General features: G+C 44.0%; 1 protein-coding gene and 1 pseudogene across 1 annotated transcript; both read right to left on the minus strand.

Moving 5' to 3' along the window:
* Positions 1-1,157: 1,157 nt before the first annotated feature.
* On the minus strand, positions 1,158-1,634 carry LOC105716794 (sorting nexin-3-like; annotated as a pseudogene).
* Positions 1,635-4,242: 2,608 nt separating this feature from the next.
* FBXO32 (F-box protein 32) lies at positions 4,243-46,719 on the minus strand. Its single transcript, XM_012451600.2, has 9 exons — positions 46,389-46,719; positions 39,965-40,077; positions 38,447-38,496; positions 37,145-37,237; positions 20,278-20,371; positions 19,237-19,421; positions 12,171-12,353; positions 10,926-11,069; positions 4,243-9,782 (listed from the first exon to the last, which is right to left on the minus strand). The coding sequence occupies exons 1-9, from the start codon at positions 46,502-46,504 to the stop codon at positions 9,693-9,695; spliced, it is 1,068 nt and encodes a 355-aa protein (XP_012307023.1). The 5' UTR covers positions 46,505-46,719; the 3' UTR covers positions 4,243-9,692.
* Between the last annotated feature and the right edge of the window lie 24,971 nt (positions 46,720-71,690).

A 71,690-nucleotide genomic window follows, 5' to 3' on the forward strand; every position in this document is an offset into this window, starting at 1 on the left:
TGGTTATTAAGGCTGTAATCTTATCTGAGCAGGTATTTGCGTGCTTTTTTAAAAGCAAATGCATTCAATTTATAATTGAAGTGCTTAAAAATAGAATGTATCAGATTTATAATTGCAACTTTAAAATGTTTAAAGGAATTTTTTTTATTAAGTTCGTAAAAGAGAATTACTTTCTAGAGGGACTGTAGTCTGTTAAATTTGAGTTTTATTAAGAGTAATAAAAGGTCCTATTATTTTGTATTAAAATTTACGAGACTTGTAAATTAAATATCAAGATTTGTTAGATGAATTTAAAGGAAACTTTAATGAAAACTGGGTCTCTGTATTTGTTACTTTATCAATGAAAATTAATTTTAAACCAACAAGCTGTAAGTAATTCTATCTATGCACATAAACTCATGCCAACTTTTGTCTAGTTAAGGATAGGTATGTGGTCCTAAGACTTTCAAAAGTATTTTTTTTAAATCAGAAATGCATTTTAATTTTTATTTGAAAACAACTTAAAGTTTTAGACAAATGATTGAATTTGATTTTGTTTTTATACAGAATATAAAGATTTCCCTCATTAATCTTCCATGTGAAGGGTATTACAAGCCTGAAGGAAGATACTTTCTGCACACAAGTATGTATCTTATGTGTGCAGTATTGGAAACCAATGGTGTAGTGCTCCTACACATGAATTAGGTCAAGCGACAGAGACACATTAAAAGGAGGAAAGAGAAATATTCTAGTTAATCAAATGCAAGAAGCAAAGAAGACACAAAAACTGTTCAAATAAGACCAAGCCAGCAACTTTAGTTAAGACACTGCAGATTACATTGGAATAACAGGCTTGTGAGGCTATAGTGTGCACCACATTAAAACAGCAAGAAAGAGCTATTCATATAGAAAGGCTGGAATGAGGGATTTTTCACTAAAGCAAATTAACTTCTTGTCAACTGCCAAAACAAAACCGAGCATGAGTGTTAGTATACAGATGGCATGTTATACCAGTTTCTGAGCAGCATGCTAAAAGTTAGAACTTCTTCACTGGTGCATATCAATCATTAATAGTCACGTTTTTGCCCCTTCTTGCCAAATTTCAGGCATGTCTTATTTTAGATGGAGTATAGCTTTTATCTATTATTTCATCTTGTAAAAACATGTGAAGACAATGTTCATTCTGTGCCAGAGGATGACCAGCAACCCTCAAGTGATCTGCTTGCCTCGGCCTCCCAAAGTATTGGGATTACAGGCGTGAGCCACTGCACCTGGACAGAATTTGTTTATAAACTGCTCCAGCCCTTGTTTTCTTTCCTCAATAAAATTGTCATCAAATATTCCATCATTGCCTCTAAAAGGAAGCTGACGCAAAAACGCTTTCCCAGGGAGCAGAGGAACTACATCCTTGCTCTCTTTCTAATTCACTTTGCAGCCATTCAAAGTCACTGTATCTTCTTCTAACAGTAGATTCTTTCAGCTTGAAAATTTGTCTTGACCTTGATTTCGTAGGTGGTGAAGCAGCCCCAGCCGACCCCCACTGTCTGAGGGTTGCTCACATCGATCTCGAGGAAGTTGCTGGGGGGCCCGTAGGCATCATTCAGGTTCTGCGGCTTGGTGATCAGCCGCTGGGTGTCAGCCACGGTCTTCGCCATTTCGCTGTAGCTGCCACCGCTGTGGGCTCCCTCCGCCCCCTATTTTTTTAATGTATATATCACACAACCTTTTTGGCACCAAGGACTGGTTTCTGTGGACCAGAAGGATGTGGGGGGGATGGTTCTGGAATGAAACTGTTCTACATCAGATCATCAGGCATTAGATTTTCATAAGGAGCACGCAACCTAGGTGTCTTGCATGCACAGTTCACAACAGGGTTCGCGCTCCTATGAGACTCTAATGCCACCACTGATCTGACAGGAGGTGGAGCTCAGGTGGTGACCCTCACTTGCCTGCTGTTCATCCCCTTCCTAACAGGCCATGGGCCAGTACTGGTCCATAGCCCGGGGACTGGGGACCCCTGGTGTATATGGTTTTATTAATTCATTCAGCCCTGGCACTGTGCTAGGTACTATGCAATTGCCACATATGATGTAACAAAGTCCCTAGGCAAAGAAGTGTGATGGGAAATGAGATTTACTCAGCTGGGAGAGTCTTTAGTGAGACAGTGGCTTAAAGGTGCTAATCAGACAGATGGTAGATGGTAGGGGAAGAACATTCTAAATAGGCACACTACCTGAGCAAAGAAGGCTTGTCATATTTAGGGAATGGCGAGATTTTGTGATCCTGGTGGAGGTAAACCACCTCCAAAATGATCTCTAATTACTCTCATGCACCTTTTGTCATTTTCTGATTGACAGTTACTGGCCAGATCAGAGGGTGTCCCAGAGTGAAAGTATCAAGTAAGCCAGTCTCCTGCACATCAGTCACCTGAATAAATCATACCCACCTGGAAACACAGTGCAATTCTGAACCTGATTCTTAGACTCTTGTTGCTCAGGGAATAACAATAATCATTAACATTGACTCAGCTCATAGTTTGTGCCCTCTCCAAGCACTTCATATGTGTTAGTTCACTTAACCGCCTGAGCCATGAGTTAGGTGTTCTTAGAGTCAAGGAAATTGAGACACAGAGGGGTGAAGTGAGATGACAAAGGCCACTCTGCAGGTAAGTGGAAGGACCATGATTTGAACCTTGTACAGCTGGTTCTCTTTCTGGAATGCTCTTGCCCTCATTCCTTTGGGGCTGGCTCCTTCCACATCACTTCATCAGAGAGGCCCCTGCTGCTTCCGTCCTCACTGTCTTAAGTGGGTCCCAGTTGTTATTCTATATATCAACCCTTTGTCTATTCCCTTCATATTGGTTATTACAAATAATTTGTACTTGATTTCCCTCCCCTCCCCTTCCCTCCCGTCCCCTTCCCTTCTTCCCTTCCCTCCCCTCCCCTCCCCTTCCCTTCTTCCCTCCCCTTCCCTCCCCTCCCCTCCCCTTCCCTTTTCCTTTCCCTTCCCTTCCCTTTCGTTTCTTTCTTTCTTTTTGGAGAAAGAGTCTGGCTTTGTCACCCAGGCTGGAGTGCATGGCACTATCTCAGCTCGTTGCAACCTTTGCTTCCCAGGTTCAAGAGGGAGGCAAAGGTTGTCTCAGCTTCCCGATTAGCTGGGACTACAGGCATGTGCCACCATGCCCAGATAATTTTTGTATTTTTAGTAGAGAGAGGGTTTTACCATATTGACCAGGCTGGTCTCGAGCTCCTGACCTCAAGTGAGCTACCCACCGTGGCCTCCCAAAATGATGGAATTACAGGTGTGACCCACTGCACCTGGGCTGCCTTTCTTACTAGAATCTAAATTTCATTAAGGCAAGGACGATCCCATCTTTGTCGCCAAAATGAAAAAACCAAAAAAACAAAAACAAAAAAATCAAAAACAACCCCCTCACCCACATAAAAGGCAAGGGCAATTTCTGTCTTATTCACCACCCTATTCCCAGTGCCTTGCACAGGTCTAGCATATAGTAGCTGTTCCATGAATGCCTGTTGATGAATAAATTGGTGTTGACTTCAAAATTCATTATTCCCTAAATATTCTGCTGTGCAAACAGTATATGAAAATATTCAATTTGGCTGGGTGTGGTGGCTCACGCCTGTAATCCAAGCACTTTGGAGGCCAAGGCGGTCGGATTACCTGAGGTCAGGAGTTCAAGACCGGCCTGACCAACATGGTGAAACCCTGTCTTAAAAAAAAAAAAAAAAAAAAGAACCTAGAATTTCGCCAGGCGCGGTGGCTCACGCCTGTAATCCCAGCACTTTGGGAGGCCGAGGCAGGCGGATCACGAGGTCAAGAGATCGAGACCATCCTGGCCCTGGTGAAACCCGTCTCTACTAAAAATACAAAAATTAGCCGGGCGTGGTGGCACACGCCTGTGGTCCCAGCTACTCGGGAGCCTGAGGCAGATGAATCGCTTGAATCCAGGAGGTGGAGGTTGCAGTGAGCCGAGACTGTGCCATTGCACTCCAGCCTGGCAAGAGAGCAAGACTCTGTCTCAAAAAAAAAAAAAAGAAAATATTCAATTTAAGCATAATGCTGTATTATAGACTCAGGTTGGTATTCAGCAACAAGCTGATTTTTCTATGGATTCCTAGAAATTTTACAAAAATGGTAACAAGTTTCTGGGGAAGGAATATAAGTCTGAATAGGCAAAAGATAAACATATTTGGTATGATAAAAAACCAACTTGAATTGAGACACACTAAAAATACACCAGTGTGTGTTGTTGGAAAAACATTTATTGCAATTCAGTGTCAAAAGTTTTTTACAAAAATATGCCACCGTCTGGTACAAACAACTATAAAAAATCAGTTCACATGCAAGAAAAGTGTGCAAATAATTTATACAGAAGGACTCAGCTCACACAATATTAAATAAACATCTTTACATGTAATTGGTCTAACTTTATGCTTTAGTTACAATGTTCAACTCCCTCTAATATTTTTCACTTAAAAAAGTACATTAAAGCTTCTAAGCTTAGGACACAGGCTGTAATACACACCCACTTTAGCCAGGGTGATTGGCACTTGGTAGAATAAAGATGGCACCAAGGGTTCCCAAGTATAGAATACAGCTTGGAGCCTTCTGCTTAACAGACTTGTGCATCGTTAATTAAACAAACACATCTATACTCAAAGACAGAAGAAGTCATGTTTAAACTCCAGAATTAATGTTGTAGCAGATGGAGTTTCAAGAAGTTCAGAGTTTTGGAGCAGCCATCATTTTTGGCCAAATGGAGCAGGGCCTAAGTTTTGAGAGATTCTCCAGGAAGCTTTGTTTGCTGAGTGAATTCAAGGACACTTTGAAAAATGCCCAGCAGACAAAGTCATGAATATCACAGTCCCTTGCTCCTGGCTGCCTCATGGAATAATCCCCCTTTGGTTAGTAAAAGATGAGGTTTAGTGGAGAACGAACATCTGCTGGGATAGAAACGCATTGAATCTCATAGCTGGTCCTGAAGGAGGAAATGGAGAAGATGGGTTAAATGTACCTCTGAGTCTAGGGAGAGGAAACACCTGCTTTGGAATCTCAGTTTCTAGGAAGCAAGCCACTGCCCAGCCCTTCTGTCTTTTTTATAAAGACCGTTTTTGTAATAAAAATGTTAAGTACCCAAGGAAAAAATAAATTTGTCAAAATTTGCTGCTTTCTTTATAGCAGGCAGGTTATACTCATTGGAATGCCACATTCACAACAGAATCAGAGTTCTGTAAAAACATTAAGCGGCTCCTTAACTTCTCCAGTAAGAATCAGGGCCTTGAAATGGAAATGTTAACGGCCAGATGGCCAACACTGAGCAGTCTCCCATGCCTTCCACAGTGAAGGTCTTGAGAAAAATCACATCCAATGTCATGTGTCTCCAGCTATACCAAAAGGTGCTTGGGGTGGAGGGCTGGGGGCACCTGAAGTTGGCATTCAGCTCTGCCACTGAGTACTAGGTGGGCTGAGGCATGTCCCCTAAACATTCTGGACCTCTTTCTCATTTTGAAAGGCTGAAGCTCTAAGTCTAAAGTCTGGGGTAGCAGTTTCCATTCTTTGGAAAACCAAAGAGGGTTACTCTCCTGAATGAAACTGAGAAGAAAGTATCTACAGAAAACACTGAATTTAAAGGAATTATGACCTTGTTTGTTGAAACCATCAAGGACCCAAGATATATCAAAGAGCAACATCTCTGTATTGGCCTAGAGGTTCAGAGTGTTTTGAGGTCTGTTTAAGCACTAATAGGATTTTAGGCCAGCATCCAGTCAGAAGAGATGGTTCACAGACTCAGAGAGTTGGAAACAGATTTAAAAAAAAAAGATGTCAACATAGAAAATGATGATAGAGTTTAGTTAAAAAAAATGCACACATAAAATTACAGTTAAAAAAATTCACACATAAAATGGAGTGTTTGCATAGCAAGACATTGTTGCACTTACAGCCTGGTAGAAAAACATAAACTCAGGTGTATATTTTATAATAAACATTGTATTGAATGCTAAGAATGATATACTGTTGAACATCTCTTGAATGGTTTGCCTCCTTGTAAATCATACCAGTTGTTTAGACAATGGAAATTCCAAGCTCTTTCTCTTCTCCCATATTAAAAACAACAGATACAAGGAGCCTCTGTTAGTAGCAAGCTCCTCATGGGAGAGGGTATGTGAATCTACAAAGATGAGAACTGTGGAATAGCAGAATACACACCTATTACCTTACTTCCCAAGTGCTAGTAGAACCTGCTCTAGTGTTCAGAGTTTTGTAGTGCAAACTCAGTTCCTCTGAAATACGTCCTTCAAGCCACTTGAACGTAAACCTGATCATCTTTACACAAAAATCACCTCACAACTGATACATTGGGGATGCTTTCACCTAATGGCTTTTGTTCATCTGCCATTGACCCTCCCATCCAATTGATTTGTCTGTGTAAAGTAACAGCATTGAGTAATCATGCAATCTAGTTTAAAATGCCATTGGATTTTTTTCTGGGTCTTGCTCTCTAGTGTGAGCACTCTTGAGCTTCACATATTCTCCTTGTCCCAAACGCAGGGCCTTATTCTCAAGAGACTCTAGGCTCACTGCCCATAAACCTTTGAGTTGGACCAAATCTTAACATCCCTGTGGATTTGCTCATACTGCCCTGGGCGAACTCTTTCCTTATTTGGAAGTCTGAATTACTTCATATTTGACGTCTATTTTGAAATTCTGTTTTACAGCGTTTAGGATGGGGGTAGGTAGGCACAGGAAGGAGAGTAGAGCATTCTCTCTCTTCCAGCAATTTCCATTGTTGTGCCCCTTCTGGCTTTTAGACCAGCAGTTCTGAGACAGGCATTATTTGCTTTTGTTTGATAGGTCAGGTTGTCCGGGATGGTTTGTTAATATTATTGTTCTAAGAGCAAGAATTGTCTTAACTCTACTTACTTATATGTGAGGCTCTGGCCATACTTAACAGATACCACGTGGCACTAACACAGATGCACTGTGCCTCCTGTCCTGTTCCCATCATCCCCACACAAGCCACAACGTTAAAGACATGCCATTTCCATTCCTTTCCCTCTCCCTCTCTACCTGCCATTTTATTCCTTATTCTCCTCTTCCAATGAAAGAGAGCCACAAAGGTTGATTTCTTTTTCATTTTCCTTAAAAAATTTCCTTGACTCTGCCATACACCAGCTCCAGTAACACCGAAGGACAAGGGGAGAGCCCACTGGCACCATCTTGGTAAACATTTCAGAAGACCGTAACCCTTCTCTTGGGGTAGGGGTCGTCTTGCACAGATGCACATGGTTGCCTGGGGTCGATCGTGCAGGCATGTGCACTGCTGACAGTCTAACTGAGACCACTGTCCCAGTTTTGTGCTGACAGTCCACAGCAGGCAATGTTTCTGGGACTGCAAACCTGAAGGCGATGAGAAGTTTCTACTTTCTTGATCAGCATGAAGGGGCAGAGATCACAAGTTGATGGCGAGATGTGGAAGGTCATGAACCCCTAAATCTAAAAATGTCACTGAGAGTCAAAGTTTCCAGAGCTCTCTCAGTGACGGCACGCCCAGCTCCACCCCACGTCTTTAAGGAAGCTGCTGAGAAATTGGAGAGAACCTGACAATTACGGAAGAAGTAGCTTTTTATTTAACAGTCTAGGTCCCGCATTCCCAATGTGAGATTGATTCAGGGGAGAGGGATTGCAAAAACCAAAGAACAAAACGAAACCAAATCTTAGATATTACAGTGGCTCGCGACCCTCCGAAGCTCAATCTTACCCAACAAAATCCTATTCTTTCATATTTAATTTTTCTTATTAGGGAAAATTTAAATTCAATGTAATTTTTTTCTCCTTTGGGGGATGATAATGAAAAAAAACTTGAGAAATCCTGGTGTAAGCACAAACATTGCAAAGTGAGGAGCACCGAAGAGCAGTTCCTTCTCTTCAGAAAGCTGATATGTGGGTAGTGTGCTATTGAGGGCGGGGATTAAGAGGTGTTCTCTCACTAGCTTGTCTCTTGCCTCGTTTCTCTTCATGCTTGGCCATATTCCTCCTTTCCAGGTCACCCCAAAGGTCACCTCTTAAAGACACACTGTTCCTCAACTTGAATGTGGACCAGGTTCCTATTTCTGCTTCACTTATTTGCCAAGGGCATGCAAATTTTATTTGAAAAAAAAAAAAAAGCATATACAACTGCAAATATATGTACACTGTTGTAGGAAAGCAACAATATTCTATAAAAAGTGAAAAACAAAAACATCCCCCATCTGCTCCCAGGAATATTTTACGGAACTCATTAGGTCCTGAGATTTCCTTTCTTCCACAGCTACCTGCTGATATTTGCCTTGCAAGATCCCCTTGGAATCTTCGTGTTTTAACTACCCATCCCGGAAGCAAACTTCTTAAGATGAACTTGTGGTACCTCTTCTCCCTATTTAGCTGGAACTCCAGCCTTGATTTTTAATCACCCACCTTTGCAAAAAGCCCCAGCTCAGATGGACTCATTTTGATGTTGGCCCTAAAGAAAAGAAGCTCCTCAGCTCATCTCCCTGACAAGGGGAACAGCAATTGGTAAGCTGTTTAACTGGCTGATTGTAAAACCTGTCTTTCAAGCCTCAGCACTGCAGCCCCACTGAGTCCACAGACACAGGCTTATCCATGAAGATACCCAAGGAAGGAAGTTAAGCAGGAATAAGGAAGTCTTCACAGCTATTTTATTGGGTGACCAATTCTATCATCTTTTCTGCAGCAGGACGCCCTCTGGGACAGCTTTTTTTTGTTTTGTTTTGTTTTAGAGACAGGCTGGAGCGCAGTGGCATGATCATAGCTCACTACAAACCTCGAACTCCTGGGCTCAAGCGATTCTCCCCTGGGGACTGTTTTAAATTAGCTTTCTCTTCCCCCAAATGAGCTACAACATGACAGGAAAAAAGGAACATGTACTTTGGGGTTGTTCTGGTAAACAGACAACTCCAAGGAGGGCCCTGTTTGCCTGAAAAGGAAGTCTGAAACCAGAGGACGGTTGCCTCCAATATCCCTTTCCATTCTAAATCACTTTTTATGGTGATGAAAACACTTACAAGAAAAACAGACACTGCCTACTGGATCACATGCGTTGTCAGATAGGGCACTCTACGCTTTTAGAGGTAGACCATTGTGTGGTATCTCTGTAGGGTAAGGTTCTGTGCCCATGCAGGTTTACGATGGGTGGCGCTTCCTCCGCCTTCTCAAAACAAACACCAGATCAAACCCCCAAGCCCAAGGGTTTCTCCTATGTAGTTTTCTTTCTTCTTCTTTTCTTTTCTAAACACACTTTCACATTGTAAACAAAGCATTCTATTTTGTATTTGAGTTTTGCCCTTTTCTTCCTTGGGAACTCTAAAGGAGTTTCCGTGAACATCAAGAGAATTCCATTTTCACTGCTGAAACAGAATTATTGCCCTTATAGTCTTGCTGGCAAATTGTTAGAAAAAAAGTTTATTTACAGTATTTCTGCTTTTCCATACCAATCCTAGTGAGCAGTTCACATTCTTAAATTCCCCGTCAGCAACTGCGTTTCTCCCCTCCAATGTCCTCTCCATGACTTATCTCTGAAGATTCGAGCCAATGTTTAAAATGTACACTATTTACAAACGAACTGTCCAAATGCCATATTCCCAGCTCTCCAGGCAGCAGGGGGATCCTTCTGAAGTGTTATCATGTGCCGGGGTTCAGAACTTGAACAAGTTGATAAAGTCTTGGGGTGAAAGTGAAACGGAGCAGCTCTCTGGGTTATTGGCAGTGCACGGATGGTCAGTGCCCTGGAAAGAAACACATGGTTATGACATGGTTAGGTTCAAGTTCTCAGAGGCCGCTCATTGGCTTTTGGCACCATAAGGCATTTTCCAGCTTCAAAGCAACGATTCTCTGTCAATAATGCCACAGACCTAAATGGTGCATGTTCTCTCTCGTATGTGGGAGCTTTAAAAGTAGATTTCATGAAGACAGAGAGTAGACTGGTGGTTACCAGAGCAGGAAAAGGGAAAAAGAAGGGGATGCAGGGAAGTGGATCAATGGGTACAAAGATGTGGTATGACAGAAGGAGTAAGACCTGCTGTTAGATCAGTAAGTGAATACAGTTTACAATGATCTATTGAACATTTCAGGTTGGGTGCAGTGGCTCACACCTGTAATCCCAGCACTTTGGGAGGCTGAGGCAGGTGGATTACTTGAGGTCAGGTGTTCAAGACCAGCCTGGCCAACATGTCGAAACCCCGTCTCTACTAAAAATACAAACATTAGCTGGGCCTGGTGGCACATGCCTGTAATCCCAGCTACCTGGGGCGGCTGAGGCAGGAGAATTGCTTGAACTTGGGAGGTGGAGGTTGTAGTGAGCTGAGATGCCACCACTGCACTCCAGCCTGGGTGACAGAGTGAGTGAGACTCCCTCTCAAAAAAAATAAAAATCTGTTGAGTATTTCAAAATAGCCAGAAGAGAAGAATTGGAATGGTTCTAGCATAAATAAGTGACAAATATTTAAGGTTATGAATGTGTCAAGTACATTGATTTAATCTTTACAAATTACAAGAATTCCATTATCACATGGAATCTGAAACTACGTACATCTATGATGCATCAGTGAAAAAATTTTACAGGTCTGGAAAAACTAAGAGCTGTGTGTTTCCATGTGCAAGTGTGTACCTGTACACACAGAGAGAGGAGGACTTAAGGGTGGGTGAGTGGAACACAGAAAAAAATAAACATAAGAAGGTGAGGAAAATGGAGGCCTATAAAAGTCCTCCATCTCCACCCTCTCAGGCGCTGAATCAGTTTGCCCTCACTTTCAGCTAGGGACTGTGATGGGGAAGAGGCAGACAGGTGCTGGCCTCACCATGCTGGCTGGCACTCTTGGCTCTTAGGGGCTGGGCTGGGGGTCTGTGGCGGCCACTTCTGAGACACATACCTTCCAGGAAAGGATGTGACAGTGTTTGCAAAGCTGAAGGGTATCTCCATACTGCTCTTTCCTTGGGTAACATCGGATAAGTTTAAAATACATCTTCTTCCAATCCAGCTGCCCTTTTTCTGACAGAATTAATCGTTTGCGGATCTAAAATGAATAAGAGGAATTGCAAGAGAGTTTGTCAAGAAGATGGCTTGTGGTTTTTCTGGTTCTGAAAAGGTTTACTCTCATCCTCTTTCCCCTCTTTTGATTTCTCCGATAGCCATGGGGGAAAACTGTCATTATAGAAAGAAGTACCTTCTTAGCTCTCCTCAGTTAAACAGTAGCTTTTAACCAAGCTTAAGACAAAACAAAACCAAAAAAACCAGGTGGCTGGTGACATGTTACTAGTGACCTTTACTAAACTGCGGCTGGATGGTCCTTTAAAGTTTAGATGATCTCAATAAACAACTTCAGTCTTTTCTTTGCTATAGCCTTGAGTGATCATTTCCAGGGAGCTGTAATAACTGCTTGGCACTAGGGCTCTATTTTCTATCTAAATATTAGTGGCTTCATGAACAGAACTTGTTGAACTCACACATCCATATAAAGAAACTGGAAAAAGACCAACAGACTTGAGGCAGCATGATGACGGGAAACAGGCTTGGAGCTGGTGTCTGAAGGCCCAGATTCAAGGTCAGGGCCAGTTTCCTCACCCAGAGAGCCATCTCACTAATTCGGATGTGTCACTGAGCCATTTGTGGCTTTAGTCCCTTGATCTGTTTAAAGTGGGCACAATAATACCTATCCTTCCCTAGGCCATTAGAATAAAATGAAATAATACCTATAAAAGTACTTTTTAAGGCCGGGCGTGGTGGCTCACGCCTGTAATCCCAGCACTTTGGGAGGCTGAGGCAGGTGGATCACCTGAGGTCAGGAGTTTGAGACCAGCCTGGGCAACATAGAGAGACCCTATTTCTACAAAAATAATAATTAAAAAATTACCCAGGTACAGTGGCATGAGCCTGTAGTCCCAGCTACTTGGGAGGCTGAGGTGGGAGGGTTGCTTGAGCCCACGTGGCTGAGGCTGCAGTGAGCTATGATTGCATCACTGTACTCCAGCCTGGGCATGGAGCAAGACGCTGTCTCAAAAAACAGGGAAACCTGGAATGGGGGAACCCAGACCTCAGGCTCGAGCAGGGCGCCAAGGAAGCTGGGGTGGGAGATGGAGAAGGAGGGTGGGAGGAAAGCCTGCTGGGCCTTGCCGACCTGACGCTCAGAGAAGTGGTACTGGCAGAGTTTCTTCCACAGCAGCCGGTCTTCGCTGAGCACGTGCAGGTCGGGGGCCGCCTGGCCCAGGCTAACCAGGTCCCGGCCGTCGCTCAGCCTCTGCATGATGTTCAGTTGTAGGCACAAAGGCAGGTCAGTGAAGGTGAGGCCTTTGAAGGCAGGCTGCAGAGAGAAGGGTGATAATAGGTGAGGGGGCCGGGGAGCAGCGATTCACCAGGCCACACCCTCCAAGCATGCAGCTGTCCCCCTATCCTCCACCCTCGAGGCAGTTTATTGATAAAAGGTCAAAAGCAGTAGTAAATCTCCCCATCCTAAATGAAGTCACAGGACGATGGCCATGACCCAGAAAGAACAGCATGAGGTGGGCTGAGCTGAGTGCTGCCAGAGGGATCTCCTTACATTTCACGAAGCTTTCAACTTTCACTCTTAGAGACTCTCCAAGTATGGCATGTTGGATCCTCATGCTTCACTCAGTTCATACAATTACAAGATTCGCTGCCTTCCTGAAGGCCTCACTGCCCTGAATGGAGTAGCCCAGACTGCCACCCCAAGTCCCATGTCTCTGGCACCCTCCAGACCTCAGGTTTCTCCAGGTAGATTTACTCACTGGCACCCAAACACACCTGGCACAGCCTGAACCCAGTGTCTCCAACTTCCCAGTCCTCTCTGCTGAGCCACATAGTCCTCCTGCTCAGATCTAGTTCAAATCCACTTCCTCTGAAAGGCCTTTCTGTTTTTGTGACTCCTTTACGCACTGCACCTTCCTAGGATTCCTGGGATCTTTTTTAGACACTTTTTGCAATATCCTTCTTTTTGTCATGAACTTTTTTTCCCAAAGAAACTTTGAAGGGAATGTTCTTGCTGGAACTTAAGCTCTATGAAGGCAAGAATTTTAATCTTTTTTCACTACTGTGTCCTGGGTGTCTACAAGAGTGGCCAGCACGTAGAAGGCACTCAACAAATATCTGTAGAATAAATGAAGCCCAAATAATTAAATAGGTAGAAAGCAACACCACAAAGACTCTGTGCTGGGTTGTGTGTGTGTGCGTGCACACATTGGGAATGGCAGGTCCAGAAGCCTTTGGCCCAAGCTCCACCCTCCCTTGAGACATCTCTATTCCAACCTAGGGCTTCGTGGAACATTTTGAAAACTGGTGGTCTGTGGATAATATCTTGGCAATTAATTGCGAGCTTTTCCAAAAGCTTCTGGTACATCCCTGAACTTAATATATTCAAGCCTTTATTGTTTTAAATTTTGATGAGCTCATGACACCCTGCCCAGATGTACATCCTTGAAGGCAGGGTCTCACTTGGTGTCACTTTGTGTCCCTTGTAGACTAGCGCAGCACAAACCACCTGTTCTGAGTGCCTCCTATGGCCTGGTGCTAAGGCTGCTGCAATGAGCTCTTCAGGCTGGTGAGAGACCCAGAAGCAGAAACGAGTAACTGGAAAGTAACATAAAATAATACAGTAAATGGTGCCATGGAGGGAAGCACAAAGCGCTATGGGAAGAATCTGGACCCGGGGATCCGCAAATCTATTTGCTGATGTGCCTCGAACAGCAACAGGCTGCTGCCATCCAGATCAGTCAACAGACCACTTGGGACTGCGGTTCCTTGTCCTGGCCCTGCTGGTTCTGGGTGAGCTCTTGATTTTGGACTACTCACATTTTTACATCAATGTTCTGTGACCTTTGAGAGGTCACAGAAAAAATAATACAGGATGTAAAAACCCGTACTTAGCTCAGGGGAAAATATCCTGAGAGTGGGTATCAATTTCCCTCCTCACATTTTTACAGGAGCCAAACTCTGTACGAAGCACATTGAAGCCCAAACATACGAGGGATTCCAGGAGACACTTGGTCTGGGCAATTCTGTCCCCAGCAAGGCAGGGTAGGCCCGAGGTGGGGAAGGAGCAGTGGCAAGGGGGCTTGAGGTGGCTGAGCTGTGGAGAAGAATGGGAGGTGCAGGGGAGGGACAAGATGGACAGGCAGCACGTCTGCATCCCACATCCCAGCTCCCCTGGGAAGTTTCCCCATGTCCAAAATGAATGGCTTAGGAGACTCTGAAGATCCCTCCCAGCTCCAACAATCTCAGATGTAGAAGGACTTCAGCCTCCTGTTTCATTCAAAGTATCTATGACTAGACAATTTCTACCCCTCTGTTCTACCCCAGGCTGCTGTGCTGAACTCTCCATTGTTTGCAAGCTTCGGGTCTTTGCCAACTGCGGAAGGCCCTAGACCTATTTATCATTTATCATCTGCTGCTGATCATATGAGCTAATAAAACTGCCATGAGATTTTCTTTTCGTTTCCAGCACTTCAAAGCCTCTACTTTTTTGGTTAAAACTCCCAGGCCAATTATTACATTAACTCCTATTAAAGGCGAGTCCACTTGGCAGAGTTCACTCTGTCAAATTTTCAAACCTGAACTTTTCCAAAATCCTTGCCCAGAACCCAGGCTGAGCCCTTCCTCCTGATAAGTGGTTAACTGCTTACATGCCTCTTCCTTTCAAATCTAAACATATACAAGAAAAATTAGTCACTCTCGCTCCTGTAGTCAAGCATTTGGCTGACATCCACTCGGGTCTATGTCACCCCTCACATGCTTCAAAACAGTGCCCTGCCCACCGGATACTGTCATTGCACCTGATGACAGTTTTTTTTCCCCTAAGACCCAGTTCTCTTAATTTTTTCCTTCCTTCTTTATTATATTAATTATTTTTCCATAAAAATTGGCTCCATAGAATTAGATACGAAAATTTTGCAGGAAAACAAGATGTTATGCTGGGAGGAGACTGCTAGAACTTTGGCAAAACAGAAAGCATTTACTCTGAAAGTCGACTTCATATTTGCATGTAATAACATAATTTGTCTTTGGGTCAAACTGTTAAAAAAAAAAGTAAGTTGTAAAATACAGTCCAGACTGAACTAATTAAGTCCTTTCTCTTTCTCTCTCTCTCTCAATTTCACTTTCCTCTGGAGGGCTGAGCATCTGTGTTGAGGCTGGGTGCAGTGGCTCACGCCTGTAATCGTAGCACTTTGGGAGGCTGAAGTGGGAGGATTGCTTGAGTCCAAAAGTTCGAGACCAGCCTGGGAAAGATGGTGAAACCTTGTCCCTGCTAAAAATACAAAAATAAGCTGGGTGTGGTGGCAAGCGCCTATAGTCCTAGCTACTCAGGAGGCTGAGGTGGGAGAATCACCTGAGCCTGGGCAATGGGAATAAGACCCTGTCTCAAAAAACAAAACAAAAAAAAACAAAACAAAACCAAAAAACCAAAAAAGAAAAGCCCTTTAAAGCTCTGTTGTTTCCAGTACAGCTCTCAATATAAGGAAGCTCAGGGCCAAGGAGGGTTGGGACAGAGGACAGTGGGAGGCAGGTGCAGTGATTGAAAGCATAGCCTCTGTAGACAGACCTGGAGTCAGTCCTTGTAACACATCCTACCGAGCGTGAGGCCTCAGCCAAATTATTCTTAACCACTTGGTCTAATTGTTCTCATTTAGAACGTGAAAAAAATCTTATCTTACAGTGTTGCTGGGCTGGGCGGACAAGATAATGCATAGAAGCACTCAGTACAGTGCCCAATAAATGCTAGCCACTGTCATGACTCCTATTTATAATTCTTCACTAGGTGAGTTAATTAATACATGTAAAGGACTTAGAAGAGTGCCTGCACAGAGCCAGCCCTTAGTAATAACAGCTGACACACTTAAAAGACTTACTGTGCATTAGGCACTACACCATCTGCTTTCTACATATTAACTGATTACATCTCACACCACGGCTATGCATAGACACTGTTGCAACTATTTTCCAAATGAGGAAAGTGAGGCAAGGAGAGACTGAATAACTTGCCTCAAATCCTGCAGTTGGGGCCAGGCACGGTGGCACATGCCTGTCATTCCAGCAGTTTGGGAGGCCGAGGCAGGCGGATCACTTGAGGTCAGGAGTTTGAGACCAGCCTGGCCAACATGGTGAAACCCTGTCTCTATCAAAAAATACAAAAATTATCCAGGCGTGGTGGCGCATGCCTGTAATCTGAGCTATTGGGAAGTCTGAGGTGGAAGAATCACCTGAACCCAGGAGGTGGAGGGTGCAGTGAGCTGAGATTGCACCACTGCACTCCAGCCTGGGTGACAGAGACTCTGCCTCAAAAAAAGAAATCCTGCAGCTTGTAAATTATTATCATCATTTATAATACAGGGCCATATTTTCCAATTGTGTTCCTTTGATCATTGAACAAGTACTCAGGCAGGGAATAGGAGGAGATTCCCTTTCAACTATTCATTCATTCAACTCAGATTTGCTGACTGTCTCCTGCTCTGTGCCAGGAACAGGGAATAGATGGGTAATGTACTTTCTTTGTGGAGCTTATAAGCCAGTGGACAGAGACAGAAAAGTGCACACACAAGACAACTTCAGATCATAACTGCTCGGAAGAAGGTGACATGATAGTGACGTATGGTGATGTCCATAGATTGGAGGGTCAAGGAAGGCAGCAAGCTTCAAAGCCTCGAGGCAGGGCCAAGCTTGGAGTATGCAGAGAATAGCTTGGTTTGGCTGGAGCTGCTCGTGCGGAAGAGTAGTTGAGTGAACTTCAGTGTTTGATCTCTTCTTCATAGGATCTCATTGGATTCAAGAGGGTCTTTTAAAAAGTTAGATCATTGGATAAATAGCTGGAAGAAAGCTGGACTGAAAAAGTTTGGAAAGCACTGATGTTGAGCAAGCTTTGCCATTTTAGGAATATGGAGTCCAGGGTTCCGGCCTCAGCTCTGGCCCTAACTGCTGTGTATAGCTAAGAACGTCACTGGGCATCTCTGGTCCCCACTGCACTTCCACTCCAAGAGGGGTGATAGCAGCTACAATAGCTGCCTCTGAAGGGTGTTTGTGGATGAGCTAAGGGGGGCTCTGAGGATGTAAGCCTATGGCAGTGCGGGGTATACGAGCAGATGTGGCCAAGAGGGGTCCTTGGAGGTGGACAGAGGGAACAGAGGCAAACTCCAGGCAAGTGTGACCATCTAGAGGTTTTTTTTTTTCCTTGAGACAGAGTCTTGCTCTGTCATCCAGGCTTGGTATGCAGTGGCATGATCTCAGCTCACTGCAACCTCCACCTCCCGGGTTCAAGTGATTCTCCTGCCTCAGACTCCCAAGTAGCTGGGACTACAGGTGTGTACTACCACATCTGGCTAATTTTTGCATTTTTAGTAAAGACAGGGTTTCACCATGTTGACCGGGCTGGTCTCAAACTCCTGACATCAGGTGATCCACCTGCCTTGGCCTCCAAAATTGCTGGGATTACAGACATAAGCCACCACGCCTGGCCAAGTGTGACCATCTAAATCGGTGTTCTGAAGTTGCTAAAGGGAAGATGCCTTGGGAAATATGGACCTGCTTGTTGATATCACTGGCTGGGCAATTCTCTCCTGGCTTTAGAATAATCCCAGTCGGTCAGCCCAGGTCATAGAGAATGGCAGAAATCAGGTAGAAAGTGTATGTGGGTTTCTGTGAGAGAAGCTGGGAACTTGGGTCTCACATTCACATGGTCAGACTATGTGCCTACACTTTAGCTGTGGGAATGGGGTACGTTACTAGAATAAATTGGGTTAATTTTCATAATAAATATGCACATTCTCTCTCTTTTTTTTTTTTTTGAGGAGCCTCACTCTATTGCCCAGGCTGGAGTGCAGTGGCGTGATCTAGGCTCACTACAACCTCTGTTTCCTGGGTTCAAGTGATTCTCCTGTCTCAGCCTCCCAAGTAGCTGGGACTACAGTTGCGTGCTGCCATGCCTGGCTAATTTTTGTAGTTTTAGTAGAGACGGGGTCTCATCATGTTGATCAGTTGACCTTGATCTTCTGACCTTGTGATCCACCTGCCTTGGCCTACCAAAGTGCTGGAATTACAGGCGTGAGCCACCGTGCCTGGCCCACATTCTCTTAAAAAAATCAAATACCTCAGACAGTTTCTGAAAGATGACTTGCATCTGTGCTCTGCCCTGTGCGTGTGTGTCTGTGGGTGCAGCGTGTAGGTGTCGTAGCCTAAGCGACTCTAAGGAAGTCACATAACTCTGAGGCTTCAACTTACTCTGTTTCACAGCTTCAAAAGGGAAGGTACAGACAGGTCGTTACCAGTAAAGTCATGGACATGCATTTTAAAAACTTCATCTAGTAAAAGAGTCATTTAAAAGAAGTCAAAGGATTTCTTCCTGCTATCTTCTCCTGATAGGGGGCAACCTCAAACTATATCAATGTGGGTCCCGGAAACCACTTTAGCCAGCTATGGTCAGTGATAAGTAAGCAAAGTGCTTCATGAGCCGCCTGAGTGTGTTTGTCCATTAGTGAGCCCTAAGAGATTACACCAGCGTCTTCCTCCCTTTATTATTATTATTATTATTTTTTGTGCCTGGGTCCTCCTGCTCGCTAATAGGAGGACAAGAGCTGATGGCCAAGTTTTGTTGTGAAAGCCAAACGAAACGACCGCTATAGGTCGCCAAACTTCACTGGTAATACAGGGCCTTTTCTTTTTGCTTTGAGACTTGCTCATCCTTGTCCCACATGTAAGCTCACAGTCTTTAATCAAAGGCTTCCTTTGTCATAACTACCAATAATCAGAACTAGGATTTTAAAAGGCTGGTACCAGTTCTCAAGCCGCTGCCTTCCCAGCTCTGTTGTATTTAAGACAGCAACCTAAAGCTGCAAACAACTCATCTTTTATGAGGAAATGAGCAAAGAGAGATTGCTGAACCCTGCTAAAGATTTCAATAGGACAGCCAGCAGCTATCTCCCCAAAAGCCAAGTTTCCAGCTTTTGCACGACGGTTCACCAGGCTGTCATCTTTCATGTACTTTGATCCTGTTTTGCCAAGTTTTTCTTCCCACCTCCCTTTATCAGGAGGCCCCCCAGCCCACCCTCAGCACCAGGACAAGGCAGCAGATCAGAAAAGACCAGACTCTTCCGTCACGAGAGTGAATTCAAAGTCTTGGCGAGGCTGTCCAGTGTCTCTGTGGAGGGACCCACTGCGGGAGGAGGCTGGGCCTGCCGGCTTACCCTGGTGATCTGAATGTTGTTCAGCTGCTGCTGCCAGTGGAGAATCGTCTCCATCCGATACACCCACATGTTAATGTTCCCGACCAGCACAGACTTGCCGACTCTTTGGACCAGTGTACATAGGGACGTGTAGAGGGTCTGGAGTAGCTCCCTTATCAGTCTAATGTTTTGCTGGTCTTCAAGGACTTGAGTAGGGAAGAAAAAAATAATCGAAGTTACGATTCTGGAACACCCTGTATTTTAAACATGAGCTTTTTTCTCTGTCTCTATTCTGCTCACGTTACCCAGGCACTGCCTCTGGGGATATGGTTTTCTTTCTCACTGGTGTTTATTATACACTTGGCCAAGCTTCTGCACTTGAGGTTAAGGGATAGAGTTTCCATTATCTAGGTCCCTCTTTGTTCTCTTCTCTCTCATTTTTTATAAAGCCTCTTTCTCTTTTCATTGTTCTCCCAGCAGCCACGGCTCACCTGATCAGAAGGCCGCTCTGTTTGCCCAGAAGTGCCCCCCTGTAGTACAGTCAGCGGAAGGAGCACAGTTCCAGGGGTTTGGAGCCTGAGTTCTAATCCTGTCTGGCTGACTCTGTGTGATTATGGACAAATCACTTCTCCTCATGGGCCTCAGTTTCCCCATGTGTATAATGAGACAGTTGAACCAGAGACCTAACGTTTCTTCCAGCTAAATAGTCTATGAATCTATTCTGACTTTGTACACAGGTCGATTTTCTAGGAATTTGGAACCTGGAGGCTCCGTAGCCAGCATTGGGACCTGTGCCTACACTGAGAAACCTACGAGGATTAGAGTAGGGCAAGTGGATGATCCCAAAGAAAGGACAGGAGGGTGACGGTCTCACCCTTTGCCATGAGGATGAGTTGCACCCCTTTCTGAATTGGAATCTAGTGCTTCTGAAATGTAGCTGGAGTTATTCATTTCCATCCCTTCACATGTCTTTAAATCAAATGATATGTCCACTCCATTGGAAAACCCATCTGCCCACCCCCATGCCTATAAAAAGGGGCAAGAGATTGAGAGAAGGCTCACCTTTCAGTACCACTTTTTCCAAAATATTCATGAAGTTCTTTTGGGCGATGCCACTCAGGGATGTGAGCTGTGACTTTGCTATCAGCTCCAACAGCTGAGGATAAAAATAGAAGTTGCCAGGCTTAGAATACAGAGATATTTTTCTCTTCTAATCTTCACTTTTGAGTCCCATGACACGTGGATACAGACTGACGGGGGAGAAAAATGGCAGGCAGGGCCACAATGCAATAAAAAGCAGATGCTCAGAGTGAAAGATAAATGGGGTAATTCAAAACCCAGGATTGGGCTGAATATTTAACTGCTTTTCTTCTTTTAAATATAAAGAATTTTGGCTTCAGCCAGGGCTAATTCATTCTACTTGTCCTGCTTCAGCAAGTGAAGCTGACGTACCCTGAAGGGAACAAAATCTCCCATGACCTGTGAATGGCTGAGTTCTGCAGAATCACCTCCCATCAGGAATTCTTCTGCCCCCGCATGAACTTCTCCTTATTGGCACTGACTGCTCGCAAGACAGCTAAAGCCCATGTTCAGCAGCCATATGCACTTTCCATGGAAGTGGAAAGTCTCATCCTGATACCTCCTGCTTCTGCAGTGTTCAATAAACATGTCTATTAATTACACTCTTTCATTGCACCTAAATTTCTGGAGAAAGATGCCAATCACAGGAAAAAGAGAAATTCAGGGATGTATTTTGTATGATGTCACTGTGGCTAAAAACTAGGATCCTTGTAGCTCTCAGCCTTAGATTCAAGTCTTGATTTGATCGTGTATTAGCTCCGTGATGATGGGCAAGTTACTACATTCCTTGGTGCCCCACCCAGTTTGTTCACCTATATTAATAATACCTAGAGTTCCCAAGGTTGTTGTGACCAATAATGGGAGAATGCACATAAAGCCCTCAGCAAGTGCCTGGCGCTAATTAGGTACTAAATAAAGCTTAGTTTTTTGTTTTGTTTTGTTTTTGAGATTGAGTCTTGCTTTGTTGCCCAGGCTGGAGTGCAATGGTGTGATCATGGCTCACTGCAACCTCCACCTCCTGGGTTCAAGTGATTCTCCTGCCTCAGCCTCCTGAGTAGTTGGGATTACAGGCATATGCCAGCATGCCTGGCTCATGTTTCTTTTTGCATTTTTAGTAGAGACGAGGTTTTGCCACGTTGGCCAGGCTGCTCTCGAATTCCTGACCTCAGGTGATCCACCCACCTTGGCCTCCCCAAATGCTGGGATTACAGGTGTGAGCCACCGTGCCTGGCCAGTTTGTTTGTTGAAAAAGCATGTCCCATTCCCACCACCCCCACAATTGCCAAAAGAAAATGAAGATAATAACTGAAGTTAGTGCATACTTAGTCCAATCTTTCTTTCCTTCCATAGCAAAATTCTTTACCCACGTGGATAGATTAAAAAACAAATAAAGACCAGGCACAGTGGCTAATGCCTGTAATCTCAGCACTTTGGGAGGCCAAGGCAGGTGGATCACTTGAGGTCAGGAGTTTGAAACCAGCCTGGCCAATGTGGTGAAACCCCATCTCTACTAAAAACAAAAAAAAAATTAGCTGGGCATGGTGGCAAATGTCTATAATCCCAGCTACTTGGGAAGCTGAGACAGGAGAATTGCTTGAACCCTGGAGGTAGAGGTTGCAGTGAGACGAGATTGCACCATTGTACTCCAGCCTGGGCAACAGAGCAAGACTCCATCTTGAAAAATAAAAATAAAAAAAACACAAAGATTCTATTGTTGAAAAATGAAACTTTAGACTGGAAGGAGTCTTAGAAACCATCTAATTCAATCCGCTTAACAGATGAGCAAAGTGAGGCTCAAGAAACCCATCTTAAGAGCCACTCCACAACCAGTGAGGACTCAGCAGATTCCATCTCAACACAGGAAAGTAAAAGGACACACGTCATGCTTTCAAAGGCTTAACAAATAAAAGAGGTTGATGTAAAGTGAAAATAATTAACTTTATGAGAACCCATCAGGCCCCCAAAGAAAACTATTAGGTTGATGCAAAAACAACTGTGGTAATACCTACCCTGAGACTCAATAGATGAGACATAGGGAACCAAGACCCCTCCTTTACATTGAAGCTAGGATCTCTGTTCCAAGGAAACTTTCCAAGAGAGTTTCATCTCCTGGCCAGGCCTCAGCCCAACTTCACTTCAGGTCAATAAACACTAAGCATGACACTGTGGTGGGTGCTGGAATCAAGGCTGAGTAATTCCAGCACCCACCCCAGTCTCATGCTCAGTGTTTATTGAGCATGCAAAATGAAATGTTAAAAATTGGGTTGCAGAGGAGAATGGAAACTTCTGGATCAAGGCCCTAGGCAGTTCAAAGCTCCTCTGCTTCCATGGCATTTCTATAACATTTTTGTCCCCATGCAGCCCTTCAGGAGCCTGTTAAACCACACACAGACTTTTCATTTCCTGAATGTAATTTTACTTACATATATATATATATATATAAAACCACTCCCAAACCAAACTCCTTTTTCTCCCTGGCTTCTGTATCTTTTCCACATGCAGGGAGGGATAAGGCTAGCTGACTGGGAGGAGGAGGTGGTTTGTTACAATTAGTACTGGTGATCTAATTGGAAGTCAGGAGCTCACCGAGTGTCTGCTAAAAGAGGCAGGAAATCAAAACACCAGTAGAGACCATGGCCATGGGTGGTGAGCACAACAAATGCTGTGGTTTAGCTTTGCCACCAACCAGCACGTGACAGTCAACAAAGGAGTGAAAATGGCACAAAGGGGCTGGCCAAACCTTTCATGTATCTCCCTGACCAACGGTAAGATTCAGAAGGCCGAGGTGATATGCTATTAATACTCTGATCCTCACATGACTAACATGAAGCAAGATGAAAGAAAACAAAAGCCTTGGGTCAGCTCTTGAAGGGTAGTCGGCTGTGTACTGTGACTCATCACTGGGTAGGAGGTGGGGCAAGGGGTTGGGAGGAAGGCAGCCAGAGCTCTGCCTGAAATCCATCCAAAACCCAGATTCCATGTGACTACCATCTCATGAGGGTGTCAGTTTTAATCTTGTCTAAATATGCACCAATCACAAGGACAAGTAAACTCTCAACACCATGACTGTGCATTGGAGGAGAAACGAACTGCCTTTTGGTCTGATTATCTTCTCTGACTAAGGAGAAGGAGGTAATAGCAAAAATTTGTCAACTGACAGCATAATGACATGTTAACCAATCTGTGTTTCATTCTATCTCAAGGGAAAGTACCCCCCCAACAGCCTTATTTTATTTTTATTTTTTTTAACTGTCAGACAGCTGTGGAGTCAGGAGAAAGAACTCTGGAATAGGAGAAGACCTGGATTCTCTAGCTGGGTGACCTTTGTAACTGTCATTCATTTAGCAAGTATTTTCTGAGCGTCCACCCTGTCCTAGCATCGTGGTAGGTGACAGGGACATGATGATGAAGACACATGATCCCTAGACTCATGGAGTTTGCTCTCCAGCCTACATAAGTCATTTAATCCCTCTGAACTCCAGATTCTTCATTTCTAACATGGAAATAAAAAGACTATTTACTTCACAGGATTCTTTTGAGAATTAAGTGAGATAAATATGTATAAATCTACGGTAAATACTAAACATAGGCATTTTTATTATTAGATATTATTTCTTTCCCTTCTAAACTCCAGTCTTTTTGTGAGTTTAAAGTTGACATCAGGGGTTGGCAAACTTTTTCTGTAAAGTGCCAGAGAGTAGGGGTTTTAAGGTTTGTGGGCCACATGGTCTCTTTAGCAACTACTCCACCCTGCAGCTACAGCACAGAAACAGCTCTACACAATGTGTAAATGAGTGGGCATGGGTGTGTTCCAATAAAACTTTATTTAAAAAAGCAGGTGGAGGGCCAGATTTAGCGCCTAGGCTATATCATAGAGTTTCTGGTGTATATCATAGAGTTTAAGAATGAGGGCTCCAGAGGCAAAGTGTCTGCCTCAGTTTTCACATCTGTAAAATATACACAGTAATAGTACCTACTTCAAAGTTGCTGTGAAGATTAAATGTGTTCACATAGCACTTATAACCATGCCTGGTACAAAGAATATACTCGATACATTATTATCATTAGCTTTTACCATAACACAGAGCATTACTAAGTAAAATGATTGCCGGTCAGGAAATAGTGAGTTAACAGGGCAAAGTACAACCCATTTAAAGACCTTCAGAATCACTGTATTTCAATTGTGCCTGTTGTCAAACAAATGCATAAATGCTTTTACACTGTAATATTCCTTTCTGTCATTTTACTATGTTGGTGATTCATTTAATAGCACCCTATCTGTTGAGAAAAGTTAATGTTGATACATTTTATGACTTGCATAGTGTTATCTACCATGGAGTCTTATTTTGCTAACAACAATAAGGTGCTTACTATGTGTCATCAACTGCGCTAAGCACTGTACAGGTGTAATCTTGTTTATCTTCAACAACCACCCAGTGAGGTAGGTTCTCCATTTAACCAATGAGGGTACTGAGGCTCAGAGGAGTATTCATCTAATGCCATACTAGCAGTAGCAAATGGTACAGCCAGGACTTGAGCCCAGATATGTTTAACAGAGAACACATTTTTCTTTCCTTCCCCTCCCTCGTTCCCTTCCTTTCTTTCTTTCTTTTTTTTTTTTTTGACAGAGTCTCACTCTGTCACATAGGCTGGAGTGCAGTGGCACAGTCATGGCTCACTGCTGCCTTCACCTCTGAGGCTCAAGCTGTCTTCCCATCTCAGTCTCCCAAGTAGCTGGGACCACAGGGGCACACCACTACACCTGGTTAATTTTTCTATTTTGTAGAAACAGGGTCTTGCTATGTTACCCAGGTTGGCCTTGCACTTGTGAGATCAAGTGATCCTCCTGTTTCAGCCTTGAGAACTGCTGGGATTGCAGGTATGAGACACTGTGCCTGGCAGAACATGTATTCTGATAGTTTCAGGACTTCAGGTTGTCAAGCCTAATCGATTTACATGGAGGGCCAAATTTTAGTCCAAAAATGAGAGCAATACCATTTATTATTATGTTCTGGGGAAACAGAGTCTAGAAATTTTATATATCATGGTGTGACTGGTAATCAACTTTTAATATTAAGGGTACGACAATGGCCAGAAAGTGCTAACAGCACATTTAGGATGAGGTGATTGCTTTGGGTAAACCACTGGGTCTGCTTTCCATATCAGCATCACTCTATAGGCCCAGAACTACTAGGTAGTGATATATGGAACTGGTAGTGAAGAGAGTAGAATTTACCGAGTTTTTAATTTTTTTATTTCTGAGACAGAGTCTCACTCCGTCACTCAGGCTGGAGCACAATGGTGCAATCTTGGCTCACTGCAACCTCTGCCTCCCGGGTTCAAGTGATTGTCCTGTCTTAGCCTCCGGAGTAGCTGGGATTCCAGGCCCCTGCCACCACACCCGGCTAATTTTTGTATTTTCAGTAGAGATTGGGTTTTGCCATATTGGCCAGGTTAGTCTTGAACTCCTGACCTCAGCTGATCTGCCTACCTCAGCCTCCCAAAGTGTTGGGATTATAGGCATGAGCCATCGCATGTAACCCATATTTATTGATTTTATTTGTGTTAGGAGAGCTGTGTGGCTAGGAAAGTAGGTTTGTATCTAGCAATCTGTGTACCAAGATGACTTAGCCAATTGGATTCTTTGCCCCTAGCCACAAAAGAAAAAGAGAACAGAGGAAAATGTCTTCTTTGGAAGTGGCTGCTTGTTTTCGACTGGGCAAAGTTTAGCCCAGGTGCCAGTAACTTGTGGCTATGTTTAAAGAGAGGCAGGGGGAGGGAAGGGGAAGGAGGAGGAGGCTTCTCGGCTCCTCTGGAATTCCATGGTGTCATTATTGTGTGGGCACTCTGGGCATCCGGCAGGATCTGCAGTGACGAGCTGTGCAGTACCAGGAATGGCTCTGAGCTACTGGAGGGAGGGATGGTGGTCACCGCATGCTGAAACCACATCCTGCCCTTCAGCTTTGGCTCATGCTAGTTCTGGAGGCAATGAGTAGGAGAAACATCTAGTTGCAAGCAATATCGTATAGCAAATCTCAGAGCGGATATCAACTAAAGTTTGAAGTGGTGTGTGCAAGATGAATGGGCAGAAGGGAGATTTCCCTCCTAGCTCACTGCATTCGTGTAAAGAGCAGGCTTCTTATGTTTTCTTCCCTGCAGTTTATTTTAGCATAGCATTCATAGTTTTAAAAATCCATCAGTTCACATTACTTCTTTGCTTAAAAACCTCAAATGGCTTCCCTTTGCACATAGGAAAAAACTCAAGCTCCTTACCGTGACTGGCAAGGTTCTCCCTGATCTCGTTTCTGCATTTTTTCCAGCCTAATTTGCATAAATTCATTCTGCCCTGGCTACACAGGCTATTGGTTTCTCTAATAGGCCAAGCTCATTCTCACCTCCGGGCCTTTGCCTCTGCCACATCTTTACATTCTCGGCTCCATCCCATCTCTCAGGTCTCAGTTCAAATGTGGCCTGCCCCGGGCTCAGAGAGCCCTGCCCTGGCCATCCTATGCGAAAACCTCCCTGTTGCCATCTTTACCTTACGATGGTTTCATCGTTCTTTATTGTTCCATTTATGCATATCTGAATCGGTCTTGTTCACTTACTTGTTGATTGGCTAATTAGGATGGAACCCTCAAGGTCGCAAGTGTTGTCCTGTTTCCCACTCTACCCCCAGCCTGGCACGTGGTAAGCACTCAACAAATAGTGTGTGTGTGTGTGTGTGTGTGTGTGTGTGTGTGTGTGTTTTTTAAGATGGAGTCTCTCTCTGTCACCAGGCTGGAGTGCAGTGGCGCGATCTCGGCTCACTGCAACCTCTAGCTCCCTGGTTCAAGAGATTCTCCTGCCTCAGCCTCCCAAGTAGCTGGGATTACAAGCATGTGCCACCACGCCCAGCTTATTTTTGTATTTTTAGTAGAGACGGGGTTTCACTATGTTGCCCAGGATGGTCTTGATCTCCTGACCTCGTGATCCACCCGCCTCGGCCTCCTGAAGTGCTGGGATTACAGGTGTGAGCCTCTGCGCCCAGAAAATAGTGTTTTCTTTTAAACATACATTTGTCTTTTTTTAATCTAAGGGTGTTGTAGCTGGAAGGGACCCAGGAAACAGTTTACCCAAATTTCCTCCGCTATAGATGAGGTGGCTCATGATGGTCAAATGACATATCCAGGTCAATGGCGGACCATCTGGCTATATGGGGACTGGTTCCAGACTGATGCCCCGGGGGTGGCATGGGCCTAGGAGTCAATGACTTACAATGTAAACATATCTCAATCCCCTTCCAGAAGGGCAAGCAGCCTGAGGTCTGGAGGGATAGTAAACGTGGGCTTTCAGAAGCATCAACAAAAATAGCAGCTTCCTCTACCTGTTAGTTTCAAAGGACAAAACCACAAGGCTGTTGCCTAAGCATACTCTATCATTCCAGAGAGAATAGTTAAGAATAAGAACACAATTTATCCCCAAATCCCTCTATCTCATATGACAGTGGGCGCTATGGTATGAGGTATATGTCTGACTGGAAAATCTCCCAGAGTCATCAAAGGCAGAAAGGAGTCCCAGCCTCAAGCAGCCCTGCCGTGCCTCACATGCTCAATACCCAAGTCGAGTGCCCATCTATAGGAAGGCTGCATCTTCTAGAATAAACCCTTAGTTACACTAGGCAGTGCCTCTCCCTGCTCTGAGTGCTGGGCACTTCCAAGACCCTTATTTACTCAATGGATAACATAGATTTAAAACCTGGAAAGTCTTGTTCTGACTTTGAGCTTGAACACTGACAGGTTTAAAGAGAAAAAAATTTCAGTGACATTAATAATCTGCAGGCATGTCAAGATTGGGTAAATATTATTTGCAAGTGAAACAGCTCTCTAACAGAGGCAGTTAAAATAATAATGAGAGCCAAGTTTACATGCATTAATTGTATTCTCAGCAGAGAGAAAGTTGGCACTTCATCTTTCACCTATCCTGGTTACTTTTTTTTGAGATGGAGTCTTGCTATGTTGCGCAGGCTGGAGTGCAGTGGTTGGAGTGCAGTGGTGTGAGCTCAGCTCACTGCAACCTCCACCTTTCAGGTTCAAGTGACTCTCCTACCCACCCAGCCTTTTGAGTAGCTGGGACTACAGGTGCCTGCCAACATGCTTGGCTGTTTTGTATTTTTAGTAGAGATGGAGTTTCACCATGTTGGCTAGGGTGGTCTCGAACTCCTCCCCTCAAGTGATCCATCTGCCTCAGCCTCCCAAAGTGTTGGGATTACAGGCGTGAGCCACCACACCTGGCCCTGGTTACTCGTGAATTGACAATGGCAGTTTATTCCCCATTGCATCAATCTGAACAGTGATGTTTGGCTTGGTGATCTTCCTTAAACTGAGCTCCCTTCTATTCCAGCAACCTTTACCTCTGCCCAATGGTTTTATGAGGCTGAATGTCACATCACCATTGGCTCCTGACCTACAGTCATTTGTTCCCATTTCCAGGTTCTGCTTACATTGCTTGTCTCTGCAAAGACTTCCACTTGCCTCTCCATCTGGCCAAATCCTGGCCATCCTTCAAAGAAGGAGAATTTCAGGTTCTACCTCTTTCAAGAAGCCATCTCCAATGCTCCTAGACTGTACTAATTCAGCTTGCCATTTGTAGTTACACTTTGTCCCCCAGAGTAGCCCAGAAGTACCTGACAAGCAGGGGCCAGATCTGATATGATTCTCAAGTGGCTACGGCAACACTGGGTGTTCAGGCCCAATACAGAAATACCTGTACGGGATTCAAAAGCATTCACTTGAAGCAATTTGCCACGTATGCATACCTAGTGAGAGGATGCGGTCAATTCCCACGCCTTGCCATCGGAGACCTTGTCCTTTAGTGGATTCATGAGGCCTTCAGATTCTGGGGCCCAGATACTCAGAGCACAGTGTAAATACTCTCAAGAGCATCTCTCCTTGGATGAGAAAAGGTCTGTGGTACTGGCACTGAAAACCCAGCTCACCTGCCCAATTTGGCACATCCCACGGTATAAGCCCCCGATGGAGCCTAGATGCTTAGGTAGAATTTTGTTAGAAAACATTGCCGGGATACTGGTGGTATAGGTTTAGATCTCGAGTCCTCAAGGAAAAAACATTATACAAAATGGGCACACTTTTGATCCAGCAGTCTCCAAAGTGGTACTGGAAAGAACATCAGGTAGAGAAATAATAAAACAGAAATTGCAGTATTTTATGTCGTCTTTAATCTCTGGTTTTGTGTATTTTCTAATGCCTAGAATAAGGTACCTAACATTGATGACGACAGCAACAGCAACAACTACTCCACTCACTGAATGTTATCACATACCAGGCGCGGTTCTACAGCATTTTCCAGATTGCAATTCAGTTTCATTCTCACAGCAACACTGCAGGGTAGACATCATGACTGGCATCTTTTAGAGGTATATGAGTGATAAGTGAACTTATGAGTATGCATAAATTGAGGGTGTATGCTTAAGTTATTTTGTACTATTAGGACTATATGCTCTCGTTTCTTTGTCTTTCCCCATTTCTTTGGAAGCCCCCATTTCTGTGGGTTCCTTCCTACTTCTGGGGTGGTGTGGGCATCTCCCACTTCTTCAGCTGGCCTCCTTTTTCTGCACAGCCCCTCCAATTCTGTGGCCATGTCCCCTTGTCTGTGAGTGTCCCCCACTTCTAAAGCCAAAAATCCCAAGAGATGTAGACTTCCTCCTGTGAAATCACTAGTAGTTTAACCACCAGTCATTGAAGGATCCACCCTGTACCCTCAAAGTTAATGCCCCCAGTACCAAGTTGTGGTAGAGGGAGATATGCTATGAAGTTTCAGAAGGGTGGGATCACACTCATTTCTGTGCATCACTTCTTTTCCTTTTTCTATTTCTTTTTTTTTTAATTTTTATTTTTTGAGACAGAGTCTCCCTCTGTTACTCAGGCTGGAGTGCAGTGGCCTGATCTTGGCTCACTATGACCTCTGCATCCTGGGTTCAAGCATTCTCATGTCTCAGCCTCCAGAGTAGCTGGGACTACAGCAGTGCACCATCAGTCCAGCTAATTTTTGTATTTTTAGTAGAGATGGGGTTTCACCATCTTGGCCAGGTTGGTCTCGAACTCCCGACCTCAGGTGATTTGCCTGCCATGGCCTCCAGAGTGCTGGGATTACAGGTGTGAGCCACTATTCCTGGCCCTGTACATCATTTTCAAATGGGCCCGTGGCTTTGCTCTTTTGACTTTATTGCTGCTACAGTGGTTGGCCTTTCCTCCATCCCAGATAGCACCAGTTTGAAACCCAAGTGGCCGGGGCCACCCTCCATCACAGGAAGGCCACCACCTGTACAGCCTCAAGTGAATCCAAGGTCACTGTGGCAGAGGAACCTGTGTGAAGGGGCCAGCCTGCTGATGCACATGAAGGCCCACCAAGGGCTTGGCAACAGCATGCCCTTAATTTAAGCCATTGGGTTTAAATTTGACTCATCATGCCATATTCCAGCCTTTTGTTTGCCAAACCGCCAGTCAACTTAAGCTAAAACATGTTTTTGGAAAATGCTTTCAGGGGTGGTAGGAATGCAGTAACTTGCTGGGAACATTCAAATACACTTAGGGTGGTAATGCAGGAGAAAAACAAGAACATACATCAGTTTAGGTTGTGATGCTCTGCTGCAGAGGGACAAAGAAACTGGGTTGCAAGCTTCTATTTGTCCTTCTTGATCCACTAGCACATATGGGTCAGTTTACTCCAGTGAGAAAATTGGTACTCAAGTTCTCCATGACTTTCCTGGGCTGTGAATGGCAGCTACAGTTACTATATAGTTGGGCTCATTCTCATCCCATAGAGAGAGCTAGGAGCGATGAGATCAAAGGTCATTCTGGCATTAAGGCCCTCTCCTGTGAGAGCATGTGTGCATGTGTGCAAATATTTTAGTGATGATAAAAGGCAGGCTCCATTTTGCATTTTGCCCTCTAAGCAACGCAGTCGAAAGGAGAGAGCACTGAAGCAGGAGTCGGAGAAGCAGGCTCAGGTGTCCTGCCTTTATTCCACATCCTTTCCTGGGCAGGCCTTGTCCAAATCACCCAGTTCCCTGGCCTCTGCTTCCTCACCTCTAAAATGGGTTAACAACATTTGCCTACTCTACAGCCTGACTGTGCCTATCAAAGGTGTGGATATACAAAGATGGAATTTGTAAACCACAGTGTAACAGATTTATAATTTGCTGGTTGATGGCATCTGGAAATACCAGAGCCTGTTAGAAGTCATGACTTTCGGCACCACTGCATGGCTAAGGTGCTCTGTTTCTTGTTTTTTTTTTTTTTCCAGTGGCTTCCTCCTGCATACTAGATAATGTAGCCTCACACTCAAAGCTTCTTCTCAGGTCTGTCCAATCTCCTTTTCTAGCCATATTTAAATGAACCTTTTTTAGCCATCACTAGTGTTTATAAACTTCTTACTACACATGATTAACACACATCAACTGGCTAGCTTATTTAGCCCTCATCACATCAAGGAGCAGGGTGCTTGCGTCATGATTGCCATTTTACAGATGGTGAGTGAGGCGTGCCCAGGATCATCATAACCAGCTCGTGGCAACACGCTTCGATGATCTTATATATATTTTTTGAGTTTTTAAAACAACAGCTTCTGTTGCCCAGACTGGAGTGCAGTGGCGTGATCTCAGCTCAATGCAACCTCCGCCTCCCGGGTTCAAGTGATTCTCCTGTTTCAGCCTCCTGAGTAGCTGGGATTACAGGCATGTGCTACCACGTCTGGCTAATTTTGAATTTTTAGTAGAGACGGGGTTTCTCCATGTTGCCCAGGCTGGTCTCGAACTCCTGACCTCAGGTGATCCACCTGCCTCGGCCTCCCAAAGTGCTGGGATTACAGGTATGAGCCACTACCCCAACTTCTTTTAATGCATACTTCTCAGGCTATCAGTTAGACTATAAGGCAGGTGGCAATAATTTTTTTTTTCTGTAAAGATCCAGATAGTAAATATTTAAGGCTCGCAGGCTATAAGCTTTCTGTCGCTCAACTCTGAACCCAACTCTGCCATTTTGCACAAAAATAGCCATAGACGATATCTAATGAATGAGCATAGCTGTGTTCCAATAAAACTATGGATACTGAAATTTGAACTGTATATAATTTCCATGTGTCATTAAATATTATACTCCTTTCAATGTTTTAAAACACTGAAAAACACGTAAATCATTCTTAGTTCATGAGGCATATAAAAACAGGCGGCAGGCTATTGAGCTGAGGGCTAGAGGTTTGCCGACCCCTGCTACAGACTTTCAAGGCAGAGTCATATCTATTTCATCTATTTCCCTCACTGGCCAGTGGTAGGGCCTGGAGAAAATAATACAGATTTTAGAGGAGTATATGTTTGAGTTCAAGTTCAAGCTCTGTATTACACTGCACTCAGCAATAAGAGATACTCTGTAACAGTTGGTTTTCTGCCCTTTTAAAGTTATATTTTTTAAGGTACTGCCCAGTTTTTATCTTAATTCCATCTTATCCCGATAATGCAGTTTCTCCAGTGACTCACTAGGGACCAGGGGAAGAGGGGCAGTTATTTGGGTGAATGTTGATGTTTTCTGTCATTGAGCCTCACTGAAGAGGATATAAAGATTTAAAAAATGTGTAACCATTCTAAGGACCTCAAAAGTCCCACTGCAAATAGGCAAATCTCTACCCCCAACTGTATCTGGTCTATGAATGGAGTCTTCAGGTTTCAATCACCCTTGAAAGATGGTTGCATATGCTAAAATCCTACTTAACTTTCTGAAAAGTAAGTTACATTGCATTTTGAAATTTATATAACACTTTCACACCCGTTGCCTTTATTTTTACATTTTATTTTTTCATTCTCATAAAAATGCTTCAATACAGGTATGCTTATCCTAGTTTTACAGTTTAGAGAAGTAAAGTGATTGATTTGCAGAAGGCACCACAAAAAAGCAGCTTCAAACTCTGAGCTGGAATACAGGAGGGGCTGTCCTCTTTGCATCACTAAATTCCTGATGGACCTCAGTACACGCCCCAGAAGTCATATCTGGAGCTTAATATCTCAGTGTACTTCATTTAAAAATTCTCCTTAATATGCAAAGTCTAATATCTAGGCTCCAAAGTAGTTTCTGAGCTGGTTCGTAAACTTGAAAACTGGTTGCGATCACCAGGCAGGTATTTTAAAAGTAGCAATGCCTGGGTACCACCTTCAGTTAATTAAATCAGAAGCTCTAGAGGTAGGCTTCTGTAGTCTAACAAGCTTCAAAGGTGATTCAAGTGTGCAAGGACCACTGGGGTCATAGCAGGCTCACTTCAGAGCCGTTAAGTGGGTAGTGGCCTCTGAAACTTTCTCCGGGTTGACTTGATGCTCAAGTCTCACTTGATCCTCTGACCTCTCTGTGACCTGGCTGGTTGGCACTCACCTCCTCAAGGTTACAAACTTCCAGTCTGACTGGCTCAGCCTCTGGAATCCTCTCTAGCTCCCGATGAGAATTTCCAAAATGTATTGATCTTGAGGTATAGGGTAAACTATTTTTTAAATGCCCTTCCACAAATTGGCAGGTTGCTGCTTCTAGAGATGTGAAATCTTCTTTAAAACACATAACTAGAACTGTCTTTATGTCACTGGGGCTGTGTAGAGGAGGGAGCAGGGCCAATGTATATAGCTTGAAGCCAGTGAAAATGATGTACAAATGTTATATAAACATCTTTCCAAGTTATAGTAAAAAATCTTCTGACTCGAAACATTCCATGAAATTTTCATGCTGTGTGATAAAAATGATAAAATTTTGAGATAGTAGTGTTAGCCATCTCTTTTATTACCTCTGCATGTCTTTTTTGGAAGATGGCAACCAGCACGAACATAACAGATTTTCAGAAAATGTATTTGGCTCTCAAGGCTTTAAACGTTTTGTTTTGTTTTGTTTTGTTTCCAAATGGCCCTTAAAATCGGTTTAGCTCCTTAGTGAAACCAGTAATCACTGTAGCATTTAAACACCATTAGGTCAAGTAGAAGATGGGGATGATATACTGGCAAGCTACTTTGCAGAGTTGGTTTAAGGATAAGAATGGATGAGAAGTATATTGAGTTCCTAAGAAGGAAAACCTCAAAACACAGTGGCTATCATTAAAATGTTTTTAAGTTCTTTATAAAAATAACATATTATTTCTCAAATTACAGAGGTCTCTAATAGTGATGGGGAAAAATTTGTTCTTTGCAAAATAGAAATATTTTTCCACTATTTCTGAACCTAACAACTTTGAAAGCATTCAGCAGTTTTTCTAAGATTGTTTAAAGCAAAATTGCCCATGATGTATTTTACAATTAGATACTCTTAGTGTTCGCTGTGCTGAGTCTCAATCAAGTGTCAGATTCGCCAACTGTTTTTTTAAAAGTAGAAAACATTTTAATTAACTCAATTGAAAAGGCATTTTGGGGGAAATCAATAATTTTGGTAAGTAGGCAATAATAAACATTAGTGGCTGACTTTGCACAGTAGATTCTAGGCTGCAAAGTGCTTCTGTTTATATCACTGAGTTTCCCCAGCTACCCTGGAAAGTTGAGGTAAGTCCTTCTTATAGAGAAGAAAACCAAGTCTTAGGAAGGCTGAGACAGTTTGAAATTAGTGGAGCTGGGTCCTGCCCTCAGGCCGTTTTACTTCAGATCCTCTGCTCACAGAGAACTTATGGTAGCAGTTAAAAGTGTTGACTCTAAGACTGCCCAGATTTCAAATCTTGATTTCATCCCTTTGTGACCGTGGACAAGTTATTTTATCTTGCCGTACGGCCATTTGTTTAAAGAGAGATCATAAAAGCACCCACATTTTATAGGGTTATTGAAAAGATAAAAGGTGAAAACTAATATACTGTATGAAATAGATTATCACTACCCCGATGCTTGTTCCTTTGCTTTCTTGTAAAAAAAAAAAAAAAAAAAAAAAAAAAACTGGCAGAAAGGAAGACCATCTAAAAACTGACCATTTTGAAGATCAGTTTGTAATAAGACATCAGATCTAAGTGTCTTCCTCTAATACCTAGAAGATGGAAACTATTCGTATTCTTGGCAACGGAAGTTTCCAGATCATCCTGGGCCTGTTTCCAACCAGTGTAGACTAGTTTGTGGGCCCTAGGAGGACTAGGTGACCTCCGTGAACTTGCAGAGTCACACTGAATGGCATGAACATTTCACCCAAGAAGGTCTCTTATTTTTATCCCTTTTGGATTGGAAGAAGATTCCAGCTTAGCTGGAGTGAATGGATCTGCTCATGTGGTCACAGGCTCAGCTCACAGCTCCTAACCTGCTCCTTGCAGGCCTGGGTTTTTATCAGGTCACTTTGGACAGCCAAGCCTGCATCTGCCGAGATGACAGGTGAAGGATCCAGGTCTCAAGGGGCCTTGAACGTCATCACCCTGGCTGAGCCTCTGCAGTCATCTGACTCAGTAACACGGCACTGAGAAGCACAACAACCCAGGAAAAAGAAAATAAAAACCAAACCAACCCACACCCACGGGGGAAATTTCCCTACTTCGGAGCCTAAAACCCAAACGGCTGCTGCCTCCCAGGTTGAACTGCTGACAAAAGTACACAAGGAAGCTCTGGAGTGTGGGCAGGGGGAATAAAATAGTAAAGCAACGAAAAATCATCAATAACGTGATAGTCCCGTATCCCATGGTTAAGCTGATTTGCTTTACTACCTTTGTCGTTAATATTTTGCTAAAGCTTCCAAAATATGGTTTACAATGGAAAGCAACAGATCTAAACAAGAGATTTTTTTAGATGGAGTCTTGCTCCTGTTGCCCAGGCTGGAGTGCAATGGCACGATCTCAGCTCACTGCAACCTCTGCCTCCCGGGTTCAAGCAACTCTCCTGCCTCAGCCTCCCAAGTAGCTGGGATTACAGGTGTGCGCCACCATGGCCAGCTAATTTTCTTGTATTTTTAGTAGAGACAGAGTTTCACCATGTTGTCCAGGCTGGTCTTGAACTCCTGACCTCAGGTAATTCACCTGTCTTGGCCTCCCAAAGTGCTGGGATTACAAGTGTGAGCCACCACGCCTGGCCAAAACAAGCAGTTTTAAGCTTTAGGTGGACACGGGATTGAATACTGTTATCACATGGGGGTGGAAGGGACCCACAGGCAAGAAACATGGAAGTGCTTTAACTCAGCCAGTTTTGCGGCCTCATCTGAGAGTGCCTTGGAGCGCCCCCCAGAGTCAGCTGAAGTGGGGCAAGAGGGAGACGGTGAGAACAGTCAGAGGGGAGGGTTTTGAAACAGGCCAAAGTGCTCTAGGGCTTGCTTCCTGTTGAATTCTGTCGTGCTAAGGCTGTTGCCAGGGCCAGTGCTGCCTGTGACACATTCCCCTGTATCCTCAGGGCGGGCTTGAAAGGGGCTTGGTGTGAAATTTCACCTCAAGAGAGAGGCTCGCTAACCAACTCACGGGTATTACCGTGGCCCGTGCCCGTCCTGGCCAATCTCAGGGACATCCTAGTAGGACCCACTTAAGAACCTGAAGTATGTTGAAGAAGAAAGAGATTAGGGATAACAGGGGGTGAGGGGCTAGGGGAGGGATAGCATTAGGAGAAATACCTAATGTGGATGACGGGGTGATAGATACAGCAAACCACCATGGCACGTGTATACCCATGTAACAAACCTGCATGTTCTGCACATGTGCACAATAACTTAAAGTATAATAAAAAAGTAAAAAAAAAAAAAGAGATTGAGGGATCTGTCTTCTGCTTGCCTCAAAATTTTTAGGGTCCTAAAAAGTTACTTTTTGGAGAAACTACTTCAAGACAACCCAAAGAGATGATCCAACTTGGGAAGGAGCCAGGATGAGCCTTTAGGCATTTGAGACTTACCCGGACCACGTAGTTAAATCGTCTGGAATCCAGAATGGCAGTTGAGAAGTCCAGTCTGTTGAAAGCTTCCCCCAGAGTGCAATATCCATGGCGCTGAACGTGAAAACAAAGGCACAGAAGTTACTCCTGCCATGCAGAGGTCATCAGAGTCAGAAAAAGCCAGTTAGAACAACCCAACTGGAGTTTGCGAATGAGCTTGATGCCCATCTTAGGTGATCTGGGGCACTGGCTTCTTTCCCTTACCCACAAGCCCTTGAGAGCCACCGAGATGGGTAACCCAGCCAGCAGCTGCCTCAGGCAGCCCCTCGCATGTTAAAATCCCCCTTTTTGTGACTTGTACCATTTGGGACCTTGCTTATGATTTTTCCACACATTAGTCTGGAAAAACAAGTAATTGCTTATTAAGAAAAGATTGGGAGCAGGGTATAGGATATGGGAGGTCATGATGGTTGATGACAGTAACGTACTCTTGGGAAGAGACTTAGACCTACTTGAGTCAACTGTGTCACCACCTTGCCTTATACCAATAGTGCTTTTCTCATTGTGATCATCAAAAGTGTTTTTAAGGTTTTGGGAGGAAGCGAAAGAAGTTTTGATCTTTTCACCTAAGAACGCATGGGGAATTGGGAATATAGAGTGCTGGCTCATAATCTCAGCTCTGCTCAGAGTATCTGGGTGGTCTTGGGAATACCACTGACCTCCTCTGGGCCTCAAATCACAGAGAGAACTAGATGTTTGCCAAGGTCCCTGACAGTAATAGAAATTCTTCCATATTGCCTACATCCCAGCTATTTTAGCAAATGCCTGCGTGGAGAGAAAATATACGTAAAAGGGCTTTATAGAGTGCCATACAAATGTGGTTATTATGTCTTGTCCCCTTCCACGTCACACTGAGCAGGCACTAGCAACTTCTACTATATTTAGTGATTAGCCCTTCCAGTACTGAAATTTAACTGAGTTGAAGTCCAAAGAGATCTTAGAACAAAAGGGAGATACTGCCCTGAGGCAAAACCCAGGACAATATAATAATATATTTGAGATGGGCACATGAATCTTTATAAAGCACTTTTACATACATAATCTCATTCAACGACTGGAGGGTCCATTTAGTGACTTTTGCTTCTTTCTCTCTCTGTTGTCCCAAACTCTGATGGTTGGCTGGATAGTAGACTAATAGCTGCCAAGTCCCACGTCCAAGAAGACATGATTTGAAGTAATCCCCCTCCCTACCATATTCCTCCCGATGCTATCAGGAAGGGACACGGCTTAGCATGACTGTTTAGTAAATGGACGGAGGCTCACCTCTTTCGTGCTTCCTTTGTGAACATAGATCCATTTTTCTTGGTGGAAATCTATAGAAACAAAAAGAATACACATCTTTAACATTTGCAACATGCCCAAGATTTAAAACATTTCATTTCATTTATTCCGAAGTTTTAAAAGTTTTGACAAAAAAGATAATGACTCTACTAACAACCTAAGAAGTTTCAAGTGCTTAATTTCTGCAGTGCTTTGTCTGAAGCACTCTAAATCTTTGCTAGCCAGATTTCATATACCAAAGCTCCAAATTATTATTATTTTTTTTCTAAAACCTTATGTCATAAGAAATTACAGGCTGGGTGCAGCGGCTCACACCTGTAATCCCAGCAGTTTGGGAGGGGGACGCAGGCAGATCACTAGAGGTCAGGAGTTTGAGACCAGCCTGGCCAACATGGTGAAACCCCATCTCTTCTAAAAATACAAAAATTAGCCAGGTGTAGTGGTGGGTGCCTGTAATCCCAGCTACTTGGGAGGCTGAGGCAGGAGAATCACTTGAACCTGGGAGGTGCAGGTTTCAGTGAGCTGACATTGTGCCACTGCACTCCAGCCTGGGCGACAGAGGGAGACTCTGTCCCCCCTCCCCCCAAAAAAAAGAAATAAAAAGAAATTAGGTTTTGACAGACTGAGTCACATGCTGTGAACAGAGGTGGGTGGATCGTGTGAACCCTGGAGTTCAAGACCAGCCTGGGTAACATGGCAAAACCCCGTCTTTACTAAAAACACAAAAATTAGCTGAGTATGGTGACAGGCACCTATCATCCCAGCTACTCAGGAGGCTGAGGCATGAGAATCACTTAAACCTAGGAGGCAGAGGTTGCAGTGAGCTGAGATCATGCCACAGCACTCCAGCCTGGGCGACAGAGCAAGACTCTGTCACAAAAAATAAAAATTTTTTTTTTTACAAAGCTCCAAATTAAAACAAAAACAAAAACAAAAAACACTAATACTCAAGTACAAGTTTATTTTAAATGCCAAACCTGAAACTTATATAAGGCCATGAAAAGTAGAAATCAAACAGATAGCATGAGGAAAACATGCATTACAGATAAAATAACCTAGAATTACTGCTGATTAACAAAACTTTATATTCTCTGCTGATACTTACATATACTATCTAGAAATGTTAATAGGATTTATACAAGGAGAAAAATCTATTTTCAAAGCCTCGAAACAGTTCAAAATAAAAGTACACACTGGAACTGATTTGGCTGACCATATCACTATAAAATAACCTATGTCAAATACAAATGACTAGCAGGAAAAAAAGCCCTCAACTAGCAACTGACTTTTATAAACAAGACTATAAAGAACATGTTAATCTCGCTTGTAAAATGCACAGCCAGGTTTCTGAGTGTTAGGATCCCAGTAACCTTTGTCAGTGACACAGTAAAACATTGAGGCAGATGTGTGACATGGGAGGTGTTATTATTTTTCCCTCCAAGAACCAATCATAACTATCTTCAAACGGCTTTTTTCTTAAGTTCAAAACAAATGGCTTACACTGAGTTTTGGTTTTGCTATTCAGCATGTCCTTCTTTCTCTTCTTGGCTGCAACATCATAGTTCAGGCTGTTGAAAAGATTCTCCTTATTGTATACCTCCTTGTTGCAGTAACTATGAGTAACAGAAGACAAAGAAGATAGGATGTAAAAGCTATATATGAACCTGAGTTGTTTCTATAAATAACTTAGTGAGTTATAAAACAAATAAACATACAGGCTTCTCAAACAAAATAAAACAATAAAATGATCACTCAAAAATAAGTCAGCCAGGGGTGGTGGCTCACACTTGTAATCCCAGCACTTTGGGAGGCTGAGGAGGTCGCGACTCCTGTCACGAGGACAGAAGTTCAACATCAGCCTGGTCAAATGATGAAACCCCGTCTCTACTAAAAATACAAAAATTAGCTGGGCATGGTGGCTGAGGCAGAGAATTGCTTGAACCCGGGAGGCGGAGGTTGCAGTGAGCCGAGATCATGCCACTGCACCCCAGCCTGGGCAACAGAGTGAGACTCCGTCTCAAAAAAAAAAAAAAAAAAAAAAAAGTCTATACAGGCACAGACTTCCCCTTCAGGATGAAACATTTTCACATCTGTGTGGAAGGCAGGGATGGGGGCTTCTACTTCTTTTGAATTCCCTAACAGTGCCTTGCATTGTAATTTGAAATACAGCACTCTACTCTTCAACTAAGAGCAATGCAGAGAACTACAATATTACTTTAAACAAAAATGACGGATGGGGGAGGGGAGATTACTGACATCATGTACTACACAATGCCTTCATTTTGCAAAAGCATTTACCCCAAGCTGCTGCTGCTTCTTAAAAAAAAAAAAAAAGCTTCATTGAGATAAACTTCACATACCATACAATTCATCCATTTAAAGTAGACCCAAGCTGCTTTTAAGTAGCATCCTCCTAACATGTCTTTAAAACATGATCATGTTTACAAAAATCTGACTTATAAACTCCATTTCTAGGAGATGCTTAGTGTTGAGCGCTAGCTGCTTAAGTTTTAGGTAGTGCCTGGACTGACACACACTAGGCATCGTGCTGCGAGGTGAAGACCCTTGACTAAAGAAGGTAAACTTATAACTGATAAATTTATAAGGGCTGAACAGACACTGGATGTCCCTGCCTAATTCACAGGTCTTTGAAGGATGGGCAGCTTCAACGTGGGCACTTATTTCCTTCAGTGCGCTGAGCGATCATTTGAGGGGTAATGAGCTATTCTACTATACAGTGTAACTTCCAAGTAAATCTCTGAATAATTTCCACAGAAAGAATGCGGGAGAAATACTGAGGTATGATGATAAGATAGGTTTCCCAACTCCCTCAACCCCCACGAAGTATGTAAAACAGGATTTATAATGCCAACTGGTAAAACATAAATTAGGGGTTTTTTTGGCTATACCATTGATATTTCATACTCCTTCAATTTTCTGAGTTTCTCTGCTGAATTTAAAGTGTAATTTGATTTCTATCTTTTTTGGATATACATCTGTTGGGTACAATTATGTACATCTGCACTTCTCTATTTCCTTGGCATTGTGTAAATGGTAGAAGAGAAGAGAAGATTTGAAGCAATTTCCAGTATCTTTTTGTTATTAAGACAATAGTCTCTCAAGTAGCACTTCAATTAGGATAAGCATCTTGCTAATATGCTTACATGTGACATCTCCAACAATATTCTCAGTGCTGCTTTTCTGGATCTTTCAGGACAAACTTAATAAATAATCATTTGTTAATCTTCCTTCTTAAGGCCATGCTTCATACCATTTATTGAGTTTCCTACTAAACTCAATAGCGTTCTCCTGTTCATTCAGGGAAACAGGATATTTTTAGGTTTCAGATAGAGTCCTGCAGAAACGTCCTCTCAGAGGCACTTTCAAAAGCAAGCCAAGGTTGAGTGTTTTGGGCCAGGCTTTGTATAACACATGAGTGTGTTTCTGTCTACTTGCATGACTACAGGGGTACAGAATTACTGACCAGCTGATTATCTGCTCCAAGGTCAGAAGGAAAAGAGGGACGGAACAAAGAGCAGAACTGAGTCCCTGAGGCTAACTTAAGACATTTCAATCAACACCGAGAGAAAAAGAGTAAAAGATAGAAGGTCATTTGAGTGGTCCACGATGTACCACAGCTGAGAACAGCTTTAGAAAGCAAAGCTAGAACATTTTGTGTGCAAAAATACCACATGAAGGCTTACTTTGAAAGAACACACACACACCCCCAACAACAAAAACCTACAGTATAAATCCACATATAGAGAATCATGAAATGAGGCTGTCTTAGTCTCAGTGACAACATTTAAGGTCTGGCAGCAGATTTGCCCAGCCCGGGCCGTAGATTATGATCATTACTTTGCAAGTTCAAATATTTATATTTCATTTTATTCTTTTCCAATTGAAAACATTCTTCAAAGGAATTGGTGCACTCATTTTCCTCAGAAGTTACAATAACCTGCTTTAAGGCTGAGTGACTCATTTCAAAAGCTAGTTTAGAAAGAATTTTACATAATTGATGATGTTCTCTCACTGTAGAATGCAGAAAAGTTTGAACCAAAGAGAAACCCTATACTTTTCACTTGGTACTAGGTTTTGGATTCCGGAGGTAGGGCCTGGAAAGAAGGGCTGTGGGGTTTATTTGTGTTGCCTACTTATATGTTTTCTTTTAAGCAATAATATATTCAGTTAGAGGCTATTTTGAGAGTCCAATTGTGTCCTTTTCAAGGAAATGCAAAGCCAATGGAAAATTACAACTGAAATTTTTAACAAGAAAAACCATTACCATTTAGGAATTGTAGCATTGGATTTTTTTTTTTTTTAAATAAGCAAAACCATCTCAACGAGGCTGCTTTCTTCACAAAATTCAATACTAGCCAGCAAATTGCTATTTTGTGTCACTTTTTACTAATCTTGATTTTTATAGGTGCAGGTCTAGAATAAGAAAAAGACCCCAGCCCCACATTACCACATACCAAGACACTTAAAGGCAACTTTAAAAAAATTTCAAAATAAGACCATAAATAAGATGGTTTTGGCAGCAGATAAAGGGAATGAAAAAAAAAATAGAGCCCTATTTCTCATTTCATTTGCAATAAAAACCATTTAAGAAAGCTGTGACGTGCCCCAAGAGGCTTAATTGTAGTTATAGAGCCTTGATTAAAGCCAGTGAAATTTCTATGCTAATTGACTGATGCATCTCTAGATCGCCAGACTCACAAGGTTAGTACCCAGAATGCTCTGGTGAAACAAACAGCCTAGTGTATAACGCTCATAGAACAGTGTCTGGCACACAGTAAGCTCTTATAAAATCTTAACTATTATTTTTACCCAGGCACCAAGGTAAACTTCCTGCTTCTGGGTCCAGCCTTAGCTATACAGTAAAGCAAGATTTGAGTCAGTTTTCAATGACAGAAGTGTAGGCTTAGAGAAGGGTGGTAGAGGCTCAGACAGTTTAGGTTACTCATCCTGGGGGTGGGCGGCGAGGGGGTGGTTGCTGAAGAGGGCTGTGCGGGCGCCTGAACCACCACTTCCTTGAAGCATTCTTGGATCATCCCCATTCACGCCAAGCTCTTTCCTTGCATTTTTAATCTGCCCCACCATATTTAACACTTGCCATTCCCCTTGTATTTTATATAATGTCGACATTTTTGAGAAGGGGTCTTGCTTTAAGCTTATCTTAAATCCTTCCGTGATCTCACTCCTGGGCACATGGCTGAGACTGGATTTGTAACATACATTGGAGGAGGATGGAGTCCTGGGCCACAGAGAGGGTGGCCAGCTGAGTCTAGAATGGGTATGCTGTGTGGACAAGCCTTGGTCAACACGAAACAACAGCCCCAGGCTGAAAACCACCCAACGCCTCCTTCATTCATCCCTTGCTCTTGTTTGGGCGGCTCACAGAACGGTCCATGGAATCAGAGAAGTCGGTCTACCATGTCTCTGCAGTCCTCTGTTTCAGGGTCCCTCCCTGCTTAAGGACCTACCTTTTGTTTTCTCAGAACAGGAGAGGCATTCAGCTTCACCTGTGTCTCCAGGCACGCAGCCCAAACCTGACTTCAGAGGGAAACATCACCAAGACCAAAAACAGTGAGGATATCTGAGATGACAAACCCAGACCACAGAAGGCCAACTGCTTTTAAGTAGTTGGCAGGCTTCTCATGCTAAGTAGGGAAGGGATTGTTTACAGTTGCTGGAAAAAAAATACCCTGCAAACAAATAGCCAGCTGCTTTGTTAGGAGGCTACCAAATGATTCTTAAACGCTGACTCAAAGGACCACAGGTGGTCAGAATATCAATGACTATTTGCGGTAATGATGATGGATGTGACAGCTCCAGCTCAGGTGTGAAACGGGAGGAAAGAAAAGAGTGAACGGGACACGGGAGGGGGGCTGGGCAGGAAGCCACCTGATCCCAGCCCAGTCTAAGCTTTTGTGGTAAGTTAAAACCATCTTCAGGTCTTCTATACTGTGAAGACAGAGATATCACTATTTATTTCTAAAGGAGATTGACACCAGTTTATCTTCTGATGCTGGTATAGGGTATTTTAAAACAAATTTTAAATTTTTAGTTATTTTTAGAGATAGAGTCTCTTTCTGTGGCCCAGGCTGGAGCGCAGTGGCACAGTCATGACTCACTGCAACCTTGAACTTCTGGTTACAAGTGACCCTCCCACCTCAGCCTCCCAGGTAGGTGAGTATGAATAGGACCCTACATTTTAAATCCTCTCCTGCTGAACCCAATCATCTGCTCCCCGCTGAGGAGCAGCCTGCAATTATATTTAGGTGAGCGGCTCTAACATGGCTCTTCAGACCCTTTCTGCACCTTTATAGAAAGAATCTGAACTTGTATACAGAAATAAAGTACCAAAATATTAGATCATTGTCCTTAGGAACAAGGAGAAAGGAAGTTTCCCATTTTGTTGAGGGAATAATTCAGGCATAATTGGCAACTCCAGTCAATAAAAGACACAGTCTGTCAATAGCAGTTAGTCTTACTTTTCTGTAAATTGCCTGATTTTGTGTAAATAAGGTTTCCTTATGGTGATCCCTAAACTCCTCTGGGACTGCCTCCAAGTAACTTCAACATAAATGGTTATATGCTGGCGGTTAGTACATTCAGGTCTCTCCGGACAGACTCCAGGATTAAATAATGTCTTTCTTTACTTTGTGAGACAATGGGAATTTGATGCATTACAAATTGCAAACAAATGGGAGGCACTGGAGGCCGAGCTGCCAAAATAACCACATTTTCTTGATAGTTTTCTCAAAATTTATTGCCAGTGCTTTATCCAAGCAACCAGTGGTAAATCTCAGTAAGTGGGAACCTGGCCCAGAAACAGAATTCTCCATCGAAGTCAATTTAAGGGTGCAGGGGCCCATGGTTTTAACCAAAGGCGGTAGGAATAGGCACCCAGGGGTGACCCTGGCTGCACCAGTCCTTTCTGGAATCACTTTCATGGCCCCCCCCCTCACCGGGCTAAATGGTAAGAGTCTCTGAAAGTCAACTGTCGAGGTCAGGGGCTGACAAATTCCAGGCAACCTCACTTATTAGCGGGCGCTGGCGTAGTTAGCCAAGCTGAGAGCGGAGCGCAGCAGACCTCAAGTTTCCCACCAGATCACAGAGCTCAGATGAGACCTCCAAACCAGAGACTCGTACCCAGGCCAGGCAGGCTTTCCGCAGCTAACAGGCACCCCTGGAAACAGTGCACGCTCTATACAAAGCAGACCGACGGAGAGGGCCACCAGAAAACAGGTGCAAGAGCCCTGTCCTCCCAGAAGCAGAGAGCTGTTGAGTTTCATCTCCCGCCTCCAGCCCCCTCTGCACCTCCGCAGCCCGCCCAGTAAGCAGCTCCCCCAGGGACCATCTGGCTGTCCCTTCCTGGTTACTCATCTTCCCGGCCACTTCGTGGTTGCCCGTGCCTGGGCGGAGCCTGGAAGCGCTCCAGGTGGGACCCTCATCGCATCCCGTCACTGGTCGCGTCCACCGCGCTTGGGCGCTGGGAGCCCGGTGACGAGGAGGTGAAGGGGCTCAGCCCACCCGCCCGAGCCCCCCACACGCGCAAAGTGAGCGACTCTGGGGTCCTTAAAGCAGGGACCACTAAAGATGGGTGATTAAGTCCGAGCGAGCGTCCGGGGACACTACCCGCGAATATCGTCAGGTTCTCAGAGGGACCAGGTGTTCCGTAAGGAGTCGTGTCCACTTGGGGACAATGACCTTGAACAATAAGAGAAACCGGATTCCCTGTCTCTCGTGCTCTGGAGACCTCTGCAGAAATGCGGGCATCGCAGTCCCACCCTCCCGGTCAGGGTCTCCCTCCGCAGCCCGCTCCAGCCCCGCCTGCCCCGCATTCGCCGTCCCTGCGCCCCCCAGACCAGCCCGGGTCAGTGTCGCGGGGCTGGAAGTTGGTGGCGGGTCCCCTCACCTGCTGAGGTCGCTCACGAAGCTGCCGCTCTTCTCATCCAGGAAGCGCTTCCAGCCGTCGGCCGTCTTCACCCAGCTCTGCCCGGGGGACCGCCAGTCCTGGCCGAGGAATGGCATGGCACCGAGAGCGGACGGGGCGGACTGGGAGACGGGACCGGCCTGGCGGCCTCGGGGACGCGCCACCCGGGGCGGATGCTCGGGGTGTGGGGCCCGCGACGGGGGCGGCGGCCGGGAACTGGCGTGGGGGCGTGGGGGCGGCGGAACGGCGCGGGGCACCCTGCGGGGCTGCCGGCGCGGGGAGGGTCTCGGGCGCCGCGGGCTCCGGGAGTGCTGCGCGGCTGTCGCGGCCGCAGTATTTATCCCCGCCGCCGGCCGCGGCTCTTTGTTGCCGGAAGAGCCGCCTGCTCTTAGCCCGGCCCCCCGGCCCGGAGGCCACGTGGCTTTGTTTATGGGCTCGGCTTGTTTTCCGCGGCTCTCGCTCCCCTCCAGGTTGCACAACCGTGCGGGTGGAAACTTGAAGCGGCGCTGCCAGGCCGGGTCCCTCGCTGCCCCTGCCACCTCCGCGCGCCCTCCCCTCCCCCAGGGCACCACCGCCCCTAAGCGAGGCACCGTGCTCGGAAAGCTGCGCCCGGGTCTCCTGAAGCTCCTGGGCTGGCGAGATGCAGGGAGGGGGCCGGAGCTGCGTCTGGGTCCCTGCTAGGTGGGCGTGGGGAGCAAGGCCAGCCCCCTCCTGCCCCCGCGCTGTCAGGATCGACCTCCGCAGCCAGATCAGCCTCCAAGGGCGTCTGCAGAGCCGCAACGCATGGCCCGGGGCAGCGTAGGGGGCGCAGCCTCTTGGCCTCACTCATTACCCCGACCCCGCCCTGGCACGCGGGTGTTGGAGCGGGGAGGAGGGACAGCCTCCCAGCCTTCCTGGGCCCGAGTTGTCACTAACCAGTCCTCCATCAGGCTTGTCCCTGGGGTGGCAAAGGAGGGGAAGGAGAGGGTTCGCGCAGGGTGGGAGTAAAGAAAAAGAACAGCCTCCCCCCACCACCACCCGAACACTCTAAGAGAGGGGTTAAGTGATGTACCCAGGGCCAGTGCTACAGTGCAATCTGAAACTACCCCGTTTGCTTTTACTTTTTGTTGTTGTTGTTGTAACAATCTACCCCTCTGCAGTAGAAACTCCATGAGAGCTGGTCTGTCTTGTTCCAGAGGCATTTCAGCCCCTGCAGCCTGCCAGGCCCAGTGCAGGCCTTCAACAACTATTTGTTGTGTGAATAAGTGAATGAATATGGGAGGCTGCTGGTATGAGGGTGGCTTCTTGCCCTTCATCACCTCTAGTTACGATGCTTTACAGCCTGGTCTATTTGGCAATTAGTTTGCATAGGGCAGCAGTAGCAGACTAAAAATCCCATGCTCAAGCTTCAGCTTCAAACGTGATTCTTCCATACTCTGCAGCCATCAGTATCATCCCTTCCATTGACTCGGTGTAATCTTTAAGGCTCAGGCAAAGAAATTGTGTGTGCCCTATGAGGCTACATGTTGGACTGGGAAGATGTTTTTAATAAAGTTTGTTTTCAAGTAGCCAGAGCTTTCTGATTTAGATTTCCCACCATAAATAATTTGTGTGGTAATAGTAAAAAAAAAAAAAAAAAGGCTTGTAAAAACATGCAGAAGAACAAACAAATGTTAAACACTGCGATAGTGCTAACAAGTAAGGCAGTGTTGGGTCTGGTCTCTGTTGGAGGGAGTTGGTATCTGCATAATTAAGGGATGTGATTATTATTATTATCATTATTTTTGAGACAGGGTCTCCTTCTGTCACCCAGGCTGGAGTGCAGTGATCATGGCTCACTGTAGCTCAGCCTCCCCAGCTCAAGCGATCCTCCTGCCTCAGCCCCTGATCCCCAGTCGCTAAGACTACAGGCACTCACCACTGCACCAGGCTAATTTTTTAAATATTTTTTTTGTAGAGATGGGGTTTTACCATCTTGCCCAGGTTAGTCTCAAACTCCTGGTTTCAAGTGATCGTCCTGCCTTGGCCTCCCAAAGTGCTGGGATTACAGGTGTGAGCCACCATGCCTGGCTGGGATGTGATTATTAAAGATGTGTGGTTGTTATGTATTAGTAAGCTAACTACATCCCTGTAGAAACCACAGATGTCCAGAAGGTAGAAGATTTGAATTCTAAATCTGCTGCAGCAGCATACTACCTGTCCTCCCTTGGATGCATGACTTAAACTCTTAGGGTTCCATTTACTCAACTGTCAAGAAAAAATGGAGCCAATAATACCTACCTTTCAGTATGGTTTAAAAGCAGTGGTAGATGAGTTATTGGTACCCATTCTTCCCTCCTTTCCAGTAGTGTCATGCACCCACACTTTTTGGTGATGTGTATTTTTTAAATTCTTGACAATGGGCTTGGCCACGTGACTGGCTTTAGGACGCTGATGGATGTGATGTGAGCAGAGGATCTGATGTATGTACTTGGTTGGTCTTGATGTTTCCTGTGCTCACCTGCTTCATGAAAAGAGCATACCCTGAGTAGCCACTGCTCCTGGAGTGGCTTGAGTGGCATCCTGTGTCCCAGGATGTGATACATGGAGCAGATGCTCCACTTGACCCCACAGATGTGTTAGCAAGAAATAAATGTGTCTTGTTGAATGCCACTGAGATTTTTGAGATTTTTTGGTTATATGCCATTGTTATACATATTGTATCAATAGCTGACTACTATAAAGAGTTGAGTGACTCAAAGTTGGTGAACGTTTAACTTCTAAAATTCAAGCACAAATAGGAAATTAGAATACTTTTATCCTTGTCTTTTGTCTGATAAGTAATCTTAGGAAGCCTTAGTGTTTGTCTCTAGTCCTTCAGTTTTCTGTTCCTCAAAAAACCCCCAGAGTTGTTGCGATCATGTCTTAATGCAGGCTTCTTCTGAAGTATGATTGACTGCTTTAGATTTCTCTCGCCATACAAAATCTAACTTGATACTACTTTTTTTTTTTTTGGAAACAGGGTCTTGCTCTGTCACCCAGGCTGGAGTGTACTGGTGCAAACATGGCTCACTGCAGCCTTGAACTCTTGAGCTCAAGTGATTCTCCTGCCTCATCCTCCTGAGCAGCTAGGACAACAGGCATGCACCACCATGCCTGGTTAATTAAAAAAAGTTTTTTGGAGAGATGGGGTCTTGCTATGTTGCTCAGGCTGATCTCAAACTTCTGGCCTCAAGTGGTCCTCCTGCCCTGGCCTCCCGAAGCATTAGGAGTACAGGCAAGAGCCACCATGCTCAGCTGCCACTTATTTAAACACATGGTTTCTACTGGGGAGTTTTGTAATGCTGGACCCCTCAAGGTAAAGAATTCTCCAGGCTGTGTCCAGACCGGTTACCTTCACATTAGATGCTGCCTTGACTTTGCAAAGACTGTGATTGTAAGCCCTGTCATAGCTGAGAATTTGAGAATCACCAAAGGCAAAATATCAGTGTTATAGCTTCAAGCTGAAGACATAGTGACACGTGGATACTCACAGAATTTCACGAGGCCCAGCACAGACTGGCTTGGACCCCATGCCGCCTAATGGTTTGTGCAGCGTTCACAATATGTGTACCATGGCTGTGTGTTTCATTGCTTAGACACTTAGCTACTGCCTCTCCTGCGCAGTTTTGTACAACACGTTACCCAAATTACATGCTGGGTATTTGATTTTTTTCTTTTCCCCTTTAGGATTGTGAGTGCCTTGATGGTGGGCTGTGTCTTAGGAGTTCAGTGCCACAGTGTCTAACAAGGTTGTTGGTACATGGTACATTTACATCAATAAATCAACAAATGGGTCCAACACCGTAACTCACACCTGTAATCCCAGCACTTTGGGAGGCCGGGGAGGGCAGATCACCTGAGGTCAGGAGTTCAAGACCAGCCTGGTCAACATGGTGAAATCCCGTCTCTACTAAAAATATAAAAATTAGCTGGATGTGGTAGTGAGCACCTGTAATCCCAGCAACTTGGGAGGCTGAGACAGGAGAATCGCTTAAACCTGGGAGGTGGAGGTTGCAGTGAGCAGAGATTGTGCCACTGCACTCCAGCCTGGGTGACAAGAGGGAGACTCCTAAAAAAAAAAATCAACAAATGTTGTTGAGCTGAACTGGAAGGTTGTTATTCCCATGTGTTTACCTGTTGACATCTTATTACTTCTAGGGACATAGCAGGATGGGACAAAGGGAGGGTTGGCATCCCTTAGTCCTACTTCGTATAGCTGCATTCTCCAATAGTGATGCTTTATGGCTCAGTGAGGCAGATAGGGAAGGTTGTCAAAAGGCGGCATCTTAGAAAAAAAATGCTTGAATGTCCTACTCCACTGATGATAGATGCCTGCCATGCTGAGGACACTGTGCCTGTCACTTTGCAGACACAATCCTGTTTCATACTCCTCATAAAACCTGTGAGCTAGGAATTGCTATTCCCATTTTATAGATGAGGAAACTTTGGCTCAGAAAAGTTAAATAGCCTGCATGAGATCACCTAGCAAATGTGGTGGGACTCCAGCTGGCACCCAGGTATATCTCTAACCCTGACTACAGCAAGACTGACTGGGTTCAAACCATATTCCCCACTTAAAAAGCTGTGTGATTTTGGGCAAATTACTTAATATCTCTGTACCATGTTTCCATTCATTTGTAAAATGGGAATAATAGTACCTACATCAAAGGATGTTTGAGGATTTATTGAGATAATAATATGAAGAACTTCTAACAGTGCCAATGCCAATGGCTTTTTCTTGTTCTTGGTTACACCTTCCCCATCAAACTGTAAGTTTTGAGGGCACGGAGCATAGCTCATTCAACAAATTTCCAGATGTGGGACAAATGTGTCTATGGGAGTACAAGTATAATGAAATAATTCCTTGCATTTCATTAGTTACTATTTATTACACTTGAGTTATGGAAGTGAGCCTTATTCTGCAGAAAATGTGGAGACTATATTTTCAAAGATACACACAACACAAATTTAGCCTGTCTACTTCCTCATAAGACTGTTGACAGAAATTGTTTGTAGAAAGGACTGTGAAAAGAATCGTAAATATAAAGCATTTTGTTGCTTCTAAACTAAATTTTGGCTGAGGGACTGATTACTTCTCACTAAAGTGCAATGGGTATTTTGTTTTTTCATAGTTTCTCTTTCTGAAAGGGGATTTTTTTTTTATTTGGTGAAAAATACTTATCAGCGGTAGTTGTAAGTTAAAAATAACTTTAGCTTGTTGGGTAGGGCAGTAGCAGGAATCAACTAAATCTGTTTAAGTTAGAGGGGACTTTATAAAGGAGCTAGAGGAATTCAGTGTATTAAATTCAACCTGTTAGTGTGGTCACAAGGAATGTGTGTTTAATGTCACAACAATTTGCATATGACCTTACGCCCCATCTGTCTAGGGTGTGGCATCCCTGAAACAGTGTGAAATACGTCTGTTAGGTGTGTGAGCAGGAACTGCCAGCTGTGTGTTATTTTTGGGTCTCTGGCTGCCACAAGTCCTGCCAATTAAATTAAAGTCGGTCAGACACATGTCACTGAAAATATGCTCATTATTTTAATGAGAATCATTTGGCATTCCTCAAATGTGGGCCTGGTTCTGTTTCTGAGAGAGGGTCAAGGGCATTTTGTAATCCTCCTCCCTTTGCAGGCCAATTGCTCAGTTTTAATGAAAATTCTTTTTTTTTCTCTTAATAAATAGCAAAAAGGATTTGAAGACAAGGCTGCTAACTTTGGTGTAATCTAAGGAAATGAATGAAACCACAGCATTCATATCAATAGGTCAAACTTTTAGTGTATCTTTGTAAAAAAGATTTTAAAGTGAGGATGTAAAACTTGTCACAGTCCATTTGTATGTTATGCAAAGCTTTCAATACAATATTAGCACTTGAAATTGGTTAAAACCAGCCTATCAGTAATCCTTCAAATGGTATCTTGGATGAGTGAGTATCTAATTTTAGTTTTGAGATTTCTTGTATGGAAAAATAGCTTGGGCTGAAATTTGTCTAGATATTGTGTCTGGTGGCTTACTTACTTGTATCAACAATGTTCATATAACTTTGCAAGGTAGATCTTTTTATTCCCATCTTACAGATGAAGAGACTGAGGCTCAGATGTGTTAACTTACTCATAGGTCTGTTTAAAAATCAGAACAGGAATTGGGTGTAGTGGCTCATGCCTGTAATCTCAGAGACTTGAGAGGCTGAGGCAGGAAAATTGCTTGACCAACCAGGAGTTTGAGACCTACCTGGGCAACATAGTGAGACTCTGTCTCAAAGAAACAAAAAATAAACAACAACAACAAAAAACCCAGAATAGATCTTAGAGGTGACCTAGTCCAATCTTCCTTTATCCGTGAGGAAGCTAAGACCCACAGAAGTGAGACTCATCGAGGTACACAGAGCTAGCTGGTAGCAGCAGAATTGGACACCATGAAACCAAACCAACAGGGATAGAATATTCTGTTACACTTGCTGTTTTGACCAATGTCCCTGAGAAATGTAATTCTGAAGTAAAATTCAGATCATCTGATTTACACATTCCAGTGACTGAATTTTTTCGGGACTTCTCATCTAATGAGTTTAGTCCAAAGAATATAAGAAAAACAGTAACAGGTACTTACTCCCCAAAAGCAATTACTCTTTAAAGCCAGCCTGGATCCTAGAGAAACAACAGATTTGAAAATCAGGTGCCCTGTAAGTCCTTACCTGACCACCAGATTAAATGCAGATCTGCTGCTGATTATTCCTGGACACATTTTTGTCATCACCACATGTTTTGACTGGTCGACTCTAGTGATTGGAGAAGCATTTTGTGAGTCATTTAAATGTGTTTCCTCATATGAGTCAGCTCTTGATTTGCTGGATTCTGGAGAAGTCATGTAGCCTGTTTGATGTTCTGGTTTCACATTTATACACACGTTATAAAGATGGTGTGGTTGTATGGTTCTTTTTTTTGAGACAGAGTGGTGCTCTGTCACCCAGGCTAGAGTGCAGTGGTATGATCTTGGCTCACTGCAACCTCTGCCTCCTGGGCTCAAGCAACCTTCCTACCTTAGCCTCCCAAGTAGTTGGGACTACAGGTGTGCACCACCATGTCCGGCTAATTTTCATTTTCTTTTTTTTTTGTAGAGATAGGGTTTCACCATGTTGCCCAGGCTGGTCTCAAACTCCTGAGCTCGAGCAATCTACATACCTGGGCCTCCCAAAGTGCTGGGATTACAGGCATGAGCCACCATGCTCAGCCTTGTTGTATAGATCTTTGAGATCATCGATTGAAGGATAATCATTAACAACAATGACAATCTTTCATTAGGAAATAGAAAAACACAATTCCTCTGATCCTTTTTCTTGGGTGGTTTGTCTACTTCTGCCTGTTGTGTCTGTCACTTTTTCACAGAAAGCAAAAGTCTGCCGTTGTATTCTGCTCAACTTTTCACTCTCCATTTTTTTTCCAAGCGATACTCCCAGTTCTAGAGCAATCTAGAGCTTTTTACATGAGGTACCCAACACTCACTCACTCAAGTGCTTCAGTCTTTGGTTTATTTCATGCACTGTGCCTTCAAAATAATTTTTTTTTTGAGATGGAGTCTCACTCTGTCACCCAGGCTGGAGTGCAGTGATGCAGTCTTGACTCACCGCAACCTCCGCCTCCTGGGTCCAAGTGATTCTCCTACTTAGCCTCCTGAGTAGCTGGGATTACAGGCGTGTGGTACCATGCCTGGCTAATTTTTGTATTTTTAGTAGAGATGGGGTTTTGTCATGTTGGTTGGGCTGGTTTTGATCTCCTGACCTCCAGTGATCCGCCTGCCTTGGCCTCTGAAAGTGTTGGGATTACAAGCGTGAGCCACTGCACCTGGCTTCAAAATAAAAATTTTAAAAGGGACTTTAAATTAAGTTGAATAATAGTTTTTAAAAGTTAATGTGTAATTTATGTGAAATCTAACTGTAATGAGGTCCTTTTTGTTTTTTATATGTAAACAGATCTATTAATCTTGTATAAAAGTTATTTTATGAAAAAAGATATACCTGATGCTTGGCACATAGATATCAGTGTGTGTCATCTGTGGCCTGTCAACTGCAAACCATCTTACTGCTTCTCTCAGGTGATTCAACGCAAATAAAAAGCAAATGAACCCATAATTTCATTTAAATAGTGCATTCATTTCAGGAAGAAGAAAGTGATTTAAAAAGAGGTACAGAATGTTCATCTTCTCTTTCATTCCAACTACAGCCTGAAAAATTTAGTCCCTTAAGGGACATAATATTTTTGACCATGGTTGACTATTGATAGTAATTTAATAAATAATTTAGTCTTTTAAACATCTGCTTTGCTAAAAATGGTATGCCATAAAACCTTTGCTAAATGTCTTGAAACTGTGTATTTGCTGAAGAGATGGTACATATCTTAGATTTTTTTTCCCTCCTCGGTCAGCTAAGCAATAGGAATGCTTACCTTTAGTTCTGTTTTAGAGCATTTTTGGGGTGATAAAATTTGTTATAAAATATTACTCATTCATTGTCTCAACAGGGATGCATGACATCCTTGCTATGTTCCTGGTGCTCTTCTAAAGCAGCTTTGAGAACATGAAGAAGAACACTTACCCTTAGCGGGTGAATAGGCCGTAAGAAGAGAGAGAGGAGACATTAATATGTATATCTAAAACCACCTATGTGCAGGGAGGTGGGGGGAGAGAGGGAGAGGGGGAGAGAGAGAGAGGGAGAGAGGGAGACGGAGAGAGAGATACAGGGTATTACTGGAACACTTATGAGGATAAAGCACTTAACCAGCCTGGAATAGTCAGAGCAAACTGTGGAGCTGGTCTTGAACTAGGTCTTGAAGGATGGGTAGGAACTAATCAAGCAAATGGAGGTAAGGATGGGAGTGGGTGGAGAGGAGACAGTAGGAACAATGGCAGAGAGGAGAGGAGCTGCATAGGACATGGTGAAGAATAGGATGTGGAGCAGGGCATGAGGAGAGCTGGTGATGGGGAAATAGACAAGAATGAGATTGCAGAGGGCTCCATGTGCCTCACTGGAAAGCCTGGCTTTATCTGAAACAATGGGAGCCGCAGAAGAGCTGTAAGCCGGAGACCACCAATGGGCAGATAGCACTGTAGGGAGATTTTCCTGTGGAATAGAGAGATGGATAGAAGAAGCACATGACAGGAGGCAAGAGACCGGTTAGGAGGATGTGGCTGTTTCCAGGCAGCAGTTGATGAGCTGCAGAACCGGGAGAGCCACAGATTGCTGGGACAGACTTACGCCGTGTTTTAGAGGCAAGCACTGTGGCGCTGCTGACTGCTTCCTTGCAAGGGATGAGGAAAGGGAAGAGCCAAGCAGGGCCTTTCAAGAATCTGGTTTTGGTAAAAGAAGAAATAAATGTTTTAGTGGAAGCCTGAGGACTACAGTCACATTGTTCTGAGAGAGACTCACTTTCACTGGCTTTAGAGCCAAGAACAGAACAAATTGTGTGCTTCCTCTGCCCCTGGGGAGATTGCCTGTGTTGCTGGGAGGACTTCTTCCTAACCGCCCAGGCCTGCCCAGAGGAAGAGGCAGGAACTGTATTGGAATAACACTCAGAAGGGGTCTGTTCTTGTTATCTTCATCTATCTGATCCATCGTGAATAAGATGATCTTTCTCTGCCAGTGGTTACAGCACTCCTGTACATGGTCCATTTTCAAATGCCTTAAAAATGTTATGAATATATACATTGTGCTATTTCTCTCTATAAAGTAGTTATAACAAACTTTCTTTTAACCAAACAAATAATGAAATTACCTAAAATCAACAAGTCGATGAACTCATGGTAAAAATTGATCTTTTTTTTTTTGAGACAGAATCTCGCTCTGTTGCCCAGGCTGGAGTGCTGTAGCGTGATCTCGGCTCACTGCAACCTTTGCCTCCTGGGTTCAAGTGATTCTCCTGCCTCAGTCTCCTAAGTACCTGGGACTACAGGCATGTGCCACCACGTCTGGCTAAATTTTTGTATTTTTAGTAGAGACGGGGTTTCACCGTGTTAGCCAGGAAGGTCTTGATCTCCTGACCTCATGATCCGCCCACCTTGGCCTCCCAGAGTGCTGGGATTACAGGCATGAGCCACTGCGCCCAGCCTGTCTGATCTTATTTATTTATTTATTTTTGCCATCTGGTTAGGACCCCTGTTCTGCTAGCCCCCTGATTTTTAGAGGATGCTTCACTGTGTGCAGTCTTGATGGGAGGTCATGCTTTCTTCCAAAAACAGGACCTAAAGGGACCTGATCTTTTCACTATCTGCTGTGGTCCAGCCGGGGTCAAGAATGTGACTTAAAGGTTTGATGGATGACACATTCTTCTCGGGGAGTAAAGGAAGGAGGTTGCAGGTTTTCTGTTGGAGGACATTCCTTCCAGCATTGGTGAGGGGTGCTGACCACAAATGGTTCCCACTGTGGGAGCTTTGCTATGGTTCTTACTGCCTGGTTCTCTGGAGCTTTCTAAGTTCCTGCATTTTCCAAGTCTGTGTCTTCAGCCTCTTGCTGGTACTATGCACTCAAATAATCTTTTAAAATCTTTTCCTGAGCCAGGGTTGATTTCTGTTGCTTACAAACTGGTCTTGACAGTGTAGACTTTCCTTGCAGGAGAGGTATTCAGAGACAGGGTCATGCACACTCACCCTCTCCTTCACCCGTTACTCCCCAAAGCCCCTCCAATCTTATATGCTCATGTGTGTTTATGGGGGGCCAGGGGTTGAATTAAACCAGAAAGAATGATTTGTATTAGGACTTACCAGAAGTAATCATCTGCTGAGAAAACTGGACTCAAGCCCAGAGGGATTTTGCCTTGCACAAAACTGGCAGATTTAGAAATATTAAGACAGAAAAGAATGTTGAATGATCCCTCTGTGACAGTCAAAGATGAGGCATTGAAAAGCTTAGAGCTGTAGATTTCGCTTATAAAACCACGGCAAGAGTATCATCACTGCAGCAAGGGTGAGCCCAAGAAAGTGGCTTTGGTGAGATTTTACAAATGTACCCGAGGCATGTGTTTTGTTGCAAACAATTTCTAAAATTCATGCTTCAGACATGAAATTTAGTTTGAAGACAGGAGGAAGGGAGCAACATTTATTGAGTGCCTATTGTGTGAATGACTTTTATCTGCATTGGTTTATGGATTTATTTTATTTTTGAGACAGAGTCTTACTCTGTCACCCAGGTTGGAGTGCACTGGTACAATCGTAGCTCACTTCTGCCTCAAATTCCTGAGCTCAAGGGATCTGTCCACCTTGGCCTCCTGAGTAGCTGGGATTACAGGCATGTGCCACCACACTCAGCTAATTTTTTTTATATTTTTTGTAGGGACAGGGTCTTGTTATGTTGCCCAGGCTGGTCTTAACTCCTGGACTCAAGTGATCCTCTCCTCTTGGCTTCCCAAAGTTCTGGGATTACAGGTGGAAGCCGTTACTTCTGGCCTTACATTGGTTTATTTAATTTACCCCAAAACCCTCCAAGGGAGGTATAACATTTCTATTGTATTTACAAGGAAACTAAGTTAGGTGACTTGCTCAGAATCATACAGTTGACAAGTGGCAGAACTGGGATTTGAATCCAGGCCTTTTGACTCCAAAGCTTGTGTTCTTCCTGTCATACCATATGCCTCTCAAAGATTTCATGAAGTCAACGGGGAAGAGAAGTACACAGAGAAAGACTTTAGAATTTAGTAGAACATTCTTTTTTCCATGTAAATGAGAATCGGGACTGAAGACATAGCTGACTGGTTTTTCATTGTCTTGGTAACTCACACAATATCACCTCGAAATAACCAAGAAACTCACATTGCAGCAAAAGAAGTACAGGCCTGCATTCTTTTTGACAAAATGAACTGATCTTACCATGTAACTCATCACTCAGAAGCTTTGTAGAACTGCAGAATGACCTTCTAAAGACTGGCTGAGAAATAACATTCCAAAAATTTAGGGGTACTGGCCTACAGAATGAGGTTAATATGGTGGTGTTCCCCCTATGTCCAGAATACATGGTCTTGGAACCAAGGGCAGCAGGAATGAGTGTAGCCCCGTCTCTCTTTGAGACTATTACACCTAGTAACTTACATGTAGCCTTTTGGGTTTCCACCCCTGAAACCGTGGGTTGGTGCATTTGGAGGTTCTGATTTCCACTGGGGAACACAGATATGCTTCTATTAAATCTGAAACTGAAACTGTCCCCTAGGCATTTTAAGATCCTCATGCCACTCAGTGAACAGACAGACAAGAAGGTTACTGTAGTGACTGGAGTGATTGATCTTAAGGGAAATTAGGTCACTGCTATCTAATGATGGCAAGAAAAACCATGTTTAGGAGCTTAGAAGACTCAGTGGGTCACTTCTTAGCACTCCTATATGCAATTATAATGGTTAATGGCAAACTGTGACAACTCAGTAAATACAGAATCACTAGGGCTTGGATCCTGGGTAATAAAGGGTTGAGTCATCCTGTTGGGTAAAAACTCCACCCATCTGAGATGCTGAGGGTAAGGAGAGGTGGAACAGGCATTGGAAGGAGGAAGCTGTGGGTGTTATTTCCATTTTATGACCAGCTACTGAGGTGTGGACTGTAACTGTCATGCTCATCTTATCTAATGCGTTATAATTTCCTTTTCCCTCTCAACTTTCTGCTCCGTTGTGTGAAGGGCACATTACAATTTAGGTTCCAGGTGAGAATGTGACTGTATTGACATCTCTTACCATGACATGGCCGTGTATGAGACTCTCTGTCTTGAAAACATAGGGGATGAGTGTTTCTTCACCTGAGTGAGGGGCAAGATAGATACCAAGTGGATACAAGAGGGTGGACCATACAGGTTATTCTCTGCAGCTCTCCCCTTCACTTCTCTCCAATCCGTTCTCTAGTCTTCTCTAGACTGAGCCCTCCAAACTGCCTCACCTGGGTTCTCTTGCCGTCTGGTTTCCAGTTGCTGTTGGTCACTGAACATTCTTAGCAGAAGATGAGAGGAGCTTAGGCTTCAGCACCTAAGTCTTAGTTCTTCTGTGACCTCAGTTCCTGCCAGGCAGCCCCTCTGCCCTGATATCAGCTGTCACTGGATTCTGTGAAATCACTTTCCTCCCCTTGCCCCTTAAGACCCAGAGGTAGCAACAGCTTCCTGCAGCTGCTGGTCTCACAGTTTCCTTTAACCCTATCCACACCTCTGTAACTGGTCCCTTTATTAAAAACCTCTTAAGTCAAAACATTTGCACAGAGTTTTGCAACCTGCTGGGTCCCTGCATGATACAAATTGGGAACTGATTTCGTTTTATTGAAGCAGTCTTCATTTTCCCACAAGATATGTACAGTATTTCTTGAAAACACATGTCTCTGTGATATTTAAGTCAATTGACTCACCAAACAGCTGATTTATATGGAGACTTCCAAGAAGTCATGCCAAGAGTCATATAAAATAGGGGGAGGAGGCTACTTTAAAAGTTGATTTTATCTAAGAAAGTTAGATAAATGTACTTTGCTCCTAGCAGAATTATCACAAAAACGTCTGCGTCATAAGTGAGAAGATTGACTTCTACAGACATGTGGTAGAACTTGGCTGTTCCTCCACCTTTTGCTATTGGCTATCATCAAATGATAATCCTTTGGGATTTGCAGTAACCAAACATTCATGTATTCCTTCTCCATGCCTTTATTTGGTAGTTTTGAGTGCCACGCAAAGGCCCTGCCATGGGTGAAACAAAGATAAGTGAGTTGTGGCCTTTGCCCACCAGGAATAAGCTGGGCACAGTGTGAGAGGCCATGGGCAAGTTCATTCAAGTCTGCGCTTTAGAGTGTTTTCCTTTTTGGTGTTTGTATTTGTTTTGTTTTGTTTTTTGAGAAGAAATTTCACTCTTGTTGCCCAGACTGGAGTGCAATGGCGCTCTCTCGATTTACTCCAACCTCCGCCTCCCTGGCTCAAGTGATTCTCCTGCTTCAGCCTCCCGTGTGGCTGGGACTACAGGTGCCTGCCGCTACGCCCAGATAATTTTTCCTATTTTTAGTAGAGACAGGGTTTCACCATGTTGGCCAGGCTGGTCTTGAACTCCTGACCTCAGGTGATTCGTCTGCCTCAGTCTCCCAAAGTGCTGGGATTACATGAACCACTGCACCCAGCATTTTTTTTGGGGGACCAGGTCTCACTCCATCGCCCAGGCTGGTGTGCAATGGCTTGATCTAGGCTCACTCAAACTTCTGCCTTTGGGGTTCAAGCGATTCTCCAGCCTCAGCCTCCTGAGTAGCTGGGACCACAGGTGCATGCCACCACACCAAGCTAATTTTTGTATTTTTAGTAGAGACAGAGTTTCACCATGTTGCCCAGGCTGGTCTCCAACTCCTGAACTCAAAGTGATCTGCCTGCCTCAGTCTCCCAAAGCACTGGGATTATAGGAATGAGCCACCATGCCCAGCCTAGAGTGTTTTCATGTGTAAAAATAATACTGCCTTTCATTCATTCACCAGTTACTCACTGAATGCTTGCTATGTGCCAGTGCAGGCAGTGGAGGTAGAAGACTGAGGGGAAAAATCCCGAAAAAGAAAAGAAAGCAAAACAAAACAAAAAAATCCTTCAATACAAGAAGAAAAGAAAAAGCATCAAAACAAAACATACCCCAAACAAACATAAATCCCGCTTACTAGATTGTCTTTGCAGTCATGGCATTTGTGGTCCAGGGATCTCCTTCGCAGAGTTGTGAGAATTAAGTGAGATGAGAATTAAATGAAGCAGTGGGTACATAGTAGATGACTAATACATGCTAGAGATTATGATCATCTACTGGGGAGACAGACCCATTCCAATAAAATGTAATGCGTGGTATGTACACGTGTGCGAAGAAGGGAGTGCAGAGAAGGAAAGAACTTATTCTGTTATGGGGAAGTATGGAGGGTCCCATGGAAGAGGTGATATTTAAAAGAAGAGCCTGGGGTTGGTGCGGTGGTTCACACATGTAATCCCAGCACTTTGAGAGGCTGAGGTGGGTGGATTGCTTGAGCTCAGGAGTTCAAGACCAGCCTGGGCAACATGCTGAAACTCCATCTCTACAAAAAAATGCAAAAATTAGCCAGGCATGGTGGTGTGCATCTGTAATCCCAGCTGCTTGGGAGGCTGAGGTGGGAGGATCCTTGAGCCTGGGAGGTGGAGGTTGCTGTGAGCTGAGATTGTGCCACTGCACTCCAGCCTGTGCGACCGAGCAAGACTCTGTCGCAGAAAAAAAAAAAAGAAAAAAAAAATCAGAGAGGAGCCTGATTTCACTGGACAAATGATGAGAAGGCTGACATTCCAGGGAGAGGGCAAAGTCATGTAAGAGTGAGAGTGTCTGTGGTGTTCTGGAAAAGGTGGTGAACTCAGTTTGGCTGGAGCAGAGGCTACATGGAAGGAGATACAGAGGAAGAGTAGAAGATAAGTTAGGGCCCGCTGTGAAGACCTGCCTCTGCCATATGAAGTCTTCAGCTAGAGTAGAAGCAGAGAGTTCTATGTGAGTGAGGTGAGCATCTTCCATGGTGTTCAACGCTAGAACATTGGAGGCATGTTGAAACCAGTTTACCATAAATAGTTTAAATGGCTGAAGCTGCATTAGAAGTCCTAAGCAAGGGGAAACCAGTGGGTTTCCCCAGAGTATTGTCTTGAAGTACAAAGTCTCCAAATATTGGTACAGGACAATCATGTGTAAACAGCATCCCTTCCTGGCAGGGTTCCTTCTAGAGAAAGCGCATGGATTGTGTGTGTCCGAATCAGTTTCCTTTTACAACATATTAAAAATATAAGATACAACATGAAGAATGAGCTTCTGGCATGGGTGTACTCCAGGAATTAATGTCAAGTGCTGCTTTTTTTTTCTTATCTCTTTTCCAGGATTAAAGGGAAGGAAGAAGGGCCAAAAAGAGATGGACAATATATAAAATCGCATTTCTTGAGCACATAGACTATACCACACTCAGTGTTAGGTGCTACTGATTCATGGCTGAATAAAATGATATCTGTGGTCTGAGAGATCAGACCAGTCTAGTGCAGGAGATATGCCTGCAGGCAGAGTGTCTGCTGTGCATTGTACAATGTGCTGGGCTCATAGATGTTATCCCATAATGACCTTGGGACATTAGTATAGTTGTCCTCATTCTCAGTTGTAAGACTAAGGTTCCAGAAGTTGAGTAATTTGCTTGAGGTCACCTAGCTGGGGTATCAAATTGGGGTCCCTATAGGAAATAGATGGCACTCGCGGATGGTGGGGGGATTGAGAACAGTTTAGTGAAAAGACAGTTTACAGTGGAATGGGCAGTGCAAGGGAAATGAACAAAGGATGGTGGGGCAACCTGAAGGACACTGCCATCCCTAGGCCTAAAGGGGCAGGCAGAGGGAGCAATTACAGGGCCCTGGAGAGAAGGGCTATGATGTAGGGGAGGGCCTCCAGATAGAAGCTGTGGCCTTTGGTAGAAGGATGCAGCCAAAAGGGAAATCAGTATTCTGAACTCACTCTCCTTCTGCCTGTCAATCTCTTCACAGTGACTTCATTGGCAAAGCTCAACAAGAAGCTAGAGACCAAATGAGCCCATTGATGCAGCCCATATGGATCAGCCTCCCAGGGCACAGACCGAGGCAGAGAAGGGCAAATTGTTGGGTCTGGAAAGGAAAATGGAAAATACCCAGTGCAACCAGTAAGGGATAAAGAAGAGATGCCTGGTTCGGGTCCTTTGCCTTGTCTGCTCTGCATGTTAAAGCAGCAGCTCTTCAGCGTTTACACACATCACCTTTACAAAAGTCTGAATGAAGGATAATGTGAAAAAGCACAGGTTAAATAGCTCTGGTATGGTGGAGTGGAGGTGTGTTGTTTTTGATCACTCTGACACCCATTTCCTCCTTTCTTTGGTGGCAGCACCCCCACTTTCCTTGATGAACCAGCCCTTCCAGATACTTCACACATGTGCATCAGGTGGGCTGCCCCGCCTGAGGTGACAGCATGGGCATGGGGCCCAGGTGAAACAGTTCTCAGAGGGCTGAGTTGAAGGTTTGGAGAAGCCAACCCTGAATCTTACAGAAGTCACAATCTTACCGATGTGGTAAGCATAGAGGGTCCACTCTTAGCGAAGTGCTCAGAGGGTTTCAGGCTGGAAGATGTTTTGGAACTACTTCTTTAGGTTACTTGGTTTTCTCGTAGGAGACACATTTGGGTTTGTGGTGATGGGATTCTGCCTGTACAGGCTGAGGAAGTCCTGTTGAAATCACTTTAGTGGTATACACTTGCAAAAAGTCCTTTCGTTAGCTACGTCACCTGGATCTGACATCTAGGTTATAGGAACAATTTGTCCCTGGGTCATCAGCGCCATGTTGCTATATGGTTCCTGGGTTATATATCTTTTTCTATGGTTATATCACATATCTATTGGTTGAACATCCCTAATCTGAAAATCTGAAATCCAAAATGCAAGAGCATTTCCTTTGAATGTCATGTCAGCACTCAAAAAATTTTGGATTTTGGAGCACTTCAGATTTTGGATTTTTGGATTAGGGATATCCAAATATTCCTAAATAAAGGGTGGGTAACCATATATATGTATGGTTTCAGGCCTCACACATGGGCATACAATTACAGTGGTGGAATGGGGTGACCAGGACGTTGGCTTGTGTGTGTTTTTCTAGAAGGTCTAGGAGGCTGAGTGCCAGCTTGGTCAATCATCCTTCTGGATACGGTGGTGCATTCAGAGCATGTGACCCAAATCAGGCCAATCAGAGCCAATTGCAGGACTTCTGCCAGTGAGACTGGGAAGGTCCCTCTCCATTGGTATTGCTGAAAGGGTGGGATGTAACCCTGGAGCTGTTGGCTGCCATCTTGCCTCTGTGAGGGGAGAACCTGCCAGAGAATGGAGTTTAACACAGGGGACAGCGTAACTGAAGATGTCAACTAGGGTGAGAAACACATCCCAGTTTGCCTGAGACTGTCCTGATTTTCAAACTAAAAGTTCCACATTGTGGGAACCCCTGCAGTTCTAGGCAGACCAGAACAGTTGGTAACCCCAATGAGAGAGTGAGAATGTGTCCTGAGGACACTGTGTGAGCCCCAGATTCAACCTCACCTGTGGACTTCTCATGTTTCCTGTTCTTTGCAACCAAATGGGTCTTGACTAACTCAGAAATGGGCAGTTCAAGGGACAGGAACATCTGTGTGGATTTGACTAAGTCAACTAAAGCCTTCCAGTCAGTTCTCCTTGATTTGCTGACCTTTAAGATGAGCAGGGGGTTGGTTTTGATGTTATCTTCCAGCCACAGAAAGTCTATGAATCTGTATCAGGCCAGTCTTGCAATCTTTCCCTCTCCCTTTTTGCAGTTAAAAAAAAAAAAAAAAGCCCACGGTGCAGAGCATTCCAAGATGCAAGCAATGTGCTTGAGCTGATGTTATCGTCCCTTTGGGCAGTTTTACCTAGATGAAAGCAAGGACTATTAAAATATCTGCTTATAACTTTATGTGAAAAGAGGGCTGGAAGAGCAGGCATGAAATGGTATTTACTGTGCTTATGATACTAAACAGCTGGAGAGTCTTCAAGAATTAGGCAGTTACTCCACTGACAGGGATGGCTGTCAGGGTTGAGCTTCTGAAGCGGAACCTGAGGCAGGGTGTTTTCTTTTTTTTTAAATTGCATTTTAGGTTTTGGGGTACTTGTGAAAAACATGCAAGATTGTTGCATAGGTGCACACGTGCCAGTGTGATTTGCTGCCTTCCTCCCCTTCACCTATATGTGGCATTTCTCCCCATGCTATCTCTCCCCAACTCCCCACTCCCCGCTGTCCCTCCCCTATTTCCCCCAACAGACCCCAGTGTATAGTGCTCCCCTCCCTGTGTCCATGTGGTCTCATTGTTCAACACCCGCCTATGAGTGAGAACATGCGGTGTTTGATTTTGTGTTCTTGTGTCGGTTTGCTGAGCATGATGGTTTCCAGGTTCAGGATGAGCAAATTTTTGATGGATAAACATGGGCACTCCGAGATAGGGGGGAGCTGCCTGAGCCGAGACAGGTGAGCAGGAAAGCACTTCTCAGGTGGGTTCTGTGAAGAAGGTCATTGGTAGCTTGATGGGGATAGCGTTGAATCTGTAAATTACTTTGGGCAGTATGGCCATTTTCACGATACTGATTCTTCCTAACCATGAACATGGAATGTTTCTCCATCTGTTTGTGTCCTCTCTTATTTCGTTGAGCAGTGGTTTGTAGCTCTCCTTGAAGAGGTCCTTTACGTTCCTTGTTAGTTGTATTCCTTATTTATTTATTGCATTTTAGGTTTTGGGGTACATGTGAAAATCATGCAAGATTGTTGCATAGGTGCATACGTGGCAGTGTGATTTGCTGCCTTCCTCCCCTTCACCTATATCTGGCATTTCTCCCCATGCTATCCCTCCCCAATTCCCCACCCCCCCACTGTCCCCCCACTCCCCCCGAACAGACCCTAGTGTATAGTGCTCCGCTCCCTGTGTCCATGTGTTCTCATTGTTCAACACCCGCCTATGAGTGAGAACATGTGGTGTTTGATTTTGTGTTCTTGTGTCAGTTTGCTGAGAATGATGGTTTCCAGGTTCATCCATGTCCCTACAAAGGACGCAAACTCATTGCTTTTGATGGCTGCATAATATTCCATGGTGTATATGTGCCACATTTTTCCTGTCCAGTCTATCATCGATGGGCATTTGGGTTGGTTCCAGGTCTTTGCTATTGTAAACTGTGCTGCAATGAACATTCGTGTGCATGTGTCCTTATAGTAGAACGATTTATAATCCTTTGGTTATATGCCCAGTAATGGGATTGCTGGGTCAAATGGAATTTCTATTTCTAGGTCCTTGAGGAATCGCCACACTGTCTTCCACAATGGTTGAACTAATTTACACTCCCACCAACAGTGTAAAAGTGTTCCTATTTCTCCACATCCTCTCCAGCATCTGTTGTCTCCAGACTTTTTAATGATCACCATTCTAACTGGCGTGAGATGGTATCTCAATGTAGTTTTGATTTGCATTTCTCTAATGACCAGTGATGATGAGCATTTTTTCATATTCTTGTTGGCCTCTTGTATGTCTTCTTTTGTAAAGTATCTGTTCATATCCTTCGCCCATTTTTGAATGGGCTTGTTTGTTTTTTTCTTGTAAATCTGTTTTAGCTCGTTGTAAATTCTGGATATCAGCCCTTTGTCAGACGGGTAGGCTGCAAATTTTTTTTCCCATTCTGTTGGTTGCCGATTCACTCTATTGACTGTTTCTTTTGCCGTGCAGAAGCTGTGGAGTATGATTAGGTCCCATTTGTCTATTTTAGCTTTTGTTGCCAATGCTTTTGGTGTTTTGGTCATAAGGTGGTTTTTTCCAGTTCTGTGAAGAAGGTCATTGGTAGCTTGATGGGGATAGCGTCGAATCTGTAAATTACTTTGGGCAGTATGGCCATTTTCACAATATTAATTCTTCCTAACCATGAACATGGAATGTTTCTCCATCTGTTTGTGTCCTCTCTTATTTCGTTGAGCAGTGGTTTGTAGTTCTCCTTGAAGAGGTCCTTTACGTTCCTTGTTAGTTGTATTCCTAGGTATTTTATTCTCTTTGTAGCAATTGTGAATGGCAGTTCGTTCTTGATTTGGCTCTCTTTAAGTCTGTTATTGGTGTATAGGAATGCTTGTGATTTTTGCACATTGATTTTGTATCCTGAGACTTTGCTGAAGTTGCTTATCAGTTTCAGGAGATTTTGGGCTGAGACGATGGGGTCTTCTAGATATACAATCATGTCGTCTGCAAATAGAGACAATTTGACTTCCTCCTTTTCTAATTGAATACCCTTTATTTCTTTTTCTTGCCTGATTGCTCTGGCTAGAACTTCCAGTACTATATTGAATAGGAGTGGTGAGAGAGGGCATCCTTGTCTAGTGCCAGATTACAAAGGGAATGCTTCCAGTTTTTGCCCATTCAGTATGATATTGGCTGTTGGTTTGTCGTAAATAGCTTTTATTATTTTCAGATACGTTCCGTCGATACCTAGTTTATTGAGAATTTTTAGCATAAAGGGCTGTTGAATTTTGTCGAAGGCCTTCTCTGCATCAATTGAGATAATCATGTGGTTTTTGTCTTTGGTTCTGTTTATGTGGTGAATTACATTTATAGACTTGCGTATGTTGAACCAGCTTTGCATTCCCAGGATGAATCCTACTTGATCATGGTGGATAAGTTTTTTGATGTGCTGTTGCAATCGGCTTGCCAGTATTTTATTGAAGATTTTTGCATCTATGTTCATCATGGATATTGGTCTGTAGTTTTCTTTTCTTGTTGAGTCTCTGCTGGGTTTTGGTATCAGGATGATGTTGATCTCATAAAATGATTTGGGAAGGATTCCCTCTTTTTGGATTATTTGGAATAGTTTCAGAAGGAATAGTACCAGTTCCTCTTTGTATGTCTGGTAGAATTTGGCTGTGAACCCATCTGGACCTGGGCTTTTTTTGGGTGGTAGGCTCTTAATTGCTGCCTCGACTTCAGACCTTGTTATTGGTCTATTCAAGGTTTCGACTTCTTCCTGGTTTAGGCTTGGGAGGAGGCAACTGTCCAGGAATTATCCATTTCTTCCAGGTTTTCTAGTTTATGTGCATAGAGTTGTTTGTAATAATCTCTGATGATGGTTTGAATTTCTGTGGCATCTGTGGTGATATCCCCTTTATCATTTTTTATTGCATCTATTTGGTTATTCTCTCTTTTCTTTTTTATTAATCTGGCTAGTGGTCTATTTTGTTGATCTTTTCAAAAAACCAGCTCCTGGATTTATTGATTTTTTGAAGGGTTTTTTGTATCTCTATCTCCTTCAGTTCTGCTCTGATCTTAGTTATTTCTTGTCTTCTGCTAGGTTTTGAGTTTTTTTGATCTTGCTCCTCTAGCTCTTTCAATTTTGATGATAGGGTGTCAATTTTAGATCTCTTTTTGCTTCTCATGTGGGCACTTATTGCTATATATTTTCCTCTAGAGACTGCTTTAAATGTGTCCCAGACATTCTGGTATGTGGTGTCTTCGTTCTCGTTGGTTTCGAAGAACATCTTTATTTCTGCCTTCATTTCATTGTTCATCCCATCAACATTCAAGAGAAAGTTGTTCAGTTTCCATGAAGCTGTGCAGTTCTGGGTTGGTTTCTGAATTCTGAGTTCTAACTTGATTGCACTGTGGTCTGAGAGACTCTTTGTTATGGTTTCCGTTCTTTTGCATTTGCTGAGGAGTGATTTACTTCCAATTATGTGGTCAATTTTAGAATAGGTGTGATGTGCTGCTGAGAAGAATGTATATTCTGTGGCTTTGGGGTGGAGAGTTCTGTAAATGTCTATTAGGTTTGCTTGTTCCAGGTCTGAGTTCAAGTCCTGGATATCCTTGTTAATTTTCTGTCTCGTTGATCTGTCTAATACTGACAATGGTGTGTTGAAGTCTCCCACTATTATTGTGTGGGAGTCTAAGTCTCTTTGTAAGTCTTTAAGAACTTGCCTTATGTATCTGGGTGCTCCTGTGTTAGGTGCATATATATTTAGGATCGTTAGCTCTTCTTGTTGCATTGATCCTTTTACCATTATGTAATATCCTTCTTTGTCTCTTTTGATCTTTGTCGCTTTAAAGTCTATTTTATCAAAGATGAGAATTGCAACTGCTGCCTTTTTTTGCTCTCCATTTGCTTGGTAAATCTTCCTCCATCCCTTTATTTTGAGCCTTTGTGTATCCTTGCATGTGAGATGGGTTTCCTGGATACAACACACTGATGGGTTTTGGCTTTTTATGCAATTTGCCAGTCTGTGTCTTTCGATTGGGGCATTTAGTCCATTTATGTTTAGGGTTAATATTGTTATGTGTGAATTTGATACTGCCATTTTGATGCTAGCCGGCTGTTTTGCCCGTTGGTTGATGCAGATTCTTCATTGTGTTGATGCTCTTTACCATTTCATGTATTTTTGGAGTGGCTGGTACTGGTTGTCCTTTTCTACGTGTAGTGTCTCTTTCAGGAGCTCTTGTAAAGCAGGTCTGGTGGTGATGAAATCTCTGAGTACTTGCTTGTTCACAAAGGATTTTATTTTTCCTTCACTTATGAAGCTTAGTTTGGCTGGATATGAAATTCTGGGTTGAAAGTTCTTTTCTTTAAGGATGTTGAATATCGGCCCCCACTCTCTTCTGGCTTGTAGGGTTTCTGCTGAGAGATCTGCTGTGAGTCTGATGGGCTTCCCTTTGTGGGTAACCCGACCTTTCTCTCTGGCTGCCCTTAGAATTTTCTCCTTCATTTCAACTCTGGTGAATCTGACGATTATGTGCCTTGGGGTTGCTCTTCTTGAGGAATATCTTTGTGGTGTTCTTTGTATTTCCTGGACTTGAATATTGGTCTGCCTTGCTAGGTTGGGGAAGTTTTCCTGCATAATATCCTGAAGAGTATTTTCCAGCTTGGATTCATTCTCTTCGTCACATTCGGGTACACCTATCAAACGTAGATTAGGTCTTTTCACATAGTCCCATATTTCTTGTTGACTTTGTTCATTCCTTTTTAACCCTGTTTTCTCTAATCTTGCCTTCTCGTTTTATTTCATTGAGTTGATCTTCGACCTCTGATATCCTTTCTTCTGCTTGGTCAATTCGGCTGTTGAAACTTATGCATGCTTTGCGAAGTTCTCGTGTTGTGTTTTTCAGCTCCATCAATTCACTTATATTCCTCTCTAAGTTGTCCATTCTCATTAGCATTTCATCAAATCTTTTTTCAGGTTCTTAGTTTCTTTGCATTGGGTTAGAACATGTTCTTTTAGCTCATGGAAGTTTCTTATTACCCACTTTCTGAAGGTCGATTCTGTCATTTCATCACACTCATTCTTCATCCAGTCTTGTTCCCTTGCTGGTGAGGAGTTGTGATCCCTTGTAGGAGGAGAGCTGTTCTGGTTTCAGGTGTTTTCATCCTTTTTGCGCTGGTTTCTTCCCATCTTTGTGGATTTATCCACCTGTCAGCTTTGTAGTTGTTGACTTTCTGATTGGGTCTCTGAGTGGACGTCCTGTTTGTTGTTGATGAAGTTATTTCTGTTTCTTAGTTTTCCTTTTAACTGTCTGGCCTCTCTGCTGTAGGACTGCTGAGGTCCACTCCAGGCTCTGCTTGCCTGGGGATCACTTGCAGCAGCTGCTGAACAGTAAAGTTTGCTACCAGTTTCTTCTTCTGCTTTGTCCCAGAAGGATACCTGCCAAATGTCAGTCTGAGCTCTCCTTTATGAGGTGACTCTTTGGATATACAGGGGTCTGGGAGCTGCTTGAGGAAACAGTCTGTTCTTTATATTAGCTCAGGTGCTGAGCTGTGAGACCTGTTTTTCATTCAGAGCTGCTGGGCCGGTAAATTTAAGTCTGCAACAGTAGAACTCATAAACCCCCTTTTTTTTCCCCAGGTGTTCTGTCCCAGGGAGTTAGGGCTTTATGAGTTTCCGCTGTGCTGCTGCCTTTTTTTTTTCTTCAGGGCTGCTCTGCCCACAAGGAGGCAGCCTAGTCACTCTCAGCCTGCAGAGGCTTTGCTGAGCTGCTGTGGGCTCCATCCAGCTGCTGTGTGAACTTCCCTGCAGTCCTGTTTATATGGGTGTGGTTAGAACTGCTTCCGTGATGTTGGACTGCCTCTCTAATGACGGACTCTCTCTGTAATGGCGGGTTGCCTTGGCAACGGCGGGTTGCCTCAGTGACGGCAGGCTGCCTCAGTAATGGTAGACGCCCCTCCCCCACAGAACTGGACTGTCCCGGGTTCAGCTGTGCTTGCTGTGAAACTCTCAACCCAGAGCGTTTCCAATTGCTGTTTTTTTGTTTTTGTTTTTGTTTTGTGGGGGTGGGACCAGCCAGGCCTGATCTCCTGGTTCCCTGCCTCAGAGCCTTTTGTTTTTTAGTTGAACGGTTGGCTCTCTACCAGGTGTCCTGGTCGCCTGTTGAATAGGCACTGGGATCTGTGTGATTTCCCATGCGGCAACCCACTGTGCCACTGAAACCACGGCTCTGAGATTCATGGCACTTTTTTTCCCCAGGAATCTCCTGGCCTGGCTCCCTGTTTCAGCTCCCCTTGCTGGCTAAGTGGGAACACAGGCAAAACAGCCGCCCTGGCGACCCATGGGGCTCCTCCGCCTGGGAATCTCCTGGTCTGTGGGCAATAAAAATCCGTCTGGAAATGCGGTGTCCACTCACCCTCTGCACTTTCACTCGGAGCTGCAATCCTGAGCTGCATCTAACCGGCCATCTTGGAACTCCTCAGGGTGTTTTCTGAGTCCCAGCTCTGCAGAGTAAAAAGGGCCCTCATCTGGGAGTCAGGAT

The sequence above is a fragment of the Aotus nancymaae genome, unplaced genomic scaffold, assembly GCF_030222135.1.
Source record: "Aotus nancymaae isolate 86718 unplaced genomic scaffold, 86718_ANA_hifiasm-v0.15.2.pri h1tg000036l, whole genome shotgun sequence".
Taxonomy (NCBI): Eukaryota; Metazoa; Chordata; class Mammalia; order Primates; family Aotidae; genus Aotus; species Aotus nancymaae.

Bases quoted from the DNA above. Each gene is read 5' to 3' on its own strand.
- FBXO32 (XM_012451600.2), bottom strand. From the start codon at position 46,504: ATGCCATTCCTCGGCCAGGACTGGCGGTCCCCCGGGCAGAGCTGGGTG. The intron at 19,422-20,277 runs GTGAGCCTTCTC...TCCCTACTCAAG, and splicing joins GGAAAAAGTGGTACTGAAAG to TCCTTGAAGACCAGCAAAAC. The intron at 12,354-19,236 runs GTAAGCCGGCAG...TTCTCTCTGCAG, and splicing joins ACAACATTCAGATCACCAGG to CCTGCCTTCAAAGGCCTCAC.